Source organism: Lactuca serriola, chromosome 2 (assembly GCF_051521515.1).
Source record: "Lactuca serriola cultivar US96UC23 chromosome 2, Lser_US96UC23_V15, whole genome shotgun sequence".
NCBI classification, from domain to species: domain Eukaryota; kingdom Viridiplantae; phylum Streptophyta; class Magnoliopsida; order Asterales; family Asteraceae; genus Lactuca; species Lactuca serriola.
The window spans coordinates 37,837,058-37,909,146 of NC_136409.1; the positions used below are offsets into that span (position 1 = coordinate 37,837,058).

Below are 72,089 nucleotides of genomic sequence, written 5' to 3' on the forward strand. Positions count from 1 at the left end.
TACAGGCTCAAATTTTAACACGGAAAAACAAACTTATAAACCATTATAAGTATAATTTATGGAACAAACGAATTACTTTTACAAAGATACATGTTATTTACAAAAAAAGGATTTTTCATGGTATTATTCGAGAATTGTTGAGGCAACAAATTTGTGAGACACATCTTTGATTGCTTACTTAAGTACCAAAGGAAGTCTAACCTTATGAACCAGAGTCTCCTATAAGGAGAGCATGAGTTTGTGTAAAGATCTATACGGGACTGGCAATCTCGCGCCCTGACTATTAGCTACACCCATTTTGGGTGACAAATGTCATTAACAATTGCGGTATCCGAAGAACATTGTATCAGGTTATCCGTCAATAAGTATGGTTATTAGAACTCACATGGATAAAACAACAACTCGTTCACGTAATAATAAACTTATCAAACAGTCTTCAGGGTTAGTAACTATGTGATTACTTAGTATATATACATCAGGGTGATATGAGATTAATATCCGACATGCAGTTGAATGTGTGGTTTCCACCTCATTTTCTGTTCCTTGTTTGGTTGTGGGCTTAGGGCAGAATCACCCAATCGACTGTCTGTTCGATCTAGATTTCTATAACTCGTATGTATTAAGTGATCATAGGAGGGTATTAACATCACTTCAATTTTACATGGCAAACACGGCTTTGCCTAGTTTTATTTAATAATAAATCTACATCTTATCAACTTAAGTATGGATAAATACTTGTACTTTTCAATTTTGGATCATTAGAGACAACAATTCACATTTATGGAAAATATAGGATTTTACAGGATAAACATCATTATTTTACAAGCAAACTGTTTGCCATGTAACTTACGAACTATCATTGTTAATTCTATGATTCTTTAGTTCATACATCAAGGTTATATATGAAGAATATTCGATAGGCAGTGGAATGTGTGGCTTCTGCCTCATTTCCTGTTCCTTGTTTGGTTGTGGACTTAGGGCAGATCCACACAATCAACTGTCCGTCTGATATTGGTTTATATATAAGTAGTATAAACTAAGTGGTCATAGAAGGAACTGATATTCTCATATTTCTTACTAAGAAAATGTAGGATTTTGCAGAGAAACACATCATGTTTTACAAAGAAGAAAGAATTTGTTTTCTAAAACAAAACGCTTATGAACTCATCAACTTTAATGTTGACACTCTTTCAAAACCACTTGTATTCTCAGGACACTAGTAGACAGGTACACACACGGGTTCCTAGAAGATGGAGCATAGTAGCTTCAAGTATCTACTTTGCTATTTACTTTTGGAGTCAATCATATATGATTCGAATGCAATGTAAACATTTTAATATCAATACAATGGTTGTTGTTGCTTTCATTACTATTATACAATTGGTGTGATATTGTACATGATGTCCTCCGCCCCCGAACATTTCCATCGTTCCAGTTTAGGGGTGTGACAGATTGGTATCAGAGCATTGTTTATAGTGAGCTCAATATATGAACCCATAAAAGATGTACAACTATAAATATAATGGGGCCAAATTTATCCGAGATATGATTACATAACTGTCTAGGTTTGACTGTAGTATCACAAGAACAACAAAATAGAAGTATTTAGATGTTAGACACTACAGTCAAACCTAGACAGTTATGTAATCATATCTCGGATAAATATAGTCTGATCAACTATATTTATTTGAGATACGACCAACATGTGTTTGGGAGTGATAGTGGTGTTGCAACGAGTCTAAAACTTACCAACCCTATATAGAAAGGATCTCTAGAACAAAACATAAAGTTAAAATACTATAGGGGTATTTTATGGTACTATAAGATAACAAATGTGAAAGATTACCAAGTCCATATACCAAGAAACTTTAGAAACAATCATACAATTAAAATACTATAGGAGTATTTTAGGCACTATAACCAACTTATGTGAAAACTAAAAGACCCTTACTGGCAGGTCCATAATTGCGAAGTGTATGCTTCCAGGGTTATATATAATTGGGATCTTATAGACTTAGAATTTGTGATCTTCGCTCTACTACTTGTTCCTTGTTTTGTTATGGTTTTAGAGTAGGATCACTTATTCAAAAGTCTATTTGATCTTGGTTATATACAACTTGCATGCACTGCGTGGTTATACGAGGACCCAGTTGGATCACCGAAAAACTTCAAAAGAAATGTTTTACTTAATCTCATAAGATTCTTTAGACATTCCCATTCTCGCACGAACAATCTAGATAGATATAGCCACTCTACTACAACAACCAACAGAGGAGTCAAGGAAGAACAAGAGAGGATTCATAAAGTGGATTCCGAGAAGGAACCAGACAAGGAGTCAGAATTTCCATCATGAAGTGATGGAGATCAGTGATAAAACTCGAAGAATGACCTAGCAAGGATTCAACACACCTATTGAGAATAAGAACAACATAGGAAGGTCCAGAGACAACAAATTCCCACAGCTGAAACCAGGGCAATCATAACTAGGACAGAGAACAGAGGAAACCACTCACGAGGTGTGTGAGGCGGTAGAGCACCTTATGCGCCACACTAATAATTAACCAATTAACATAACTTAGTGAGTCAGTGATTACGCTACTCACATTATGTGTTAGGCTTATCGCCACTTCAGTAACAACTAGTAACAGTAAACCAGATCACAGGATTTCACTTAAAGGTGAATACTACTAAAAATTCATTAGTCTATTATACATAGACCTCTGTTATGAATTGCTTTCAAAAGTTAGAACATGATACACTCAGAACTAAAATAATTTCAATTCAAATAACACTCGACCTGTAACCATCACTAAAGACTTACCCTCGTTTCATCTTTTAAGCCTATTGGTAGAAAGATGCCACCGAAGAATTCGAATAGAAGCAAAAACAATACACCACATACACCACCTCCACAGTATGATCCGGTTGTCTTTCAGGTTGTAGTAACAGCCGCTGTGACGGCTGTCATGACTCAAATCCACACAAGTGGTGCCAACGGACCGGGTAGTGGTACTAACAACTCTAACCATAGGGAAAGCAACGAACGCACAAGAGAGTGTTCGTACAAAAACTTCATGAATTGTCGACCCAAATCCTTCGATGGAAGTGGGGAGTCATCGCCCTAATGCAATGGTTCGAGAAAACGGAGTCAATTTTTGAGATATGTGCGTGCCCAAAAAGGAGCAAAGTGAAGTTTGCTGCCTGTGCCCTCTCTGACAGAGCCCTAGCATGGTGGAATATCCATGTCAAGTCACTGACCCTATCAGTGGTAAATGAGATGGGCTGGAAGAATCTAAAAGAGATGATGTTGGAAGAGTATTGCCAGAGGGGCAAGATACAAAAGCTAAAGCAAGAGTTGTGGAACCTTATCATGGCAGGCTCGGACATAGTAGCCTACACCGATAGATTCAGCGATTTAGCCGCACTATGCCCTGGGATAGTTACCCCAGAAAGCAGGAAGGTAGAGAGATACATTTGGGGACTACCTCCTCCAATCCAAGGAAACGTGATAGCAACGAAACCCCTTACGTTCGACAGTGCCAAGTGTTTGGCTCGAACACTAGTGGACCATGGAGTCCGCCAAGGCATAATGACCCCCGTTATTGAGTCAACCAAAGGTTGTGACGATAAACAAAAATCCGGGAGCAAGAAGAAAGATAGTCAAAACAAGAGCCCTCAAATGGAAAACAGATGATTACGGTTCATGCTGCCACGACACTAGCCACTCCAACACCCGACAGTCGATATGTTGGAACCACCCTCCCGAAATGTAATAAGTGCAACCTCCATCATACCGGAGTGTGCCGAAAGATGTATTTCAAGAACTTCCTCAGGAGGGAACACACTATCCGTTTCTACAGGGCACCGGCACAACCAATCTCTCAGGTCCCATACGATGGAGTAAGCCATACCTATTACGAGTGTGGCGAAACGGGCACTGTAGGAGAAATTGTCCATTGACCAGAAACCCCGACGAAGATGGAAGAGTGCTGATGATCACCACAGGAGAGACTATCCCGGAACCACCTGAGAACCGTGGTATGTTTTTCTAATAAAAATATTTTTTAAAACTTTAATTTTTGAGAAAAACTCTTACCAACCAGATCTTAACTGTAAACTGCTTCCTCGTCCAAACAAAGCACATCGTTCGTATAAAATTAAGTATCCTTACAGGTAAGCTATAATGGCTTAGTGTAAACATTAGAGTCATATATAATTAAGAACCTATAGACTTAGAGTGCGTGATTCTGCCTTATTTCCTGTTCCTTATCTGGTTGTGGATTTAGGGCAGAGTCACTCAATCTACTGTCTTCTCAGCCTTAATTATGTATGACTTGTAGACAACAAGAGATTATAGATGGACCCGGTGGGGATCATAATATTAAGTATCAATACCATCCATCGGAACACTTCTACTGTTAATACTCGCTTAATGCAGTACAAAATGCTCGCAGTAGTAATAACAAGGATAAACAGAAAGCATTAGAAATGTACACATAGGATGCACTATCGTTCTAACAAACACTCCTTCCGAACCAACATAACACGTGTGTCAAGAAGAAGTTTTGACGATGTCATCCGACATGTATTGGCTCGGTCCTCACCATACCAATCGTATGTGTTACCGAAATGACCCCTCTCCTTAACCGACCGACTAACGAAACTTCCGTCACTCATAACGACAAACTAGATACGAACCTCCGAATCGTCTATCACTTCAAACCTCCGAAGTACTCATGTGGGGAGTATTATATCCTTCTGTAACCTTCCCAAAGTATTCCCAGCAGACCTTTTAGGCATACCACATATGCAGCAAGTCAAGTTCAAGCATAGAGGCTAGGTACAAATACGGTTAACCTATCACTATTAAGTGTATACGCGAGGGTGGTATATAATTAAGATTTTAAGGACTTAGGATGTGCGTTTCCGCCCTATCTCCTGCTTCTTGTTTGATTGTGGACTTGGGGCAGAGTCACCCTTTTTGTATCCGACCGTCTTATCAATCTTAATTATATACGACTTGTATACATGAAGCAACGATAGATGACCAGGTATGAGCCCTACCATGAACTTCGGGATAAAAGGCTACCCAGGACTACGAGCATACATACTACCATTTGAATGAACATAGACAAGTAAGTCAAACCCACACACTTTCTACAGATCAGAACAACAGACCCAACAGTGAAGATCTGCTGGAACACCAAGTGAGGATCTAAATTCACCGGAAATCGAGAAGATCAAACAGAATAGAAGTATCCACCTCTCTCCCTAGTTCATGAGTAACCACTTAGAATTCGAATTTCGGGACGAAATTCCCTCTAACGAGGGGATGATGTCACAACTCGAAATTTTTTTTAGATCAAGTAAAGCCTAAACCCTAACCAAGTACAAGTGAAACTGCATTGCAACTCTTGTTGCATTTTATCATCTATAGCCTTAGGGCTTGCTTAAAAAGTTAACAAAGAAGTATGGATTGAAAAATAAGCTAATTTATGGTGTTATAAATGAACATAAGTTAAAAGACTAGGGGTTTAAAACATAAATATGACCATTAAATGAGTTTTCACCCAAAGTAATTAAAGAAAATGGAGTTTTCGCCCATGTAACTAATGCAGAAATGGAGTTCACTGTCCAAATATAAAAGAAGTATGGAGTTCACGGTCCAAATAAACAAATCTAAGAAGGGTTCACGGTTTGGCTTGAATTTAAAAAGGTGTTTATGGTTGCTTTTAGACCGTAAACACAATCCAAAGCCCATTAAGGGCGAAACCCCAAATGGTAGAACCATAAACGCAAAAGGCCTTGGCCCATTATGACCGTAAACACCACCTATATATAAGTATCCGCCCGTAAATCAATTCATTTCCCCACCTTTTCAACCGTGAACCACTCCCAAATTGCTCTCAACTACCATCCGTGAACTCCCCTTTTTCTCTCAATATTCAAGTGTTTTTACCCAGAATCTTCATATCTTCAACCGTGAACATCATCCCATCTTCAAATCTTCTTATTTTTCACTAAGAGCATCAAGAACATTCAACCATATCTTCAAATCTTCATAATTTCCCAAGAACACACCGTGAACTTATTTGATCAACTGTAAACTCCATTTCCCCAACCATGAACCCATTTCAACATTCCAATTAATTCCAAATAATTATTGTAAGTCTTTCTTACATAATTAAAGTATTGTCTAATACTTTAGTTATTAATTACAACATTATTTAATTTATTATTTAAATTAATATCTTATTAATTTAAATACAAAGTCGGAGATAATTATTTTTAGAATACGACTGTTGTCATGTATTCTAATCCGAGGATCACCGTTAGTACTTCGCAACTCAATCGAGCACACACATTCGAGGTGAGCTCATACCCCCCATATTTTTCCAAGCTTTTTCAATGTTTTTAGGGGGGGGGGGGGAATACAAGTAAAACACAAGTAATCTTGTGTTTAAAAATATAATTTGCTTATTATATTATCGGTAACATGCATTTGAACGTGAAACTTAATAAATACGGCAAACACTGCGACTACTAGACTTATAAACTATTTACAAAACATGCTAAGACACAACTATTTTACAAGCACGGATTTTAACACAGAAAAACAATCTTATAACTATTATAAGTATATTTTATGGAACGAACAAATTACTTTTACAAAGATACATGTTCTTTACAAAAAAAATGGATTTTTCATGGTATTATTCTTGAATTGTTGAGGGAACAAATTTGTGAGACACGTCTTCGAGTGCTTACTTAAGTACCAAGGGAAGTCTAACATTATGAACCAGAGTCTCCTGAAGGGAGAGCGTGAGTTTTTGTATAGATCTATACGGGACTGACAATCTCACGCCCTGACTATTAGCTACAGTCATTCTAAGTGACAAACGTCATTAACAATTGCGATATCCGAAGAACATTGTATCAGGTTATCCGTCAATAAGTGTGGTTATTAGAACTCATATGGATAAAACAACAACTCGTTCACGTAATAATAAACTTATCAAACAGTCTTCAGGGTTAGTAACTATGTGATTACTTAGTATATATACATCAGGGTGATATGAGATTAATATCCGACATGCAGTTGAATGTGTGGTTTCCGCCTCATTTCATGTTCCTTGTTTGGTTGTGGGCTTAGGGCAGAATCACCTAATCGACTTTCTGTTTGATCCAGATTTCTATAACTCGTATGTACTAAGTGATCATAGGAGGGTATTAACATCACTTCCATTTTACATGGCAAACACGGCTTTCCCTAGTTTTATTTAATAATAAAGCTACATCTTATCAACTTAAGTATGGATAAATACTTGTACTTTTCAATTTTGGATCATTAGAGACAACAATTCACATTTATGGAAAATATAGGATTTTACAGGATAAACATCATTATTTTATAAGCAAACTGTTTGCCATGTAACTTACGAACTATCATTGTTAATTCTATGATTCTTTAGTTCATACATCAAGGTTATATATGAAGAATATTCGATAGGCAGTGGAATGTGTGGCTTCCGCCTTATTTCCTGTTCCTTGTTTGGTTGTGGACTTAGGGCAGATCCACATAATCAACTGTCCGTCTGATATTGGTTTATATATAAGTAGTATAAACTAAGTGGTCATAGAAGGAGCTGGTATTCTCATATTTCTTACTAAGAAAATGTAGGATTTTATGGAGAAACACATCATGTTTTATAAAGAACAAAGAATTTGTTTTCTAAAACAAAACGCTTATGAACTCACCAACTTTAATGTTGACACTCTTTCAAAACCACGTGTATTCTCAGGACACTAGTAGACAGGTACAAGCATAGGTTCCTAGAAGATGGAGCATAGTAGCTTCAAGTCTTTACTTTGCTATTTACTTTTGGAGTCAATCATATACGATTCGAATGCAATGTAAACATTTTAATATCAAATACAATGGTTCTTGTTGCTTTGATTACTATTATACAATTGTTGTGAAACTGTACATGATGTCCTCCGCCCCTGAACGTTTCCGTCGTTCTGGTTTGGGGTGTGACAATATTCCCCATGATCAAGTTCATCCGTCCATGCTCCATATCCTCACTTATTTTTAGTCCCTGCAAATCAGAACAAATGTGAAACACCACATCCTGTATTAAGGACCCAAGAACGAGAATTTGATGAGTTATTAGATAAGATAATGTATATACCTTCCGAATTTGGCTTCACTTTGCCATCCTTGATATCTTGCAGATACTTTGGGCAACTACGTTTCCAATGTCCTTTATCGTTACAGTAGAAGCAAGTGGTCTCTTTGGGATCAGACACAGGAGGATCATCAAAACTGAATTTTTTTTTGGGTCCACTACTTGACGACCCGACTTGGGACTTTCCCTTCCAATTTTATTTTGGAGTACATTTCCTCTTTTGCCCTTCCCTTGCCCAACAGCCAAAACTGGAGTGGCAGTAGCTAGTAGGTTTTGAAATTGAGACAACGTTGTCTCCTTATTGTTCAAATGATAAGTTAAGATAAATTGATCATAACAACCAGACAATGAGTGAAATACTATATCAATAGCCAATTCCTCATTGAAGTTCACATTGAGCTTTACCAAGAGATCCACATATCACTGCATCCTCTGTATGTGGTTGCTGACAAACTCTACATCTTTCATCTTGCTAGTGATGAGGGACTTTACCACTTCGTACTTCTCTTGACGAGCTCGTTGATGGTACTTTTCCATAAAGTCCTTGTTCATCTCGTAATTCCAGTAATCCTCATAGAACATTTGTAACGTAGGAGTCATAGTCGCCACCATGATGCAAGCAACTTTTATTGCATCATTCTAGTGCTTCTTATACTTAGCCAGTTCTTCCGGAGTATCTTGCTCTTCATCAATTTCAATGATTTCCTTTTAAGGACACATTCCTTTCCTCGAAACAAAGAGCCATTTTGATGTTGCACATCCAATCGCTGTAGTTGGTGGCATCTAATGTCACCCTCGACCAGATGTTCAACAACGAGAAGTTGTTGTTGGAGGAGGAAGAGGAGGAACCAGAATCATCAGTTGGAGTAGACATCTATAAAAGAAATATAATTTTTAGTTAGATAAGAATAATCCCTAATATAACACCTAAAATGAAATATCAAGGCTATGATCCAACTAAATAATTCACAACTTAGAAAAGGGATGTCGTAATCTAATTGTAAATTATGTAAAGGTAAGTAAATGACAATTTACCAATTCCACCACAAAAAATGAAATTTTTGAAGAATTAAGTTTTGATAGAATTCCTAGATCTTTTGAGATTCATTAAAACTTTTCAATGTCATGTTTAATATCGATTATGCTCTACCATTTATGACTAGGATACCAAGGATCACAAACAAGGTGCGACTAACCATGCAAATTAGCTTGGTACTCTCGATGTCATTTATCATCTCCTCTTAATGTGTCGGTTAGCCACACGCGCTCCGTTAATCGATGATAATTTTAGAGACACCCATTAACACTCTTTATTAGTCCTACATTAGTGTTTCGGTTAACTATGCACGCTTCACTAATGACTTATAAAGTGTAATGTGCAATTTCATGAGTTAGCATACAAATTCAAATTTTTTCTAAAGTAAATAATATTGGGAATTTAATAAAAAGGTTTATTTAATTTTTAATTCATTATACTTATTAATGAGAATTAATTGTCATATCCAATCCGTTCGGCTAACGACCCTCCACCACACAGAAGAGCGGTGGGTGAGAGTGGACACCCATTCAATGACCATTTTATAGTTCGCTTCCTTATACCCTCTTTATAGCATGCTTTCGTGAATGAGGTCTACTATCAGTATGAATGACTTAATCTTATGCATATAGTAATCATAGACTTAATGTTACTTAATTATAAGGGTGTATTTTAAACTTTTCAAAATACTAGGTTTATTCCAAATAATATTTGATAATAATTATTAAGTTCAATTAATATCCAAATTAATTATTTATACATTTAAAATCAATCAAATTAATCAACAAGATAATTAATCAAATACTTATCTCCTAAATTCTAGGGTTTTATTTTATCATCAAATATTCAGTAGAATCGGATTTGGAAGATAAATATAACAAATAATTATCACATGTAATCATATGAGGCAGATAAACATCAAATTTTTCGGATCTGACCGAACTCACGTCGTGAGCTGCGACAATGCGAAAAACTGGTTCTTCTTATTTTTATCGATTCAATAATGTGCAAATATATGAAAGATAGCCATAAGCTTTGGTACAGCTTATGGGTTTTAAGGTTGTAAAATCAATGCACTAAGTGGAAAAACATTTAACAATTAAATGATTAGGGCACATGCAACCTAATAAGGATCTAAGTCTTTCACATAAAGGCAAAATACTATGAACTATCATCTTATAAAACTTTTCCTATGAAAATCGAATTCAATAGAACAAGAAACTTACCTTGAGTATTGTCATTGCAAACAAACTTGAATCCTTCTTCAAATCTTTTAGCAGCAAGCACCACAAGCGTCGTGCCTCTGATGGCTCACGTCCAAAACTAGTAACTAAGGATTATGGAGAAGGGATGAAAATTTCAGAATTCTCTTCAAGAACAAGTGGACGAAATTTCGAAGGCATAGGACTCCTTTTATAGTGCAAGTAGGAAACCCTAGATAAGCCCCAAAACAATAAAATAACATTATCTTATTTTGGTAACTATCCAGCTTCCTAATTATCCTCCAAGGATAATTCTTAAGCCCCAAGAAACCTCTAGAAACCGGCCAACCTATGAGAGAGGTTCTAGAATGCCTCTTGCTCAACTATTTAATAATTAATCTTTAGTCCCTGCACTTTTAATTAATTCAATTAATCCCAAAATTAATTCCAATTAATTTCAGATTAATTATTAATTAAATATTACTATTTCTAATTAATATATTATTCTCATAATATATTACCAAATTATTCATTCCAATTTATATATTCAAAAAACTAAATTAACTCACTCTCCAAAATCATCATGTCCAATTGCTAGGTTTGAGGGCAACCAAAAAGGGTTGTGCTACTATCACTTCAAATTTATACCAATTATAGTTAAGGGCTTAGACGCCTAATCCAACAACCTTATCTAAATCATCCCTATCTTGTGCTCTCTCTCGAAATTAATCCGCAAGCCCGAATAATTCTTTAGTCTTCTTTCAAGTTCAAAGCCCAAATTTTCTGTAATGATCCATCCATAAACTAGCCCACTTTATGCATCATCCCCACTAGTCGTCAAGCCCATAATTCTTGTTTCCTCAAAGTGCATTTGCTTTCCACAAGTCCCGAACATCTCCGCTCCGCTAGTCTTCTCAAAATTTAAAATTATGTTCAAAAAACTAGAAAGTACCCGAAATAGTCATAAAATAACAAAAATGAAAATATGCATGTTGATTAACTAAATTACGAATGAAATATGCTAAAATAAACTATAAAAAGAAGTAAACAAAATGAAACTATCAAATCATCCCAAGCTTGAATCGTACTTGTCCTCAAGTAAGACAAGACTAAAATGAACTCGAGACGAACTATCCTAAAAATAAAAAGAAGTGATAGAGCCACAAAACCCGGTCAAGATCACTCAACATGGTCAGAATTGGCTTTGCACGGACCCTACATGCCTTCCAAATGTTCCCTACTTTAGAATCATAAACCACATTCTCGAACCACTTAGTAGGCAAATATATTCTATCTAAATGTTGCAGCCATTTGAGCGTACTAGATAAAGGAAACAAGGGATGTGCCCAATGGGGGCACTTTGACTTCACCAATACATAACATTATGCATGAAGGAAATATGCCTCCATACACGAAGATTCCTACATTTGTTAGGCTAAAGTGTATAATAAAGAAATAGGGTTTGAAACATGGCCTCCAGGCAAACATCCGACTTCGGAGGTTTCTCCCTTGTACTATCCTTTACAATCTACCATCTCACCTTCTATGCCTTTTCTAAAAAAAATCAGAAATAAAAATAAAATAAAATAAAAACAACTCAATCTAAGAATTAGACACAAGACAACCTTTGTCTTCATTCTTGAACTTCTTCTTTTGGTCGTATGTCTTCTTATTTCTTGTCTTCCAATATTTGTGACTTTGGTCTTCGGTTTTCAGGTTTTTTTAGAGAGGAGGATAACTAGAGCTTGGACTGTTACTAGTCTTCTTTTTGTATTGCTTTGTTTTCTTTATTTTCTTTTTGTTGTGTTTCTTTGAATCTTCATTTATTGCTTCTTTTTCTTTCTTTTCTAATGTTTTTCACTTTTTTTGTTTGCTTTTCTTAAAAGTATAAGGGATTTCACCAAAGATAGAGGCTAAAAATGAATACCTAATGATCATTGACAGTGTTCAAGATCTACTAAAAAGGTGGGGAATGAATCATGAAAGGATGTTACAAAAACAATGTGGTCCCAAAAATGTGAATAGAGGGACCTACCTCAAAGTTCATCAATGTAAGGTGTGATAAACAAAACCTAACTAACTATCTACTCTAGAACCTAGAAAATTTTCCTAGCCTAAAAAGGTGGTGAGAATCTAACTAAGTAAGGCTCGGGTGAGACTCGGGAGTATTAAGGGGTATTCCTCCCAAAACCGAGATGCGATTCTTCAAAATATTCAAAAATAACTTACCAGGCTTTGCATGCATGCATCTTCCTGACTAACCACTTCCATCCGCACCTAAACCCAATAAAGCTACATGTATCTGAACCCCACACAAACAGTCCAAAAAGTGGTCTTTTCAGGCTCAAAATGTGTCTCACTTGTCAAAAACAAGGAATTCCATAACAAAACCCAGGACCAATACGTTATTCAATACATATGAACTTGGTCCATGGTACCCAAGAGGTGCGAATAAACATGTAACACCCCATAATTCAACCTAATTTTTTCGATTAAAACTTTAAGTATTTATTGAAATCACCACTGCAAGATCTCAAAACATTTATCAGAGTGACCTTAAAAGCCATCAAGTACACAAGTCCCCCTTTGATGCGATGCAATCGAGCCGTGCCCCTCCTTTAATATAAGAAAACCTGAAACATGCAAACCATAAATCATAAGCACAAAACATAGCGAGTTCCCCAAAATACCACACACAACACAACACAAATAAACATGTATGGGTAATCAACAACCCTGGGGACTATCAGCAATCCTAGTGGGCTAACAGCGCGCCTGGTGGGTTATCAGCAACCCTGGGAACTATCAGCAGTCCCAGTGGGCTAATAGCACTCTTGTAGGTTATCAGCAACCTTGGAGACTATTATTAGTCTTGGTCACACATAAACAACATAACATAATAATAACAGCTAGACCCAGCTGGTCATCACTGGTACAAATATTCTACCACACAGGCTCATACCAATATGCAAGACTCACAAAGATAGCTAGCATCCTACGTACACAATTTAGTGAGCCGGTATTGGTGCCTTTGGCTCACAAGCACCGGGAGAAGACTTACCTGAATTGAAGAACTCTAACACACGTTTTATGCATTACTTTCACCCGCGAATCCATTAACACCAGAACCAGATGAAATCTTAATTATTAACCCAAACCCCTCGAGTTTGAACCAAGGTCAAACTTGGTCAAAAAGTCAATGGTCAACGGAAGTAAAAGTTAACAAGTCAACTTTAGGCTGAGTACGCCCAACATACTCAGCTATCGTACACAAGGCGTAGTCACCATCCAGGGACGGGGCTCCTCACAAGTACGCGCAGTGTACCTAAAGGTACGCCCATCGTACTCGACCAAAAGGCACTTTTCCATTAAGTGCTTAGGTTGCGTTTAGTTACGGAAAAATAGTTTTTTTTTCTGTTTTTCGTTTTCACTTTTCAGTTTTTGTTTTCCGTTTTCGGTTTTCATTGGAAAATTTAGAAAACACGTTTAGTTAAAACTTATTCATTTTTCATTTTCAGTTTTAGAAAATTAGAAAACGTGTTTAGATGTGTATTTTTCTATCGGTTTTCATTTTTAGAAAATTGTAGCAATGGTAGGGTGGGTGTGGGGACGGTGGCGGTGGTGGGGGCAGTTATGGTGTCGATGATGGAGACGGTGGTGGTGGTGGCGGCAGTGGCAGCGGGGTGGCGATGGTGGTGGTGATGACAGGCGGTGGTGGTGGCGGCGACAATTGTGGCAGTGGTGGTGATGGCGGTGGTGGTGGTTCTGGTGATGGGGTAGTGGTGGTGCTGATGGTAGGTCAGTGATTGTGGTAGTGGTGTTGGGTGTGTGGGGGGTATGGGTGTGAGTTTGTGTGTGTGTGTTTGTGGGGTGGTGTCGGTGTGGGTATATGTGTTTTTTTTGGGTGTGTGTGTTTGTGGGGGTGTGGGTGTGGGGTGGGTCTGTTTGTGTGTGTGTGTGTGTTTGTATGTGTGTGTGTGTGTGCTTGTGGAGGTTGGGGTGTGTGTGTGTGTTTGTGGGGGTTGGTGTGTGTTTAGGGGTGTGGGGTGGAGGTGGGGGTGGGTGTGGGTGTGAGTTTGTGGGGGGTGTTTGTAGGGGTTGGTGTGTGTGTGTGGGGGGGGTGGGGGTGGGCTTGGGAGTGAGTGTAGGTAGGTAGGGGTGTAGTGGGTTGGGGGTATTAAGGTGAGGGTAGATAAAGGTGATTGGGGTGAGAGTGGGTGTTTATATTTTAGAAAAAAAAAATTGAATTAGAAAAATATGGAAAACAATGATTATCAGTTTTTCAAAATTTTCAAACTTCTTTTTAATTTTAGAAAACGGAAAATTTTCATTTTCCATGAAAAATTTAGAAAAGTAGACGAACTAAACGCGTTTTCAAAATTCTCATTTTTCTTGGGAATTTTTTCTGGAAAATGGCTCATTTTTCCCCAACTAAACGCACCCTTAATCTCTTAAGCCCTTTCATCCAACACTTAGATCTGGTCCCACAACTGATGGGTTTTAAGCATAACAACAATTCCTATATGTCTATGCAACCCTAATGCTTTGGATCTAGGTGTTTCTAATTAAACATGCAAACTTGAACACAAAAGGAGAAACCCTAGGAAGTGTCTACAATTTTCGAAATCTATATAAAACAAGGGTTTGGTTACATACCTTGATTGTTATGTTGCAATAACAATGATTCCCTTGTAGATCTTGAAGCTTGAGAACTTAGTGTCACAAGTGTAACACCTATAATGGCTCACAAACACACAATGCAAGAGAATGATATGAGAGAGGAGGAAATCAAATCTTTGCATAAAGGGGGTTAAAAGGGATACTTACAAAATCTGAATGTTACTGTCACACCCCAAAACCATGAACGGCGGAAACGTTCTGGGGCGGAGGACGTCATGTACAGTATCACAACAATGAAAAGTAGTAAACAAGCAACAACATCATCCATTGCATTAATAATATAATTTTAATACAAGTGTGTTCTGTCAAATTATGATAAACACTAAAGTATAATTCAAAAATGAAAGATGAGTCTTGAATGAGCACCATCTTCTCTAAACCTTGCATCGGTATCTGTCTACTGTTGACCTGAGGATACAAGTTATTTTGAAAGAGAGTATCAGCTTTAAAGCTGGTGAGATCATAAGTATTTTAGTGTCTTAATTTGTATGTAAGTATTTGTATGTATGTGAAATGTAAGTATTTGTATGTATTTAAAATGTAAGTATGAAAACGTTTTGAACATCCTAGAAAACCATATGTTTCCTACTAAAAGTATCCTTCTACCAAGGCATCTAGTATCTGTGTGTGTGTGTCTTGTAAGAGTGTGTATTTTCCCAAATCTGACTACATTAACCAAAAATATAGTTTCTACATTACCGTGCATCGTGTGAATGTTCACGAAGTGAATGTAATGGGAAAATGAAATAGTACTATGGTGTAGTGTCGAACTACAACCGTACTAATTACCTTAAGTCTATGGTAATTTTGTAAGTACTATAGTATTTGTAATAAGTGACTACTTCTGTACTAATATTGCCTTATCTGAGGGATAAGGCATAATGTGATGGCTAGATCCCAGGCTAGACGCTCCCCTGTCAAAGGGATTTTGGGACCCATACACGACCCCTGCATATCTGCAAGCCGTGAACATCCACATTACTATGATCACTTATACCCAATATAACTATCACAATGTGTTGTGATTCATTGGTATAGTTAGATCCTGAAATCGTTCCATGCTATAGCACCTAGTGATGTATGTTCTATTATCGTATATGTAAACGCGCTCATGTAAACGTATCTATGTAAACGTACTCATGTAAACGTAATCATGTAATAGTATAGTAGTGTACTGTAATGTTCTGCGTGTGCTAGCTGTGCCGTGTGTTCTCTCTCTATCTAGCATGTATGTTTGTTTCTCATCACTATGTATTATTTTTGTTTCTCATCACTATGTATTATGTTTGTTTCTCATCACTATGTATTATGTTTGTTTCTCTTCACTATGTATTATGTTTGTTTCTCATCACTATGTATTATGTTTGTTTCTCTTCACTATGTATTATGTTTGTTTCTCTTCACTATGTATTATGACTCATGTATGAACTGACTCTTTGTATGATTCATTGTTCTAGTATTAGTATTAGTAAGACCCTAAACTATGCCTATTGTAGTTTACTAGTAATATAACTTGTACGTATGAACATGGAAGTATACCCTTGCTACCCAAGGGTATTGAATTGACTGGAAGAACCTTTATGACTATATATGTACACATGATACATAACTAATATTTAAACGACCCTTGGACGGATACCTGATACCTACCAGACCACATCCCAACAGTGAAAAGGAAATAGAGCGGATAGCCTTCCTAAGTCCTTTAAACATTTCTTATATAACTATACATATATAGGCATGCAATTGACAATATAAAAGCATAAAATAAGTTTTGTAACACCTTTGAACATGATTACTATCTAAGTAAAGGTCGACTTGATGTCGGCCTATAAAACGGTTTGAAAATATTTGTTTGATAAAACAGTTTAAGTATAAAGAAACATTTGTTTGAAACACAATTGTAAATGAGTTTGAAATGAAACATACAGTGTATAATGAACAATTTAATAAGGATTTTTAAACATATAAAACGTTTATTAAAATCATTTGAAGAAAACTGTTTGGTAAAACAACTAATGAGTAGTAAATCGTTTGAATGTTGCTTATTAATCACATGTGATTGATATAATAACTAGCATGATTCTAATTGTATCCCCCCCCCCCCCCCCCGCGTAAAAACATTTAAAAACATTTAAAACATTGATTAAGGGGTATGAACTCACCTGTAGTGAGTGGTACGGATGAATTGAAGATGTAGGATTGCTAGGTGTCAAGTGAAGTCGTGAACACACTCTATGATCCTAGTTAACATATAATATTACATATATGTATCCAATTAGTCTTTAAACAACTAATAAACAAAGTCACGACACCCTAGGACATGCTAAACACTTTATACAAGTGTTATAAGTCTCAAGGATTGCATCTAAGTGTTGTAGGGAAGGGCTAGTGTGCTTGGGGTTCAAGGAACACTCCTTTAGGGAGTTTACGGTTTTGTGGCCACTAGCAAAAGGGTTTATGGTCGTAAACCCTTGGGTTTACGGTCGTAAACTCACCCTCTTTTTGACCATTTGTTGTTTGAAGACTTCTAAGCCAATCCAAGCATTCCTACTTCATGTTTAAGCCTTAGGAAGTGTTGTGTGGCATCAAAACACTCCTAAATGGAGTTTACGGTCTATGGACATTTCTCCATGAGTTTACTACCGTAAACTCTCATGGACTTAGGTATTTTGATGTTTTCAAGTCCTAAACACTTCAAGGTAATAACCTAGGTTAGATTCTAGGCATAAGGAGTAAATATGGGACATTTATACAACTTTTGGGGTGTTTACGGTTTTGGGAGATCCCCAAACTGTAAACACATATAAATGGGTGTTTTCTTGTGCTTTTTGTGTGATAAGCCCATCAAGGAAGGATCTAGACTTGTTACAAAGGCTTGTGAAGTACCTAGGCACCCTTTGGCACCATAACTTGGTGTTTACGGTTCAAGAACTTCTTGAACTGTGAACACCTTGTTCTTGGTGTTCTAGGGTGATTTCCTTGATGTAAAGATGTATAGCAAGCTTTAAAAGACTCTAGGATAGAAGTACTTACTTTGTGGAAGCTTGAAAGGAGCTAAAAGTCTAAGAACACTAGTGTGTGTTCTTGGTGTTCTTGATGAAAAGGAAGAATCAACCTTTTTGGAATGATTTCACGATTAGAAGTGTTTTAAAACACTAGATCTAAGCATATAATCACTTAAGGAAGCTAGAAACACTTACTAGATTGAAGATCTTGAAAATCTTTTTGGATGATACTTGAGAGAGAATGGTTTTGGATCTTGAGGAGTTTTGGAAAAAGTGAAAATAATGACTAGATCTTCTATATATACTCTCAGATTTAGGGTTTTTGTCAGAAAATATTTTATTCAAGCAGTAAACTCTAATTTCTTAGAGTTTTGGAATAACTGCATTGCATAATTACCCTAGAGCATCCTCTCTCCTGTTATCACTAAAGTGTGAAATCCTGAAATACTCAAACTTATTCTAAAAAGTCTAAAAATTGACAGCAACTATTCTGACTTCTATTGACTTGATATGTTTGTACAAAATAGAAATTTCGGGTTGTCACAGTTACACCACTAGTCATCAAGCTCATATTTCTTGTTGTCCTCCAAGTCCATTTGCTTTCCACAAGTCCTGAACATCTCTGTTCCGCTAGTTTTCTCAAAATCTACAATTATGCTAAAAAAAACTATAAAGTATCTGAAAAAGTCATAAAATAAGAAAAAAGAAAATATACATGATGATTAACTAAATTGTTAATGAAATATGCTAAAATAAACTATAAAAAGAAATAAATAAAATAAAACTATCACAACTTCATAAACTTGCTAAATTCTCATAATCGGTCATTTTTGCCCTTTTGGTCATAAATTGACTAAAAGTCAACTTTCTTTAAATTTCAGGTTCTTACACTCATTCTCTCAAATTTCAACGAACACATAGTAGGTGTGTATATGGATTTAAGTTTTTCATATTCTTGATCTATGCCTCGAATTAGAAATAGTTTCATTCTTTTTATTTTTTATATTAATTATTTCCATAACTTTAACCTTTCATGCTAAAAAAAGGGAAATACTAAAATCCTACGGTGTGCCTTGCACGTGGGTGTTTGAATAGAGAAATTAAAAATCAAATAAATTGAAGGACTACGCACGTAATAAAAACATATATGAAGGATTGTATGAGTTAAGAAAACCAAATTACGAACCAAATGCACAAACCACCCAAAACTACATGGACTATTCATGTAATTTAATCTTAATTTTTAAAAAAATGGTGGACTAGACCAGCTTTTGGACCGGGCCGGTTTTACAGAAATTAATGAACATTGGACCGTACATGTTGAGGCTTACTGGGTACAGCTTCAGTCTAGATTCGGGTTCCTGGTTCTTAGACATAAAAGTGAACATTTGGACTGGACCGAAGCAGACTAACTCTTGGATTGAACTTGTTTTTGCATAAATTGGTACATATTGGACCGGACTTGTTAAGACTTACAATGTTCATATCCCGATTTGATTCTCTTATCTGATTCGGAGGTTGAAATGTTCACCCCTACTCTAACTACTTCTATAATATAATATATTGTTTGTAGAACTTTTTTTTTTCCATTTTTTAAAAGGAGTTTGTTGGTTTGTAAAAATTCTATATTAGTGCCTTACTTGCAATATATTAGACTACAGGGAATGAGATTTGATGAAGCTTGGCAAATCCGAGTTGCCACGAACTGAGCATGCCAAGTTCAATGGCTTAACTTGGCAAGTATGGTCTCCGAAAATTCTCCCTTGCTACACTTTCTATCCCAAATGTAAAATATGTAATACTATATTACATTTCAACTTTATAAAAGTTGAAATTTGATTTATTCCGTTTGATATTTAATACCCTTTATTGATTCAAATAAACCCCTTTTATTTATATAAGTTAAGTTATTATTATACCTCAAAAATATAATTTTATTTTATAAAGTTCATAAAATATAATCAATATTTTTATTGTTTTATTTGAAAATGTTGGTGATACTCAGTAAAAATAATTTATTAAATTGATTATCTTTTATATAAATTAATTTTAGTTTAAAAAATATAATATGATAAAAATTATTTGTTTAAATTGATTATTTTTATATAAATTAATTTTAGTTAAAAAGAAAATAACATGATAAAAATGGCAACCCATGCCTCTAAAAAACAAAAATTTTGAAGTAGCGTATTCAATTCTATATGACGCTTATTTGTTGTGTGAGATGTATTGAGAAGCCCAAGTTTCTATAAATTATGTTATTAATGATTAGTTTGTATATTTGATCATTAGTTTGGTAGGTTTTATTATATGAAATTATCTAGTACTATAATGTTGTATCTTAAAATACAAGACGAGATTAGTTGATTGCATCTATAATAATTTTACGGAATAATATATCGTTGTAGTATACATCAGATTCTACATGTATGCATCATCAAATGTATTTAGTTATGTCATTAAGTTCAGACGGCAAGATGCGAGCATTCATAACATTAGAAAAAAACAAATAAATAGTTGAGAGGTTAAAACTATTATAAATCTTATTATTATTTAACGACATTATTGATTTGTTTGTTATTTTCTATTATCTCCATACTTAATAAAAACCTCTACTACATGCCACGTGTCATCTTATTAACACTGTCTCTTGCCAGGTGTCTTTCCACCATCAATCTTCTGTTTGCTTTTCCCGCCCATACAATCACTGCATCCATTGAAATCGAATCCCTACATATCAGCATTTTGGTTGACTTAATATGCAGAAATCATATCTTATATCCTAAAATTAGGCCTTAAATTAGGTAAATCCCATAAAATCACGCCATACATGAAGTTAATTTGCTTTCAATGGAGGTTAAAATTAGAAAAATTGCATCTCGCTGGAATGCTCGTCACTAGAATTCGTTCCTTCGTTGGATCCAAAACACTAATAATCTAGGTTCTTTTTCTGTATTTTATTGTATTTAAACCTAAACATCATCATTTGAGTTTTGAAATCGCTTATTTTATTTACAAATCACAAGTTTTAAATTGGATCTGGTTGTTTTTGGGAGAAAACTTTGTGATTTATGGAGTTTTGATGTTTGATGCAGATGATGGTTTTTGGGGATTAAGAATTAAGCGACAAGATTTAAATTTTCTTGATTCTTCTCCGTTTAGTTCACTATCATCTGCATTCGTTGTCTTGGAGCCAAGAGAAAACCACGCTTCAACCATACATTAGTCCTCTCTTATCCATGATCGGTAATATCTTCAATGGAAAGCCCCCATAAATTATTCTCGTGTGTGTGGAACATACATCAATTTCTTAACCACACTTCTACCACACAGGACCAGACACCTGTACGCCTCCACCAAAATACCACTCCCTAATCTTTCTTCCTCTATCGATCTATAGAAGCAAGGGTGAAACCTGGGTTTATTTTTCCGTTTTTCTTCCATAATGAAAACATATCCAGTTTGGGTCTTTATGATTTGTCTGGCTTTATGTAGAATTTATCTGATTGATTTTTTTTATTACCTTGTAACACACTTATAAATTCAACTTGTTTACAACTCATTTCTACCCACCTCCTGTTTCCGGTCTTTCTCCAGAGTTCACAACCCTAACTCCAATTTCAAGGTAGATTGAGAAATATGTGTGTATGTGTAGATATCTGTATATGTATTAAATCTATATATATATATATATATATATATATATATATACACACACACACACACGATTTTGTTATGTTTGGTTAACCTATATATCCTTAAATTTTTAGGCATATTTATGGAAGCTTGGTGTACTAATCTCTCAATTACATCACTCCTAATCTCTCAGTTACATCACTTCAGGTCATGTCCAATATGCATAGAAGCTTGGTGTACTAATCTATTGTTGATGTGTTTTTTCGTTGGTAATATAAATCCCAATAAACAACTACTTTTTGTGTGATTTTATTCATGAATATTGAAAATTAAAAATAATTGTTAATGATTGAGGAAGCCATTTTAAGCTGATCACAATCGTACATGACCTGTTTGATGTTATGCCTGAGTGGATTGATTCTACATATAAACTTCATGTGTAGTCACTGCTCTGGTAGCCACATATCAAATTTTATAATCTCCTAGACAATTAAATAAATGTAGTTCTACCGGTGGCGATCCATGTGGAGAAAAAAGGAACGGTATAAGTTGCTCAGGGTCAATAGTCGGTAAACTATTGTTGTGTTAAATTGTCTATTGTGAAAGAGTTTTAAAAAAATTAAATACTTTATGTATCTCATGTTATTTTTGGCACTTCAACATGCTTCGATGGAAGCTGAAAGTTGTTGTTGAAGAACACTTTGATAGAATTTCAACCGACCCATGTTGTGTGTAAAGACTTTTCTAGACGGAAATTAGACGTCTTCCAAAAACTAACTTTTTATTTATATGATAAATAACATTGTCATTGTCCTTATTCAATCATAATTCAATAGGGCTGAAGATGCAATTGGTGTAACTAATAAATATGAATTCTGAAACCATGTCTTTACATATGGTAGTTTGACATCCAATGCAAAGGAAGCATGATTCACTGAAGGTATTCAGTAGAAATCGTAGCATATGACTCCAAGTTTTCTTCTTTACCTTTTATATATTTTTTTAAAAACTATTTTGTTTGTTTCATCAACATATTTGTTTTACTGATTTTTTATTTTTGTTTTTTTTAAGATTAGGAATTGGATTTTTTTTTAATAGTTATGATTTATAAATATGGTGTGATTTAGAAGATCAAGATTATGTGATGAAGATAAAATGAAGGTAGGTGTGAGCGTATGATGGATAAAATAAATATTTTAAATTTGTGTAGAAGAGGTGGAAGTGTTTTTTTTTTTTTTTTAAATTGTGCTGGTGTGTATCTAAAGTTTTTTTCATCAGTGATGTTTTCTTTTATCAAGTGGCAACATTAATTGTTTTTATATATATGAAATTTATTTCATAAAAGTGTTTTCCATTTGGAGCTTTTACATGAGTGGCTGTATATTTAAAATTTTGGAACCGCAATTTTTAATAGTCATAATTTATGTTTTAACGCTAATGTTTTTTTATATATAAAATATAATTTAATTCTCTCCCTAAATGGGATTAAAGAGTTCATTTTAGGGATTCTACTTTAAAATGATATTTTTGTGCCTAAGAAATGATAAAATGCAAGAAAGTATTGATGCAAGGTTCTATTTTTTAAATGCAAGAAAGTATTGATATGAATTTTTATTTTTTGAATAAATTAAGTATGAACGAAGTACTGATGCAAGTAAGTATTTTTCATGTGTTATTGAAATTTATTAGAGTGATTTAATAACAAAACATAAAAGTAGGATGTTTAAATTTGCAAGTTAATAAAGGTATATTGTTATTTTGCAAATGTAGTATTAATTATAACGTCCAATAACTAATTAAAATTGTTTTACATATTCACCCGTATAGTACACGGGTTACAACCTAGTTCTATAACAAAGTCATGTAAACATTAAAACATATGATCCATGATAGAGATAATCAAGGTCCGATAACATTTCAAAATTGGGAAATATGTGTAAGGTCGGGACGTCGGGTTGAGTCGACGTGAAATACTTTTTGTCCACATTTATTTTACTTTTGTTATAAATATTTAGTTTATTAAATATGATTATAAAAAATTATTATTACAATAATAATCTATTTCTTTTTCAAAATACAGTAAGAAGTTAGCTGCATTCAAAATAAATTTTGACGGTTTTCAACCTTTTTTACTATTCTCTATATGGATCAGTTCTCTTATTTATTTTAAACGTTATTTTATTTTTGACATATTAAACATAAACCAAAAGCAAATTAACTCTTTCATATATATAAATGGATAAAAAAAAAATAACATCTATATAGCTTATCTCCTTTATATAGTTTCTTTATGTGCCAAGCATATACTCCTTTTTGCTACAAGAATATTCCATTTCATAAGTATAAAATCACATTTAAAATTTACATATTCAAATCATGAGTTTGAAACTTCTAAAAACGTTATTCAATCCCTCTTTAAATTCATATATTAGCAGGATTTAGTAGAGGCTGAAGATGTCAAGAGAGGGGAGGTGTTGAGATCGATTGACCATTCAGAAGGTAATCAAATGCGAAGGTATGACGTCACAAGTATTTGAGATTAAAACTTATGAAACTGCATGGCTGAAAATTAAGCTTTGAAGATTGATGGATGATATAGAAAGTTAAAGAAAGAAGAAAAAGATTGAATAGCACCTTGTTTTAAGGATTTATGATTAAAAATATTTATATTTCTCGATTTATTTCTCCTCTAGAAATCAATAAACATGATGGTGTGTTGGATGAAGGATGCAAGAGAGACCTCCATGTAAACACTCTTTCTTTCTTTTGAAGGCGTATAGTAAAGCTTGAGGGTCATTTTTCTAATGAAAAGTATATTGAGTATTTTATGTAATAAGTTAGAAAGTAGAATAGTGAAAATTTTGCAATATTTAGTATTTTAGAAAACATGTATGTAAATAGTAGTTTGCTTCATGATAATAACAATAAATTTTTACTAAATTAATTTGAATATTATGATCTATGAACACCTATAAATTAACATAAAATCTTTCAATTATTTGAATACTCTTATTTATTTATTTTTAATAATAAAATAATACTATATTACAAAACTAAAAAACAGAAAAATATAGATATTATTAAATAGCATCTATTGTCATTGTCAATTGTCACTCTCAATATGTATAATATCCATTTTAAACAATTTTAATTTCTTTTATTATCTTTTAGCTTTTGATTTCATTCACAAATGTATTGAAAATCATAATATTGAATTTTAATGAATAAATAGATTAATTTCAACATGTTATTTAATATAGATTTTTGACATGAGATATATATATTTGAGACATGAGATATATATTTGGGACTTAAGTGTAGGAAATTTTGGTAAAATAAGTTAAACAATTTTGTAAGGAAATTTTGGTAATTTTAATCCTTTAATGGGATTCTATATGTGGCTTTTATAAGTTCTTTAACTTAGATGGTGTGTGAAAGCATAACAACCACTTGAAGTGAATAAATACCAAGGTTCTAAAAAGCTCGTCATGGCTCCGCCATGGCGCGCCATGACTCCAAGGCTTGCACTTGCCGCCAAGCTTTGCCAAAACGCCGCCTTAACTCATATATGTGTATAAAAATGAATAATAGTTGAAAATACATATAAAAATATTAATTATATAAAAAATTGCCGCCTTAAATGACGCCTTACAAATGTCATGACTCGCCAAGGCTCGGAAAAGCTTGAGGCTTGACATTGCCACCAAGTCATGCCTTATGTTATTTAGAACCTTGATAAATACCAAGAGTATATATCCTGACACCTTATTTGTAAATGATTTTGGTATAAACCCATGCCATAAGTATATTTATTTGTTGGTTGACTCGATTCCAGGCACTTGGAATGGTTAATACATTGGTTTTGATCGTGTCGTGTTTTTCTTAAAATTGTTTTAGGATTTGCTTCTTATTTAGTGACCTTTGTGCTATCTCTCAACTCTACTAGTTAAGTCAACGACAAAAATATTAGGTAAGTAGCATTTTATGAGGAGTATCCACGCTATATATATTAAAGGTGGGTCACTTAGCCCACCTATTTGTTATAACAAATTATATAAAAATATAACCAGTAAATTACATGAATGGTCCCTATGGTTTAGGATAATTTACACGTTTGGTTCTTAACTTATTTTTTTAACTCGGAAGGTCCTTATTGTTTGTTTTTGTTACACGATTGGTCCTTACTGTTTGTTTTTGTTATGCGCTTAATCATTGTCTTACCTAAAAAGACTATTATTTAAATAGGGAAAAATGATGGGGTCCGTAAGGTAAGATGAGAAGGGTGTGGTTGAGGGTGTGTTTATTTAAATAAATTAAAAAAATCAATGACAAAATAGTCTTTTTAGGTAAGATAGAGATCAAGCGTGTAACAAAAACAAACAGTAAGGACCTTCCGAGTTTAAAAAAATAAATTATGATCAAACACGCAAATTACCCTAAACCGTAGGGACCAATCATGTAATTTACTCAAATATAAAATTGTGAACTATCATTTTAAATGAATCATCTTATGCTGATGGCAAAAAAATATGTATAAATCAAGATTTTTGAAGCTCGCCTTTGATTTATTTATTTGTTTAAAGTTTCTATTTTGTTCATTTAAATAGTGAATCGTATGGTTTTATGTTTAAGACTCACCAGTGAGTATCCATACACCATATGCTACATCCTAGTTTGAGAGGGTAATTATTTGAAAGGAGAAAACTTAAGTTAAACTTAAGTTAGGAATCAGATGCATATCCATTACATTTAAGTAACTAATGTTAATAAAAATAGACAAATGGTATGTTAATTATTTTTTATCGGAGATCAAAACTACAACAAAATCTATATTCAAAGACTAAATCGTTAAAGAAAAAAAAGTTAGAGACTAAAACTACATAATTTCGTTAACTTAAGGAACCAATATACTTCTGTAATCTATTTACTATATGTATAATGACTTACTATTGGCCAAATGAATAAACTAAAGAAAGATGCCTAATCTGACCTGGTGAGCAAACTTAAAGATGCCATCTTTTGTTTAATATATACTTAAAACACATGTTCTTTGAAATCAAGAGATAAACATTGCTTTAAATACTTGAAGTCTCTCAAGTCTCAAACATTCATTTGTTCAAACAATTTCACAAGTGAGAATTAAGAGAGGGAGTTGTAAGTGTAAGGAGCTGAAGAAGGAAGAAATAACACAAGAAGTTGTAATTTAGGTAAGCTTTCGATGCTATCTTGGTTTCTATATTCTCATAAAACTCTAAGATCTATTGATAAACAGTTGCAACTTGCAACATATAAAATACATGCAAACAAAGAAAATGTAAAATAAGGTGTCTTAATCACTGTGTAAACCAGTTGCAAACATAAAACATCTATATATAGGGTCTTGATTTCATTTTAATCACTCTATGATTTAACTATTAAAACTTTATTTCTGTTTTATTAATTAACCAATTGTAAATAAATATACCAAGCATAACATTGTGGTAGGTTAATCATAAACAACAGTCTACTTTCCACATCTTTTGAAAAAGCTATAATTGCTTTGAAGGACAATGAGTGAATGAGGGACGAGTTTTTTTTTTTTTTTGGTAAAGTAACAAAACGTCAAAAGCTATTTTTATTCTAAATAAAAAAACATTTTGTAGTGGGTAATTTCTTACTATTATTGATAAAGATATTTTTGTTTTGTTGTTTTTCCCTAAAACCTCTAATTCCAAAAGCTTTTATTCTAACTAATTTTCTTTTTCAAAAGTTACTTTTAATTAGTTTTTTGGAAGCATATATCTTTAAATATTATATTTTTAAAACAATTATTTTTTCTGCACACTTCTACACAAATAAAAAGAAAATACAGTTTTTAGTTGAAGGCTATAGCTCAAATCATGAAGATGGAACTATCAATATATACACAAAATGCAAATTTATTTTCTTTTCATTTCTCATTTTTTTCTCATTTTTTTTATCCTAAAATAAAAACTTTAAAACTCATATTCTCGAACAATTCTTTCTTTTTTTTTTTTTTTACTTTTTTTTTAAAACTCTTAAAATCTTATAAAAAATTCTTGTTAAACATACTTTTAAAGTTTTATGATGTTTTTCAAAGTTTAAAATCTATAAATTAATTTATCCCTACATTTTATTTTTATTCTACATCATTTATTTTCTACGTTATACTTTAAAAACTGAATCATTTTTCTATTAACCTAAATCCAAACAACTTCCAATTCTTGCAAAAATCCATAAAAAATTGCAAGAAAATGTAAAATAATTGGGACAATGGTCCAAAAAGGTATCAGGGATCTCACATGGCGACGATGCATGTGATGTGAATCATCGAGATCGGGCTCACCTACCATTAACAATTTTACGATCGATCTTCACTTCACTTCTGCCCATAAATACCCACAATACCCACGAAGCAAAATCATACAAAAATCATCAATCCCTTCGCATTTTCCATAGACAGATCCAACTTCTATGCAGCAGAAAGGTAGATCGTGCAACAGTAGATCACGATCATTCTCAAGAGCTCGCCTCGCAATCGAAGGCTCATAGTCCTTGAACCGAAGCTCCGATTTTCTTGCAACCTTCTCTTTCTTTGTTCTAATTTTTACTTTTTCGTCTATTTCTTAATCCTCATTTCCCGAAAACCTTAAAATCTCTTCAATGGCTGCTGTTGTTAATGGTGATTGCTCGTTCTGATCCGTTGTTACACAATTTTCTTTCCTTTAGTGACATTTCTCGAATTGGTTTTCGTTAATTGAATTGATATTATGCAGGAGAAGAACGTGAGGTTCAGAAGAATTACTGGGTGGAACACTCTGTCGACCTCACTGTTGAGGCTATGATGCTTGATTCCATGGCTTCTGATCTTGACAAAGAAGAACGCCCTGAGGTAAAATTACAGTCCATGCATTTGATTTGTTCTGTTGTTTATTAATTGGTTCGTTAGATCCTTCCATTGTTTACCTTTTTGGGGGTTTTATAATCGTTATGGATTCTGATCTGGCTTTCTATGATTGGCTATCTTAATCTTATATATAATCTCAAAGAATATTGGATTACTCGTTGATCATCTTTTAATTTATTCTTCTGTGATTGGACCCTTTCCTTTAGCTCTGTTAATCATCTATAGTATTGGATCAATTTCTATTGGATTGTAGTTATGATCATAAACTGATAGCTGATAGTGACAGTTTTTTGTTTATACTTTTGTTCTATTATGCAATGTTTCTTTTCACATTTTTTTGAAGGAAATCTTGTAATATTTGAAAGTTATTGATTAGTTTTCCTTTTCTATTGATACAATCGTTGCAAAGTAACTTCAGTTAAAGAATCTATATTCATTCAATCACTACCCATAAAGTTCTAGATGTTGATTGTATTTAGTTTTTTTTTTTAAATTGTGTCTCATGTTTACTCTTTTCATAGGTTCTTTCACTACTCCCACCTTATGAAGGGAAAACTGTTCTTGAATTAGGAGCTGGAATTGGTCGTTTTACTGGTGAATTAGTAAAAAAAGCTGGAAAAGTCATAGCCCTTGATTTCATTGAAAGTGTTGTAAAAAAGGTATGCAAATGAATCAATCGATTAAAAAAGTTATATTTTTTATGTTAATTGTTTTCAATGATTAATCTTGCAGAATGAGAGCATCAATGGGCACCATAAAAATGTTGAATTTATGTGTGCTGATGTCACTTCCCCAGACCTAAACTTTGCAGATGAATCAATCGATTTGATTTTCTCAAACTGGCTATTGATGTATCTTTCTGACAAAGAGGTGAACTTTGACTTTAATTTAAGCAAATCTTGATTTGATTCACAAGCCAAAAGATCAAAATCCCATTAAAAAACTTGAAATGATGTTACAGGTTGAATATATTGCTGGAAGACTATTGAAATGGGTGAAAGTTGGAGGACATATTTTCTTTAGAGAATCATGCTTTCACCAATCTGGAGATCATAAGAGAAAGAGCAACCCTACACACTATCGTGAGCCTAGATTTTACACCAAGGTACAATTATATTCATCACAAATTATGTAAATAGTAAGTAAAACCTAAAATACCCTTTAAAATCAATTTCTTGAAATTGTTTTAGGTGTTTAAGGAATGTCATGTGACAAATGAATCTGGTAACTCGTATGAACTCTCTCTTGTTGGATCCAAATGCATTGGAGCTTACGTACGCAACAAGAAGAATCAAAATCAGGTACTTTATTAACTATTTACCACAATTTTTTTTCACTTTTTCTCTTCGGTTTACTAAATTATTCAATAATTTGGTTTCAATTTCAGATTTGCTGGATTTGGCAGAAGGTGAATGCGGAAGAAGATAAGGGCTTTCAACGATTTTTAGACAATGTTCAATACAAAAGCAGCGGAATTCTGCGATACGAACGTATATTTGGACAAGGGTTTGTTAGCACAGGAGGAATCGGTAATTACCAAATCGACCTTTTTCCTTTTCCTTTTCCTTCTCCTTCTCCTTTTCCTTTTCATTTGAATTCTGAAGTTTTACCTAATGTTTGAAGATACGACAAAAGAATTTGTTGCGATGTTGGATCTGAAACCTGGGCAGAAAGTTCTCGATGTCGGATGTGGAATTGGGGGAGGCGATTTCTACATGGCTGAAACTTTCGATGTCGATGTTGTTGGGATCGATCTTTCTGTAAATATGATTTCGTTTGCTCTTGAAAGATCAATTGGGCTTCAATGTTCAGTTGAATTTGAAGTCGCTGATTGTACTAAGAAATCGTATCCTGATAATTCCTTTGATGTCATCTATAGTCGCGACACTATTCTCCATATTCAAGTAATCCCTTTTTTTCTTTTTTCTTTTTTCTTTAAGTTAAATAAAAATTATTTATTTATTTATTTATATTATAGGATAAACCAGCATTGTTTCGGACATTCTACAAGTGGTTGAAGCCAGGTGGCAAAGTTCTGATAAGTGATTACTGTAGAAAATCTGGAAAACCATCTCAGGATTTTGCAGAATATATTAAGCAAAGAGGATATGATCTTCATGATGTTGAAACATATGGAGAGGTGAATATATTAACACATTTAAAAATATATTTAATATTTATAAGTTTATTGATTAGTTACTTTTGTTTTCTTTAGATGCTTAAAGATGCAGGCTTTGGAGAGGTGATAGCTGAGGATCGAACAGAACAGGTTCTTTACATTTTTTATAAATTATTAAATATGATTACAAAAGTTTAATAACATATTTTATAAATTATTAAGTGTCTAATGTTTATAATTGTTACATTATGTTCAGTTTAGGGAAGTACTTAAAAGGGAACTGGAAAGAGTCGAGAAGGAAAAAGAAGAATTTATTCAAGATTTCACTGAAGTAAAGTCATTTTTAGTTTTTAAAATCTTTAAAATTGTCGATTAAGTAAATTACTAATGAGGAGAATATTGGGAAACCCTAATTTGGTGAATATGTTGATATTTGTAGGAAGACTACAATGATATTGTTGGTGGATGGAAGTCAAAGCTTGTGAGGACTGGTCAAGGGGAGCAGAAATGGGGGTTGTTTGTTGCAAAAAAGAAGTGATTGATTGGAGTATGGATTTATGATATTTCTAGTGTTTTATTAAGTTCTGAATGGGTTTCTGAATAAAAAGATTGGTGTCCCAAGGTTGGTTATTGTAAGTTAAGTACTTTTGTTGTAGAAATATTGTTGATGTTTGATGCATTATGTGTGGTTTTTTTTTAAAGTTATTGGAAAGAACTAAACATGTTTCTTGCATTTGGTTTTTAGTTTTATGGTTGTTAGTTAGTCTTCCTAAAGATAATGCAATGATTTTTGTACTATAATGTTTTAATTGATACCAATAAAATGAAAGTGTTTTTTGCAAACATGACAACATGTAGAATAAGAATAAAATAATTATATGTTAACTTTGTTGGTGATTTTAATATCATTTTAGATGATTGGAATTTACATGAATACAGACTTTAAGGTTTGCTTAGGACAAGTTAGGGATTGTGTATGTGTATACTTGCCTAAAGATACATAATTTGAACATACATTCCTTTATGTCTTATAATTTGAACATACACATCGAAAAAAGGTTAAGATTCATACAACTATGCCGGATTATGAATGTTCGATATGTGTATGTGCAAAAGCTCATTTTTTTTCTCCTAAAATACTATATTTCTCAAAGTCAAATTATCTAGATAATAACAAAATAGTTTATCACACATTTTCTTGTAAAAAAATTTGATATTAGATGCCATGCTATACATGTAACACATTTTTAACCACTTGCACGATGTAATTCACTAATTAACAGTTTATGCAACACATATTAACTTATTATCAATTTATTCTTTGTAAAGAAAACTATTGATGGATTTAAAACATTACATAGATTGAATTTATGAAATAATGATTAATAATTAATAAAAAAATTATATATTTTTCATTTTATATAATAATATAGGATGAGTCTACTTGTACTCCCTTAGTTAGTTACCAGTTGCATCATGATTTGATATTTTGGACGCTTGTTATCTTTTTTTTTAGTTGTTGTCTTTCTCCTTTATTATTATTATAAGAATTTTTGTATTTTTATTTATTTATTTATCATTATTAGTGGAAATTACATTAACGGTCTATGTGGTTTGTGGTCGTCTATGAACATATCTCTAATTTTTTTCCTCGAATAGTGTCCAAGCAAAGATTCTATTACAATATTTTAATTATAAACCCACCTTACATCCCTTCATGATGTGTTGTTGGAGAACCGACCAATCCACCATCTACAACTTATATCAATTTTTGTATATTTCACGTTCGACTACCAAACCATTATAGAATCTTGATGACAATTATATATAAGAAATAAACTCACCAGAAATAATAATCAGGTATCCACCAAGATTGAATCGAAGATCACAAATTTTACAACTACCTCTTGAAAGACTTGGAGACGGATATCTCCAACAACATCACCCCTCGATTAGGTTTGATTACGAAAAAAACTATTGACAAATTCTTTTGTTTGAAACCTTTGTTTGTTTAGAAATAGCTACATAATGACCACCATGAACAAGGGTGATTACAATAGATACATGATTTATGATGTCTTGCAAACCAATTGTAACATTCAAGTTCTAGTAAGTTTTCCCTTTTAGTCCTTAATGAAAAATACTTTTAAATTTGGTCTTGTGGTTAGTACGTAGGGCGTACTCAATGGGTACACTTAGCGTACTAGCCACATCGAGGGACTTAACCACATATGCGAGGCGTACGTGGAGTACACATGACATACGTGAGTCTGAGACAAACCCTAATTATTAGGGTTTGCACTATATTTAAACCTTATGATAGCCTCATTTGGGCATGTTTAGCCAGCCTCCATCCCCCTTGTCCTAGAGAATGAAACCCTAAGTGTGTTAGTGAGTTTGTGAGCTTGATAGAAAGATTTTTGATGTCTTAAGGTGAAGAAGAAGAAGAGAAGCCCTTGGACTTGTAGATCCAGGATCGCTTCCACATTTGCAAGCTTTTTGAGGTAAAAAAAACTTACACCTTGGTGCTCTTCTATGCTAGATCTAGTTCATGGAACATTTGTGCACCTATTGAGTCCTTTGTATTAAAGGAGAGCTTTTGATTTATTCCGGAGGCTATAGATGCTAGATATTAGCTTATTTCAGTCCCCAAGTTCATAAAAATGTCAACTTTATGGAGCATTTGGACCCATGCATATGTTAAGACCCTTATTAATCTCTTTTTGAGCTCTTGAGCCCCATTAAGCCATGCATATGTGTAAAGTTGCCAACTTTACGTGATAAGTGGTCTTATAATGAGATCTGAGAGTTTAACTTAAAGTGTCAATGGATTAAGTGCTTAATGGAGTGGGGTAGCAAGCTTGGGGAGTACGCTGTGCGTACTAGCCCCAGAAGGTGTACGCTAAGCATACAAGCTGAGCACGCCCTGCGTACTCAACATATGGGCTTTTTGGGTTTGTATTCTCGGTTTGGGCCATAGGTTAGGTTTTCTTCTTTTGGGCCTTGTTGGGCCATTAGACTTCTGATTTGGGCTTTAGGTTCCTTTGGGTTTTAGGCCAAGATGGGCTTCTGGCTTAATTTGGAAGATTGGGCCATATTTGGGCTTTGGGTGATCATTTAGGATTTGGGCCTTTTGGTCATTAAGCTGGGTCTTGGCTTTGTGCCAAAATAGGAAAAGGGTAAAATGGTCTTTTACCCTGGGTTCGGGCTAAGTATCCTAGATTATTGCTTATGGGCTGAGACCATGTATTAATTAGATGTTGTTTTATGATGATAGTGCGGAGAATTATCGGACCAACCAGTAGAGATTTATCCGTGTTGCATTTAATTCTATTAAATGAAATGACAATTATACCCTTTTGTTGCATTTAATTTCATTGTAATTTAACTAATAATGAAAGGTATTTTGGTAAAAATGTCATTTATTTTCAGAAGTGGACAATTATTTTGGGACAAACAAAAAAGGAAACATAGACTATTAATTTGGAACAGAGAGAGTATAAAACATATAGTTGTCAACTTACAAGCCCGATCTAAGGGGGGATATGGGCCACCGCCTAGGGCCCATATCCAAGGGACTTGGTAGGAGCACTCTCAATTCTCAATCACCTAGATTCAATAGATTCAATTCCCTGCAGTTGTATGTTTTTTTTACCATATAAGTGATCCTTTTTTTTTTTTTCTTTCTAATATGTGTAATCCGAGTTCAAAGTTTATTTCCTTGCAATTCAGTCCATTATCGTAAGGGTTCAACTATCCTTTTTTTTTTTTTTTTTTTCAATTGCTTTCTTTTTTCTTTTTTTTTTACTTAGCTTTCTTTTATAATATATATTAAAGTTATATCCAATAAACAATCAAAAAAATAATAACACATATTAGGCCGAATGATTTATATGTTTGATTTTATTAAAATGTTATGTAATAGTATTGATTTTGAAGTTTTTCTAATTATTTTATTTAAAATTCATTTGAAGTCATTTACATATAATTTTATATAATAACAATATTTTTATAATAAATTACCGAATATTTTTATTTAGGATCCGTAGTTTGTCTATCACCAAGATCCTTCGGAAAAAAAGTTAACTTAGATTTAATTATTATATAAATTTTGGTAATCTAAAGGGTTTTTTTCCCGGGAAATCAAATATCTTAGGACCGACTTGTCAACTCATTAACTTTTTAACAAATAAATCCTTATTCTAATAAATAAATAATTTTAATCTTCTTTTTGCCAAGTATCACTTTAATATAACTTCTTATTAATATTATGTTATGTGTCATGTAGATATATATTAGGTAATTCATTTCACAATTCAAATTTATATTTTCTAATTATATGTTAAATTTTAAGTTATAATAACTTTAAAAATTTGATATATCTCTTAATTAATAATTTATTTAAAATAATTAATTAATTATAAATTTTATTATGAAAATTTACATTTTATAACCCATAGTTCTAACGAGGTAGGGATGAGCATATGGACCGGGGAACCGGCCGGAACCGGTACCGGAACTGGAACCGGCACCGGAACCGGAACTGGCAGCGGAACCGAAACTCGATGGAACCGGTCGGGCCGGGACCGAGACGTTATTTTTGTGGATTTTTGAAACCGGGAACCGGAACCGATATAACCAGAACTGGTAGAACCTACAAAAACCGGAACCGTATGATACTATTTTTCGAAGACCGATTCCAACATTTGAAGACACGACAAGAACCGGTAGAAACCGGGAACCGGTAGAACCGCCAGGCCGGTTCGATTCTTGCTTTTGGCCGAAACCGGTTCCCGGTTCCGGCCGGTTCGATTCTTACTTTTGGCCGAAACCGGTTCCCGGTTCCGGCCGGTTCGGTTTTTTGTTCATCTCTATAACGAGGTATAAACTATTAAATAAATAAAATAATAGGACTCATAATATATAACCTTTCCAAAAAGCACGTCCAACTGTATCAGGTATCTAAACTTCCATCAGATCACCTCCGTGGGTCCAATAATACATTCCGTGGATCTCTCGAACTCTTTATGTAGATCGGCATCTAAATCCAAACCCATTCGATTTCTTCTCCTCTAATGGTTATATAACTTCCATATAATCGATCTGATCATCATTCATCACTCATCACTGCAATCGTTACCAATGGCGGACCAGAAACCACAGCTCTTTGAACTAAACAATGGAACAATGAAGGTTATGGTGTCTAATTATGGTTGCATCATCACCTCCTTGTTCGTTCCTGATAAAGACGGTATCATTCTCTTCTCTCTTATCCCCTCTTTCTTCTCGTTTCTCGTTCGAAACTCTTTAATCGCTGATGATGTTTCGGATTTTGATTTTTAACAGGAAAATTGGGTGATGTTGTTCTTGGATTTGACACTCTCGAACCCTACCTGGTGAGTTCCTTTACAATTCACTGCGAAAGCAACACGATCATCTTGTTGATCCGAAGTTTCCCCAAAATTAGGGTTTAACTAAATACGCAGTCCGTATGAGGATAATGCAAATTTTGAGATAAAAGAACAAAACTTTAGGATTTGGGAAAGATCGATAGCTACATTTAGGGTTATAATTGTGATACGAATTGGAATAATGTTGTTTCTATCAATTCGATCTTAAAGGTTCTTAATTTGAACCCATTATGCGTATAGTAATCGATTTTGAAATTGATTTCATATACATTATATACCCTAAATTTGTGGTTTATTTTTTGATCTATCAGAATGGTTCTGCACCCTACTTTGGTTGCATTGTTGGGAGAGTTGCAAACAGGATTAAAGAGGGGAAGTTCACACTCAATGGGACTGAATATTCTCTTCCAATTAACAATGGTCCAAACAGTCTCCATGGTATGTAGTAATTTCTAAAATTTTTATATCAATGTGTATGGTTGTCAATTAGGGTCAATTACCAATTTTCTTTATAGTGTTATTTAGTTTTCATTCTGTTTTCCTATTTCTTGCTCTAAGGTGGGCTTAAAGGATTTGACAAGGTTGTTTGGGAAGTCGTTGAGCATAAACAGGGAGACAATCCATCAATAACCTTTAAATACCATGCTCGTGATGGGGAAGAAGGTAATTTGGTATGATGGAATCAGATAAGGAATGGAATGGTTGATTCCATGGAAATGGATTTTGTATTTATGCTCTTCAAAACATAATTTCCCTTAATAAATTCAAAATCTTGTTTGGAATCAGGTTACCCAGGAGACCTTTCCGTGAAAGCAACATACACCCTGACATCAAAAACAACATTATCTCTCACCATGGAAGCCACACCGGAAAACAAACCAACTCCGGTCAACCTCGCCCAACACACCTACTTCAACCTCGCCGGTCACAACTCCGGCACCACCATCCTCAACCACACCGCCCAAATCTTCGCAAACCACATCACTCCGGTCGACGAAACCCTAATCCCAACCGGTGAAATCAAACCCGTGGCCCAAACCCCGTTTGATTTCACTACAGAGAAGAGAATCGGGACTTCGATTAATGAAATCGGATTAGGGTATGACCATAATTACGTTCTCGATAGTGGAGAAGAGAAATTAGGGTTGAAACGCGCTGTGAAATTGAAGGATCCGGTGAGTTCTAGGGTTTTGAATTTGTGGACGGATGCTCCTGGAATGCAATTTTATACGGGGAATTATGTGAGTGGGGTTGTGGGGAAAGGGGGAGCTGTTTATGGGAAGCATTCGGGTGTGTGTTTGGAGACACAAGGGTTTCCGGATTCGGTTAATAAAGAGAATTTTCCGTCTGTAGTGGTTCAGACAGGTGGGAAGTATAGGCATAGGATGGTTTATGAGTTTTCGGTTGAATGAGGTTTATGTAATTTTGTGTGATTGGTTGGAAATAATGTTTGCACAAAATAATCAAGTTTAGAGTGTTGAATAAGATATAAGAATATTAGAAAAAAGTTGGATTCGATCAAGTAATTCTTTTGGTTGTGATAGTTCAAATATGGTAAAGAAATGACCATGCATTTAACAAAAAAAGAAGCATCAAGAAACAACAAAAAGATCGGATTATATAGTGAGGAGAGTTTGTTTTCTATTTCGTGAGTGTAAAATATTGGATTATAACATGCTTTGCTTCTTTATAAATGTTAAAAAGATGGTAAAATGATGATACAAAGTTATGATATATGTGGTGCTGAAATTTTATTTTTTGAAAACACTAAAAATCAAAATATAATATAATTAAAAAATATATAGAGCGTCACTAAGAAATATAGAATACCTAGAGGTAAAAGACCAAATGTTAGATCAATGTGTATGAGGACATCCAACCCGTTCCACATGAGTGTAAAAGACCAAATGGTCTATAAACGACATGCATTTGTATAGGCATCCTCTCGATCATCCATATAAGATGGACTATATATGATTTCAGGACTAGTAAAAGTGAGGTAATGTAGTTTGCACATCAATAAAACTAAAATGAAATGTCAAATTCGAGCCATGTTTATCTTTTATCACCAAAGGGCAATTTGAATTTTTTTGTCTATATGTGCTACTAGGATTACACATAAACATGTTAACATTCATAAGAGGTTCATGAGCAAATATTGTTTCAGAAAGTAAAAGATAAGAACTGGAAAGTACAAAAAGAAAGAAGAAAGAAATGGATTGAGACATCAATCCTACGAAAGTAGCGGGCAGTGACAAATTTGTCGAGAAATACCCGAATGAGATAATATCAATGTTTGTATCAAATTTTAGTTCAATATAAAACTTATAATTTCATAAATAATGACAAATAATTATTTGTTTTCAGCGATATATGTTTTTTGATATTATAACTAGACATAAGACCAGGTCGAACAAGACAAGACAGATCGAGAAAGCCATATTTACCTACAAAGCTACACATGCTCGAATAGGAACCTTCCTAGTACACAAAAGCAGTATCCCGAAAATCGGGGGGAAATGTCCCAAGGTATATTATTTCATAATATACTACAACGGCTCCCTAAGGACAATACTAATACCCGATTATACGAAGAAACTCAAAGTCTCTCCTAAAAGCTTAAATACTCTTGTCCATTCGACAAGGAGGTAAGCAATAAATCAACACCACAATTCATTCCTAACACATTTGCATTATGATCATAAGTTATGACTTTGACATAGAGAACATTATCGAAGCTTTCCCTAATAGTATTCCTGATTAGATCCTTTTTGTTTTGTTGACGTGACGACTTATCAAAATCACAAAGAGAGGTCCGTCCCTCCATCGACAATATAATGAGCCACATAGCATTATATACGAATCGGAACCGAATTGAAATTTTATAGAAATTGAATTTATAAATCGGTTCAATTCTTGATTCCTTGAATTTTCATTTCCTTGTTTCGAATTTTTCGGTTTCGGTTCCATTTTAGAACTAGAGATGATCATTTGGACCGGAGAAAATGTCGGAACTGAAACCGGAATCGAAACCGGTACAGGAACCGGAACTCGATGGAACCGGTCGGGCAGGGACTGGACGATATTCTTGTAGATTTTTGGAACCGGGAACCGATAGGAACCGGAACCAGTAGACCCGACAAAAACCGATAGAAACGACAAAAACCAAAATCATATGTTGCTATTTCTCGAAGACCGGTTCCAACATTGAAGACACGTCAAGAACTGGAAACCGGTAGAACGTCCAGTTCAATTCCTATTTTCCACTAAGTTCGTTTCCGGTTCATGCCGGTTTCCGATGCTCATCCCTGTTTAGAACCGATGTTATCCCTAATTATAATTGTAAGCACATAATTTTCTTCTAAATAAATATCAACCAGTGTTAAATCGACAATCAAAACCCAATTTACCTTGGAACAATCAAAACCCTAATATTCCTACACCATCTTCTGATCAAGTCGTACGGAAGCAGAGAACACTATGTCTCTGTGTTTATTTATTTGTTTGGGGGTTCAAACTCCAGGCTCGGAAAACCTTCGTTGTATCAGAGGATGGAGAATGGGGAAGGAAAATCAATGGCGGATAGCAAAACAAAGAAGGCAACAAGGATGCAGGTATCATTACATTACATTCCATCAAAATCACACGAACCCTAGTACAATCCTACAAATTTCACTTGTTCAATGTATACAGATAATGCAAAAGAAGAAAAGGATCGACGAGCTTCTGAAATCGGCTTATTCGCCTGACAAAGACCATCTCGCTGAGTTTCCCCACTCTCGCCATTACAACAAAAACGGTCTGCATCATCTCTTTCATTTATCTCGCTTACATAACTCGTTACTATGTTACATATAAAGTATTGTAAACAGCTTTAACAGTGTTGAAATTGGTAATTGGTAACGATCTAGGGTTGAAAACCCTCATGTGATATCTGATAATTAGAATATGACATAACGGAAAACATAGAAATAAACAGGAAGTTCAAAGGCACCATTGAATCATTGATACATATTCTTAATGTTTTCCAAAGTAAAATGCATCCATTTTCCTTGTTTTTGGCAAAGACCCTTAACATTATTGAATAAGAATTTGATGATTTGTACTTGACTTTTTGTCAAATTAGAAACTGGAATAAGGTCTTCCTTTTTAAGATAACAGCAATATGTTAAAAAGCTTCCAACTATTGAAATCATTTCCATCAATTCCTGTATGAACAACACTAAGTTCTCCTGCTAATGCACAGGTCTATCTTTGTTCCTTGAATCTGGACGTGGGGATAAACTCTCATCTAATTTGAAACAGCAAATCCAAAATCTCCTTAAGGTGGTAGAAATTATAACCTGTATTACTCTTTTTTGGTTTATAAACATTTGAGAATGAAATTTTGTTGCAACAATGGACATTTGTAGAAAGATTATATCTTTTATGTTATACAGGTGAATATGGAGGGCCCATATGGAGAAGAGTGGCCCACAGAGGAAAAAATAAAACGTAGAGAAATGTCATCACCTGAAGCACTATATATATTTGTACACACAGATAATTCAAAAGAATCCATAATTGGATTTGTGCAATATAGATTCACCATTGAAGAAGAAATACCTGTAGTTTATGTCTATGAATTGCAGCTTGAATCTGCTTATCAAGGAAAAGGACTTGGAAAGTTCTTGATGCTACTAATTGAGTTAATTGCACGCAAAGTAATCAATCCATTTTCAATATTCTTATTTGATTATTTTATATTATAAGGTTATAATATATATATACTTTTTTTTTTTAAACTTTTATAGAATGGCATGGGTGCTGTGGTTCTCACTGTGCAAAAAAAGAACTATTCAGCAATCAAATTTTACTTGAATAAGCTAAGGTAATAGTAATAGGGATAAATGAAAGAAATATAAGTAATTTTTTTGATAAAATATATATCGTGTAATGAAAAAAAAATGAAAATTTTGAAATTTTAATGTTTAGGTACAATATATCAGCTATTTCTCCTTCAAAAGTTTATCAACTGGTATGAATCTTTTCTACACATACTCTCTTTGTGTTAGTTAAGTAAAATCTATGTTTCTTTTAAGATAATTTGTGTAACTTGACCTTTATACCCTTCTTTGTAGAATGGTGTATTTGGAGAAGAAAAGAGCTATGAGATTCTTTGTAAAGCATTTGACAATGAAGCTAAATCTGTATTAGAGGTAATTTTCTTGTTATATAGTCAAATTATCAAATTTTTATTAAGTTGTTCTTTCTGTATTAAGTAAAAAAGAAACACGCATATTAAGTATTTGACTTGTTGTGTTTTCTTGTCTACAGGAATCATGAAGATTATCTATTTGTTTTTAGCATTTTCGTTTTGATTTTACCTATTTAACATGTTATAGACTTTTATTGGTATGTCTCTACAAATGTGTCAAAATTGCTACCTTTGTTAAAAATTGTTAGTGAATTATCTACTATCAATCATGTTTCATGGCAATATATTGGCTTAACAAATATATATGGAATTTGACAACTACAAAGGAGAAAAATGAGTTCATATATATACGATGAACCAACCAATAAAGAGTAAATGACAAATTTAGACAAATCTTTTAAGCTTGTTCCAAGTTTTAGCAAAAAATTAAACAAAAGACCTAAATAGCCATCATTCACAATACAAAAAATGATAAATTTAGACAAATGTTTTAAAGCTTGTTCAAGATTTAGTCTAGGAACTAAGGAAAAAAGAATAAGAAAATCCATGTGAAAACGCACAAGGATGTTTTTGGCTATTTTGGTATCTTCTCAAGGAGGTTTAAGAAAATACCATATTTTCTTTACTAAAACATTGTATTTTATCACGAAAACACAAGATTTTCTGTGAAAATACGGTGTTTTCTCATTTGTTCTTTCGATTATTTTTTTGTTTTTGATTTTATTTAGATATGTTTTTGTAATTTAGTTTCCATCTAAGTGTTTGATATTAGATTCAAAGAGTTTTAAGTTTGATTTTTTTTTAAATAAAGTTAAAATATTAAAATTAAGATTTTTATACCAAAAAGAATGGGGGCATCCTCATTTTCGCAAGGACATGCCAAAATGCCAAAATCTCTGCAAAAATTGGCAAAGAAACGTTGTCGTTTTGTGTTTTCGTAGGGATTTTGTATTTCTCATGACCCTACAAAAATAATGGCTATGTGGGTCTTTTGCTGAATTTTTGGTTAAATCTTGGAACAAGATTAAAAGAGTTGTCTAAATTTATATTTTTCTCTATTAACTAATTATTTTTATGACCATTAATGATATTTTATATAAAAATACAAATTCTTAGTTACCTATTTATTTATCTTTTTCTTTTTCAAATAACTTCTTATTTATATAATTTATGACATTAACCGATAGTTTATAATTACAAAATTATCTTTAAATTATTAAAAAAAGAAAAAAATTATATTGAGATGAACCCGACCCGACCATTGTAAAAGATTATCTTTTGTAAACCCGCCCATCCAATCATCTCCATAATTCGGGTCTCTGCTCCCGAGATTGCTTAACAGCAAACCCCTAACCCCTTTCTCCTCTTGCAACAATGGGTGGACCCTTTAACCAAACGGTTTGCTCTTCATCATCTCCATCGCTATCTACTTGGAGAAGCGATAACTTCGAGAGAACCAGACAACAATGGCGTTCATCTTCTTTCTTATGTTGTACATCACTTAATCGCGGTTATCTGTCGCCTGCATTCTCTTCCACGCTTTCAATCACATCATCCAAACTCCGAAAGTCTCTTCAAATTGTCGCATGCGTCCCTCCCTCACAGCCAGAGAAGACTACCACTACCTTCACCAACTCCACGAAGCTCTTTGTCAGTGGTAAACTCGCTCTCTGTAGCTGCAAATTTTGATAAATTTCTCCCTCCATTTTGTTTGTTTCATTATGTTAGATTCTGAATGGAAAATTGCAATAAAAATCGAACCAATTTCAATTCATTTCCAATCTGGTAATCGATTCTACGCTCAATTCCGAATTTAATCCTCCTTTTCGGATTCCACTTCCTTTCACTAAAACCCTAGTCTAATATCTCCCCCATTAATGTAAAGATTATTTGAAATGTCAGGACTCTCATTTCGTACATCTGAAGAGAGCTTACGTAATGCATTCCAGTCATTTGGGCAGCTCATTGATGGTATAAAACTGTCGCAAATTACATTTCATTTGTTTTATTTTAGAATCATTATGTTATGAGAATTGAGATAATAATAATAACAATAATCTTGTAAGCTTTCAGTGAATCTGGTGATGGATAAGATTGCTAATAGATCAAGAGGTTTTGCTTTCCTTCGGTATGCAACAATGGAGGAATCTGAAAAGGCCATTGAGGGTATGCATGGAAAGGTTAGTTTTTAGCTTTTTTACATTTCAAATGTATGTAAGTTATAATGAAGAAATTAATGAAATCACATTTCAATTTCATGCATTTAACTCAATTTGTTATTATACAAATCTTTCAGTTTCTGGATGGAAGGGTTATATTTGTGGAATACGCGAAAACCAAATCTCAACTCCATCAAGGCGTCAAACAAGATTCAAATCCGTAATGAGTGTAATTTTTATGCATTATGGATAAATATCTACCAAGTTACATACATGTGGAAAATGAAAATACCATAAAATGTATGAAAGGGTGTACAAATTTAAAATAATATATCTTTTTGTAAGGGTAGGGTAAAAGATTTTTTGGTTCATGCTTTTATGTTTTATCTTTAAATTTATGAAAGGTGGATTGGACAAAGAAGAATGTTATATTTGTATCACTGACATCAGTCTCAATTATATTCCTGTGAACAATAACATATCGTAAAATCTACGAAAGGATGCAAAAATTTAGAAGTCCGATTATAATTTTTATTTTTGGCTTCTATCTTAAATTTCTAGAATATTTTTTTGGCTGGGATTAAAAATGTGATTTGTATCACATCCATATGAGTCTGGATTATTGTTCATTAACAATAACTACCATAAAATCTATGAAAAGATGCAAAATTTACAAATCAACTATAATGTATACTTTCATGAGGGCAGAGTGAATATTTTTTGTACATGTTTTTATCTTAATTTATAAAATATATTTTTGGTTGGGACAAAAAATATGAATATTATATCACGTGTATTAGTCTCAATCCTAATTTAATGAACAATTATTATTATGCATACTAATTTCAAATGCAAGTATTAGTCTCAATCCTAATTTAATGAACAATTATTATTATTATTATTATTATTATTATATATATAATAAATTGAGCGGACGCTTATGAACAGTCACTTTTTGTTTTTCCGATTTTGGCCATACGTCGCTGCCTTTTCTCTATGTTTCCTCCCACAATTTTTGTTTTTCCAAATTCTACCACATGACCTTCACAATTGTAAGTTTTCGATTTTTTGATATTTTCTGGATACTTTTTTGTTTTGGGTATACTTTTCTTCTGTTATCTCCATATCCTTTTATATATATATCTATATAATATATAATTCCGTCGCACGTGTTATTATTTTGTGGATTTTATTTAATTTTCTTGCCTACGTGGTTTTTTCGTGTCGTCTACCGGATGCTCCTTGGTTTTCTTGCCTCCGCTTTCTTTGTTCTCCGGTTATCTATCTGCTCTAGGTATTTTTCTTCTGCTGCTTCTTCATCATCTGTCGATTAGGGCTTTTGTGACTGCGTCTTTAATTTTTGTTTTCTTCTTGCTTATGTTTTGCTGTGTGACTATGCGTTCTAAAATAAAAATTGCAACACATGTGACTGTTTTGTCATACAAGAAAAGGTTATTAAGAAATCTAATTTTCGTTCCAATGACATATTTTCTTAAGAACTATTTTACCCTGATTTGATTAAAAAAATTATTAGATGCGATACGTGCAAATGGGTAGTTAAAAAGATAAGAAAAGGTTTTTTTTTTTTTGGGATAAAGGTCATTTTGGTCTTTTTATAGAAAGATCAAATTTAACAATAAAACTTTAGAAAATATGCAAAAAAAATAGCATTGTACTTTATAACAATATGATTTTTAACATTTTTTATTTCTTTGTAATGTTTGAGTAAGTTTTCTTTGTAACATTTTTTACAAAGGAAACTACAATAATTTGTTGTGTGACTATGTGTTCTTAAAAAAAATTACAACACATATGACTGTTTTACCCCTACTCAGAAAACTAATTTTAACTAAAAATCAACATGTAACCCTTACTCCAAAACTACTTAATAATAATTATATTATTTGCAGATTATGAAGTTTTTACACCCGATTTGATTGAAAAAATTATTAAAAAAATTACAACACATATGACTGTTTTACCCCTACTTAGAAAACTACTTTTAACTAAAAATCAACATGTAACCCTTACTCCAAAACTATTTAATAATAATTATATTATTTGCAGATTATGAAGTTTTTACACCCGATTTGATTGAAAAAATTATTATTTTCTGTGAGTATTTGTTGTAAAAAATATTGCACCCAAAACACTCACACGATTCTTACAAAATTACGGTAAAATTATAAAGGTAAAATAAACATATTTTACCCCCAAACTAATACACCCACCATCATAGCCTACCATACAAAGTATGGCTACAACCATCAGAAAGAGCCACGCCATCATCCAAATAGACTTACACAGCATAGCTAATTTATCCTACAACAATTTAATGACACTCACAAACCGATACATACCTCCACGTCAATTATCAAAACCCACCTCCCAACTTAAAATACTATATAAGAAAATACCCAATCCCCCAGCACATGTTCACAAGAAAATACCAATCCCAGCCAAAAAACCAAGAAAATGAAAAACAAAGAAGTCGAAAACGTCCTGCAGGCGCTTATCGCCTACCTCCGCGATGTAGGAGATTTCATGGAAGCAGTCCAAACCAGAATTGAAGAAGGATTTACCATAGAAGACAAAACAGAGTACAATAACGACAGTTATGAAATTTTGAAAAACATACTTGAAGAAGCCAAAGTTGAGGACCTCTCCATGCAAGACAATATCTCCTTTATGCTTGGATCAATCCACAAAAGGATTGGAAAATACAAACATGTAATAAAGGAGGCGCCGGATAAATAGAAGCTAACACTAGACTTACTTTCTATCAATGTTTTTATCCAGTAGGTTTAAACGAATGTAATAAACTCCGTCTTCACGTTAAATAAATAAGACTTGACGTCACTTTCTGCATACTCCCGATTAAAAAAAAAATATGAATGCACGTCTTCTAACCCAACCCATTACAGAAATGGCAAGTGAAAACATGAAAAATTCCTCTAATTTTTCGTTAATTCTTAACAAATATTATCAATATATTTCAAAACCACAGCAGAAATAATTGATAATCCGAAGTAAATCATCAAAAACTTACCAACCCCGCAAAGCGGGGGATCCTTTACTAGTTATTATTATTTTCAAATAAGAAGTGAACAGTACATTTTATGTGTTTTTGATATATGCCACATAACTTCAAAATATTGTCTTCTTTGGTCCTTTATGTATGTGTTTTTTATTTGTGCCACATGACTTCAGAATATTCTCATCTTTGGTCCTTTGTATGGAATGTTCACTTTGGTCACAAAACTTTTGTATGTTTGTAGGTTTGGTCCCTGTATAGAAAATAAGTTACAAATATTGTCCTTGTAATTTATAGAAAAGGTCCCTATGCATATTTTTTTATAGAAACGATTCATATGTTTAAAAAAATTACAAAATGGTCCCTACCTAACTTTTGTATGTTTATAGGTTTGGTCCCTATATAAAACATAAATTACAAATATTAGCATATTTTTACCAATATAGAAGGTAAATCACAAATGGTTAAAAAATTATAAAAATGATCCCTACCTAATTTTTTATTACATAAATGATCTAAATGGTTAAAAAATTATAAAAATGATCCCTACCTAATTTTTGTATGTTTATAGGTTAGGTAGCATATTTTTCCCGGTATAGAAGATAAAGTACAAATATTGTCCCTCTAACTAATAGAAAAGGTCCCTATGTATATTTTTATTATAGAAATGATCTATATGGTTAAAAAAAATTATAAAAATGGTCCCTACCTAACTTTTGTATGTTTGCAGGCCCCTGGATCAAAAACAAATTACAAATATTAGCATAATTTTTTTTATAGAAATGATCAATATCTTTAAAAATTATAAAAATAGTCCCTACCTAATAGAAAATTTACATAATACACCCTGTATTTTAGATTTTTGCCACAAAAGTTTTCAAGCATATTTTGTCTTTATAATTTTATAATTTATAAAAAATGTCATTGTGAGTTTTTTTTACTAAAAGAGTTCCTGTGTTTAAGATTTTTGTATGTTGGGAAACCCTATATATAAAAAATAAATTACAAAATTTGTCCCATAATCTACAAAAGAGGACATTGTGCTTACAAAAAACGGTTGTGTTTAAAAAAAATTACAAAGATAATCCATAATTAATAGAAAATTTGTAGATTACGCCCCAAAAATATATTGTCATGTTTCGTCTCTACATTTTTTGGTTTCACACTTTAGCCACATGAGTTTTGTATATCAGAAGGAAGAAGTTAGAGTGTATAATTTTGTTTCATGCTTTTATTTTAAAATCTATAAAACTCCTTTTCAGTTGGGACGCAAAATATGATATTTATATCACCGACATTACTTTCAATCATTGTCTATTTTTTTTGAACGACTACACCCACCCACTATTCTACACGTATTCGACAACTCCAGGTACCATTAGCCCAAATGCCAAATGGCGGAACCAGGACAAAGTCTAAGGTGTTGCATACGTGATTTTGGAGCAGCACGTCAGAAAATTAACACTACACCAAGAAATTTTGCAAAAAATTTACCTTAATTCTGAAAATTTAAAAGGTAGCATATGCCACCCTTAAAATCCCCTAGTTCTGCCACTCCAAATGCCCTTTGCTAATTTCAATCATTGTCTAAGGAACATTAAGGGTACGTTTGGTTGTGGAAGATTTGCTAGTTTTCTAGGAAAAATTTTCAAGAAAAATGAAAATTTTGAAAACGCGTTTGGTTCGTTTAGTTTTCCAAAATTTTCTAAGAAAATGAAAATTTTCAGTTTTTCAAATTGTATTTAAGTTAGAAAAGTGAGTTTTACAGTTTCCAAAGTTTTAAGATGAAAAATGAAAACTCCACCGTTTCCAACCAAACGCGTTTTCATTAAAAATTGAAAATGAATATTTAACTCTCTTTTTTAAAAATATTTTTTTAGAAAATGAAAACAGTTTTTCATAATTAAGCGCACCTAAGTTATGGTGCAAATTTTACAAGTCGACTACAACTTATCCTTTTGTGGGGTGTAGGTAGGATGGATATATTTGATTCAAGCTTCTTAAAATTTATAAATACATTTTTTATTGGGAAAAATTATCATTTTTTATTGCTCTTATGAGTCTCAATGATAATTTAATAAACAAAATCGTACCAGCACGAATCGACCACAATATATCTTTTCACGAGGATAGGAGAAATACAGTTGTTTAATGCTTTTATCTTAAAATTTATAAAAGACAAAATTACAAATATGGTCCCTGTGGTTTGCCAAAAGTCACAAAGACAGTCCCTACTAATTTTTTTTGATGCAAATGGTCCTTGTGGTTTGTAAAACTTGCAAAGTTGGCCCTTTTACTAACACCCGTTAGGGACTAAATCTATAAGGGCATTTGCTTTTATCTTAAAATTTATAAAAGACAAAATTACAAATATGGTCCCTGTGGTTTGCCAAAAGTCACAAAGGCAGTCCCTACTAATTTTTTTTGATGCAAATGGTCCTTGTGGTTTGTAAAACTTGCAAAGTTGGCCCTTTTTACTAACACCGTTAGTAAAACGCCGTTAGGGACTAAATCTATAAGGGCATTTTCGTCTTTTCAAGTATAAATGGACTGAATTCGTGACATTTAATAAACCACAGAGACCATTTTTGAAAATTCTTTGAAAAAATGAATTAATTTGCTGAAGGAAGGAGGGAAGGTTCGAACTCACAACCTCCACCTCTCTTTATTGCCAAAGTCTTAACCAGTTGAGCTGAATGCTCAAATGGTTATTTATTTTTAAAGCTAATATATATAATAATGAAACCGTTAATATTTAAATAATAAATAAATTAAAAAAACATTTTTTACCTATTTTTTTTAATAAAACAAAATGTATTTTAGTCCTATTATAAAAAATTATATTTTTACAAACAATTTTTATGTATTTATTTTATGTAAAATATATTTTTTATGTCTTTAAAAAATATGTTTTTGTAAAATATATTCTTTTATGACTTTGAAATAATAATACTTAACACTACTCATGACATAAAAAAATATATAAATTCTTTTTGTTTGCAAGCTCTAAAACCGGTTTTTCGGTTATGTGTATTAAAAACAACTTAACAACGATTTTGTTATGTATCTAAAAAAAAAAAAAAAAAAAAAACGGTTTTTATAAAACGATTGGTTCAATCGGTTTTTTTTAAAACCATTTTTCGGTTATATGTATTTAATAAAGATGATATACGTATTTTAAATAAAATGAAATATGTATGTTAAATAAGATGAAATACGTATTTGAGAACTAGCGACCCAAAAGAACTTATATATATTTTTTATGTCATGAGTAGTATTAATTATTATTATTTCAAAGTCATAAAAGAATATATTTTACGAAAACATATTTTTTATACGAAAATGTATATTTTAAAGACATAAAAAATATATTTACGTAAAATAAATACATAAAAATTGTTTGTAAATTTTTTTTTATAATACGACTAAAATACATTGTGTTTTATTAAAAAAAATTAGGTAAAAAAATGTTTTTGTAATTTATTTATTATTTAAATATTAACGGTTTCATTATTATATATATTAGCTTTAGGAACAAATAACCAACTGAGCATTCAGCTCAACTGGTTAAGGCTTTGGCAATAAAGGGAGGTGGAGGTCGTGAGTTTGAACCTTCCCTCCTTTCAGCAAATTAATTCATTTTTTTAAAGAATTTTCAAAAATGGTTCCTGTGGTTTATTAAATGTCACGAATTCAGTCCTTTTATATTTGAAAAGACGAAAATGTCCTTACAGATTCAGTCCCTAACGGCGTTTTACTAACGGTGTTAGTAAAAAGGGCCAACTTTGCAAATTTTACAAACCACAAGGACCATTTACATCAAAAAAAAAATTAACAGGGACTGCCTTTGTGACTTTTGGCAAACCACAGAGACTATTTTTGTAATTTTGTCTTTATAAAATATCTTTTGGTTGGAAAAAAAATAAAATTTTATATTCAACGTCAGTTTCAATGTTAGTCCAATAAATATTAGCATGCCATATTAGAGGTTGCAAAATCTGTAAATCGATTATAATTTCTTTTCATGACGATAGTGTGAATGTTGCTCGTTCATGATTTTATCTGCAAAGTTATAATTTTTTTTTTTATCGGGGACAAAAAATATCTGATTTTTGTATCACCATTAATGAACATTAAGGTACCATAAATTTCACAGAATGACTTTAAGTTATTTATTCGCAGATAGGATGAAAATATTTTCTTTATGCTTTTATCTTATAACTAGATTATGACCCGCGTTAAACGCGAGAAACATAAATTAAATACATATTACATTAATAGGTGATATTGTCTTAGGTGAAATTTTAATACAAAATGTTAGTTATATTCATTTTTACAGTTTTTGGACCAAACTTATTAAATAAAATTATTTAATATTTATATTAGAACAATTTGTTCTTTTAATACAGTAATTTTTAACATGAATGATCCATGTGATCTTTGTTTTATCACAACAAAATGTGACTTCTTGATTAAAACATGTTGTGTAGTAGCTTTATTAATTAACTTTGTTCGATGTACCAACCCCCATGAAGGCTCATATGATTCTTTTCATATTGGCCCTGTAAAATCAAAAACAAAATAAGTTGTTATATGTACCAGCAACATTAAATTTTGCAAAGAAATTCGATAAACATTACAGTTAAAGAGCATTGTCATAACTATAAACATCAAATTCAAATATTTTAATTTGGTCAAGATGACATAAGCAATTTGATCTAAGGATGAAAAATGTATAAGTGAAACACAATCAAAAGTATTTATTTCTTTAGATGATGAAAGAAAGTTTCTCTTTTAGACATAGAATTCAATCTTTTATATTGTAAATGTAAACGTCTTAGTCTTCGCCTCTCTTTAGCATCATTGTAATGAGTTTTATTATTTGAATCTATAAAATTATAGAATATCATTAATATCTAATAATAACAATATTTTAATGGTAAATATTTACTAATAAATTTATGAATAATTTCACAAGGATTTATTAATAATTGTTTCAGAACAGTTACAAAATTAATGAAAGTTTACAATTTCATAAAAAAAATGGTAGTTTTCTAATATTTATATTGAAATTGTAATGAATAACATTATAACAATGTTGACAAATTCACATTCAAATGAAAATAATAGAGTAAAATATTATTAAATTTCTAAATTCATCTGAGTTTAAACCAAAAAGGCAAATAGATGAATAATTCAGCATTTTATAAAACCCAAAATGTATTCAAATGATCAAAATTCTAACCCAAAAATGAATAGTATGAAACAAAGTCATCAAAAATCAAACCCCAAAACCAAATAGTATGTAAACAAAATATGAGATTAATAATATTCAAATCATTCAACTACTCAAACAAAATCATGAAAATCATATATTATTTTTCTTGCTTTGGAATTAACAGTTTTGACTTGCCTTCTCTAGAAGTACGGTATGTCATTGATGTTGATGGTCGTTTGTTTGAGGACATTGTTGTCAGATTATCAACATCGTAAACATCTTCCACCATGCATTTTAATTATTCATGTCCATACACTTTTTTAAAGGATGTCCATTTAGTTAGTGGACTTGTTGCAGTGCATTTATCAAGATTCAAAGCGGGTGTGATGTTATCACCAGTAAACGAAACAACATCCTAAATGTGGAAAATAAATTCATATGTCAATCTAGAAGTTAATAATAATTTAAAGTATTTAACATATTAGTTTTAGTTATATTATATTTAAAACCTTCTAATTTAACGTGTCTTGAAATCCAAATTCTGCTAATAAAACGTTAAATAAATCAGATTATGGCGCCTATATTTTTAGTACATAGAAATATGTTAGTTGATCAACCGAAATATTAAAAAAAATTGAAATTTAATAAGTGCAGTGTTTGTAGCATTCTTCGTAAAAGAATGTTTCATGTTGGATGTTAATTTTTTTTCCAATTCAATAATGATTGTATTATCAACAGTAAAGTTTGAGATTGCATAACCATCAACTTTGTTTTCCAAATTATAATGTAAAACTTGAATTTTGAACACCATTTTTTATTATCCAAAAGTACATTCAAAGAAGATGGATAAATCTCCATAATACCCTCTTAAAAATTAACAAAAAAAAGGTTATAAAAATCAATAGACAAAAAGTAAAAAATTAGTATTATATAACTGAAGTTAATATCGATAACCTCGTTAAACTTTTGAAGCAACTCTTGTGCGGTTTCTTCTAGAAGTTTCTTTGCATCATGATCAAATATTGTAAGTAACACCACATCGGTAAAGTCTTGTACTCGAATGATGATTTTGAAACTAAAATCATTAATATAAACAAATTCAGTAAAATAAAATTAAAAAATTTAACTGAAGAGTATAATAATATGTATAAAAAAATTCTTAAAAACCTTAAAACAACATATATGTATTTATTCATGCAAGTTGAAGTGTAATAATAAAAAAACTTATTTATCTTGCTTTTGTTCCGGTCCACGAGTTTTGTCATCATGCATTAAAATGACTTTTATGGCTTTCTCTTAACAAACATAGGTCAACACACACACACGCACACACACACACACACACACATATATATATATATATATATATATATATATATATATATATATATATGGATATACTTTATTTTTTATAACTAAAAGAATGAAACTAATATGCTTAAAGTAGATTAATAATTTTATTAATGACCTCTCAATAGGAATAAAGTAGAAATAAGAGGTAATAAGAATAGAGTAAATACAAGAGATTGGAGAAGAAGAAGAACACGGTAAACAAAGAACTTGGAAAAAAGAATAAAAGAATAAGGTCGCTAAAGAAGAAACACTGTAAATCATATGATTCAATCTAAATCGTAAGAATAACAACTTCAATGTAATCGTATATATAGGTTGTTTTCCAATAAGGAAATCATTATCTTCCAAAAAATGGGATCCTAAGATATCATCTTGGAGAATTTTGTTTATTCATCTGAAAAAAAAAATATCATTTTTATTGTGTTAAAATTTCAAATTAATTGACTTTCTTAATTAATAAGTTTTAAATTCAAAACCATTATCTCAAATTGATTTCTTTTACGTGGGATATACCGAGAGATAAATTATGAATAATATTGACTTTAATTTTGACTATTAAATATTTTATAGATTTAATGAGATTAGATTAGCTTTTATAGGTTAATTACTAAATTATTTATATGCTTATTTAATAGGTTTTTTCAAAAAAAAAAAAAAAAAAAAAAAACTAAAAACTAAACGGGTTTGAATTTTGAAGCCAAAAGCTATAAATAATGGAGTTAAATTAGGAACAATATTAATTAGAGAAACTGATATCTAGTAAATAAATAGAATGATATGTGGTAATTGATAATATAACTGCTGAATTTAAAGATTCTATAATTGAATCTTATTGTGTTTGAATTCTATTTAAAGAAGATGATGTAACCAATTTGATCTAATGGTGGAAAACATAGGATTGAAATTCAATTAAGGGTCCTGATTGCTTCATTGGTAAATTAAGAGTTCTCTTTTAATAATTTTTAAAGATAACTGAATTATTTATATGTTTATTTAATGAATTTTTTCAAAAAGAAAAAATAAAAACTAAACGGGTTTAGATTTTGAAACCAAAAGCTATAAATAAGAAAGTTAAATTATGAACAACGTTAATTAGAGAAACTGATATCTATTATATAAATAAAACAATATTTTGTAATTGATAATATAATTGTTGAATTTAAAGATTCTATAATTATTAAAGATTCTATAATTGAATCTTATTGTGTTTGAATTCTATTTAAAGAAGATGATGTAAGCAATTTGATCTAATGGTGAAAACGTATGATTGAAATACAATCAAGGGTCCTGATTGCTTCATTGATGAATTAATGGTTCTCTTTTAATAATATTTAGAGATTAGAGATGGATCAAATATATTTTTGGCTGGAAAAAGATATATGATCTTTGTATTAATGTATTATGACATCAATTTCAATTGTAGTCTAGTAAACATAATCGTACCATAAAACCCACGAAAGGGTGTAAAATTTGGCAAATTGACTCTTTAACTTTTCTTTTCCAGATGGGGTGAAGGTTCTTTGGTTCATGCTTTTACATTAAAAATTATAAAATACTTTTTGCGAAAAAAAAAAAAATTCTTGACAATTACATGTTAATTTTAAAATTTTAAATAATAACCTACTACAAAACCTAAAACTTTTGAAGCAAATTTTACAAATCACCTAATTTTTCTCTTCACGAGGTAGGGGTAAAAGTTTCATGATTTTATAGTTTACAAAATACTTATTTGGTTGTAACAAAAAATATTGATTTATGCATCACGAACATCAGTTTCAATTATGATCCAGTAAACAATAAAATATAAAATTATCTATGAAATGATGCAAAACTTAGAATGGACCATAACATTTTTAGTGACTATGACGAAGGTTTTTTGGTTCATGAGTTCATTATATTACCCTTGATTTATAAAATGTCGTTCATGGTAGGGTATGTAAAGATTATTTTTGTGTGGTTTTACCCGCATGAGTCTAAATCTCAGTACGATGTCGAAATGACGCCTGCGTTGTCACTTGTCAATGGAAGTTGGTACTAACTCATTATGGCAATTGTCGTTGGATATGAAGAAGTTGAATATGGACAAAGCCAAACGATAAGTAGGTAGCAAGAAGGGCTCAATCTCAACAATCTAATTCTAGGTTACAATGAAATTAATCATATACTAGTAGTTTTTATTTGGTATTGTTGTGAAGATTTAATCATAATTATAAAATCAAATGTTACGTTTGATAATGAAGAAATTCATTTCTTAACTAATGTAATTACTTTATATTTATGATTTCTCCCATTTGGGTATCGGTTTCTCTTTTTCATTTCATCATGATCGAAAGAAATATTATGATGCAATGTGATGTTTTGGTATCACAAGTCTTTAACTAAAGTGTGTGTATATATATATATATATATATATATATATATATATATATATATATATATATATATATATATATATATATATATATATATATATATATATATATATATATATATATATATATATATATATATATATATATATATATGAGGGTTCAATTGAGAAAAAAAAAACGTTGATAATGAGGGAATCATTTTCAGCCAAACATTTATTTTGTCGCAAAAAACTTAGACCTACCAACAAAATGAGTAACGAATATATATGTTTTTTCCAACCAAACATGTTTCCTTAAAATATGTTAATCATTACCTTAATATACACAAAAACATGTTTTTTTTAGAATGTTATTTTTATAGAAAAATTATTTTAATTATATCAAAATTCATAAATTTTTATTCTCTATAAATAGACATCTATGTTGATATAGTTTTGAGATAAAATAAAAAAAATTATTTTTTAAGAGTTTCAGCTATTTTTTTTTCATAAGTGAATAAAAACGCATAAAGTTTTTATTACAGTACATTTGTTATTCACTTATGAATAAAACGCATGCTTAACTTTTTTACAGTTTAAGTATCGTTTATATATGAATATAACACGTTATAACTTTTTTTACCTAAAATATTTTTTTACATCAACTTTCGTCACATGTTATATTTATATATGAATAAAATGTATTAGTTATCGTCATATGTTATATTCATATATTAATAAAACATTTATAATATATTAATATAACATTTATATTCATGTATTAATAAAAGATTTATAAGATTCGTATATTAATATAACTTGTGAGGAAAGTCAATACACGTTTTATTCATATGTGAATATAACATGTGACAGAGAGTTGATGTAAGCAGTAAAGAGTTTATTATATTTTATATTTATATATGAATGATACTTAATTTTTAAAAAATTAATCATATTTTTTATTCATAAGTGAATAACGAATGTACTGTACTAAAAATCTGATGTATTTTTATTCACTTATGAATAACGATAGCTGAAAAAATAAAAAAAATATTTTTTATTTTATCTTAAAACTATATCAATATAGATGTCTATTTGTAGAGAATAAAAAATAATGAATTTTGGTATATTTAAAATCATTTTTTGATAAAAGTAGATTTTTAAAAATTAAAATAACAAAAAAACTATGTTTTTTTTTTGTGTATATATATATATATATATATATATATATATATATATATATATATATATATATATTAAGGAAGGTAATGATTAACATAGTTTAAGAAAACATGTTTTGTTAGAAAACACATGTGTATTTCTTTCTCATTTCTGCTGGTACGACAGAGGCTTTTTTGGCAAAATAAATGAGTGGCTGAACATGATTATCTCATTGTCAACCTTTTTTTATTTTCTCAATTGAATATCTATTTCTCTCTCTCTCTCTCTCTCTCTCCCTCTCTCTTTTTCCCCCTCTCTTTCTGTATATATATATATATATATATATATATATATATATATATATATAAAGTTAGGTTCAAATGTTTCTACTATCTATTGTGTGCATGTACGATTGATTCTAGACTAATCATTTTAGTTATTTTACGAAAGTAATTAATACATATTAAATGTTGAAGATTTAATTAATACTCATTATATATTTAACATATAATATTAATTAATTACTTTCTTTAAATAACTAAAATGATTGGTCCAGAATCAATCCTAAATGCATACAATAGATAACTAGAACATAATAACCTAACCCTATATATATATATATATATATATATATATATATATAGAGAGAGAGAGAGAGAGAGAGAGAGAGAAGATCAATAGAGAACTAACTTGAGGAAGAGAACTAACAAACTTTTTATCTATAATGAATATAGTTATCAAATTTCACATGTGCATGTTAATACATATATCTAAGAGGAGTGCAAAAAAAAAAAATTATATGCTTATGCATATTTTTTTGAAAATATATGTATGCATAAAAAAATATAAATATGTATTAAAAATGCATTTTTTTGAAAAAAATTTTAAATCTTATTTTCGAAATATAAGACATATTTTCATATATTTGACAATTTTGAAATTTTTTTTTCAATTAATTTATTTATTTAAATATACGAAAATATTCCTTAAATTTTGAAATTAATATTTGAATTTAAAAAAAAATACATTTTAATGCATATATATATATATATATATATATATATATATTTGTGTATACGCATTAAAAAATGTATTTTCAAAAACAACAATGAACATTTAAAATAGAACTAAAAACAACAATGCACTTTGAAAATAGAACCAAAAACAGCAATGAACTTCAAAATAGAACCAAAAACAAAAATGCACTTTCAAAATATAACCAAAAACAACGATGCACTTTGAAAATACAACCAAAAACAACATGAACTTTTTAAAATAGAACCAAAAACAGCAATGATTATATTTATGCATAACAATATGCACAAGCATATGCATAAGAATAAGTATATTTATATGCATAAGAATATGTATATGCATATACATATGCATAAGAAAAAGTATATTCATATGCATAAGAATAAGTATATGCATATAAATAAGTATATGCGTATACATATGAATAAATATATGCAAATGATTATTACTTATATTTCGAAATTAATACTTGAAAAAAGATTTTTTTTACAAAAATGCATTTTTAATGCATATTCATTTTTTTTTGTATATGCATATTTTTAAAAAACATATGCATATCCACATGCACATTTGAAGAAGACATTTTTAATGACTCTATATCATAAGAGTGCATATACATATAAATATGAATAAATATATGCATATGTATAAGAATAAGTATATTCACAAGAAAATTAAATGCATATGATTATGATCATGTTTATGTATATGCATATGCATAAGTATAAGTATATGAAATATACATATGGATAACTATATGCATATTCATATGTATAAAAATAAGTATATGTATATGTATATGCATAATATTCCATATGAATAAAAATGAGTATATGCATATTCATAAGTATATCCATATGTATATGCTTATGAATAAGTATATAAATATGCATAGTATGACATATATATGCATAAAAATATGTATATGCATATTTATAAGTATATGCATATGTATATGAATAAGTATATCCATATGCATATTCATATGCATAAAAATAAGTATATGCATATGTATATGAATAAGTATATACATATGCATAACATGTCATATGCATACAAATAAGTATATGCATATTCATAAGTATATGCATATTCATATGCATGAGAATATGTATATGCATATGAATAATCCATATGCATATGCATAACATATATATCTGCACTTATAATTTAAGGTCAAATGAAACAACAACAATCACTATATCTTGGTCTGAGTCTTTAAGAAAACTAATGCCAAGGGTAAAGATGTAATATTTGAAAAAAGATGAAAACCATTATATTTTTAAACATAGCAACTCTTAGACAAAGCACCCATAGTAACTTTTGCCAAATTCAAGATATATAAAATTTCCAATATTTGCCATTCTTCCAAGCTATAGTTACCGGTACCAAGGGTAATAATGTCACTTTTTTTTGAGAAAGAAAGAAAATAATCTGGTTAATTTTGTCAGCATTGGTAACCAAAGATAATTATATAACAAAATCTCATTAACCAAAGAGGAGACCAGGGCCTTCAGTACTATGTAGGAGTTTTTCAAATCAAAGAAAAATATGTTTTATCCTCATATTCACCATCTTTTCAAAGTGCCAATAGAACCTTGAAGTAACTGTTGGATTAGTGTCTAAGTCCATAACTATTTTGGTATGTACTTGACCCGATGGTGCATGGTCCTTTTGGGTTGCCTTCACCAAAACAACTTGATAGGATGAATTATGGAGAGAAAGGATTAAATATGATTTATTAATATATTATGAGAATAATATATTAAAGGAGAAATCATATTGTTTAATTAATATTAGTCAATAATTAATTGGTAATTAGTTTTGTGACTAAAAGAGATTAATTAAACTTAAGGGACTGGAATTGTAATTATAAGATAATTGCAATTTGGGCCATGGATTGACTTATATTAAGGAGTGGACGAATTCTATGGGGAAACCCATGGGGAAATCGTCCAAGGCCTTAAGGAAAGGAATCTATGGGTTGCTTAGGGCTTAAGCATCCAAATTAGGGTTTCCTTGTTAGATAACCCTAATAGCCTCACTATATATAGATCCCTTTTGGACCAAAAACGTGGCTAAGACTTCTCTAGGGTTTGTAGACGGTTTTGGGCAGCCTCCATCCTCTCTCCTCCTCATCCTCTTGCTCTTGGTGTTTGTGAACCATTAGAGGAGTGACATTTGTGACTCTAAGCTTTTTAAAGTCAATACAAGGAGATTTGGGATTGTTATTGCTACATAACAATCAAGGTAATATCTTAAACCTATTCTTATGTTAATATGATTACTTGTATGCTAGAATTAGGGTATATAGTCTTGGATAACTTGCATGTACAATAGAGAAACCTAGATCCAAGCATTAAGGTTTGTATGAGCACATAGGATGTTCTTAGGACCAAAACCCTTCAGTGGTATCAGAGCCTAGACTGGTTTCTATTGTATTGATACATTATATGATTGAAAAATTCGATTTTTGTGGTTCTGGAGGCTGGACTCGCCGAGTCCATAGATGAACTCGACGAGTCCATGCCTGACTCGGCGAGTCGGCTGGTCAGATGGAGGGTAAACCGGGATTTCTTGTTGTTTTTGCTTAAGGATAGTTTCCTTATCATATTAGATCAATACAAATCCGATTTTATGATATATTTGACTATATTCTTGATTTAATTGAAGATATTTATCAATTAATAAAATATTTGTTTCCTTATGTGATAATTGATTGATTATTTTGATTAAATTGGTAAATTGTTTTGTAAGAAATCATTAAATAAATCAAATATGGATAATTATGTGATTAAATGTTTATTAAGATTATTTGTTATTTGATCCTTGTTGTTATGAAAAGTTTCATATTTTCCCCTTTAGGTTTTATAGTTTAAATTTGAACCCAAAAGTTTTGTTGTTTTGAAATTTACGTAGCTGAAATCCTAATGTTTTGAAAAAGGTTTCAACACTTGTCCTCAAGTTTTGGAATTTAAATTTTGATTAATTGTTTAATTTTGATGTATATTTAAATTCTAAACCCTAATGTTTTGAAATGTTTCAAAACTTGCCCTCAAGTTTTGGAATTTAAAAGTTGATTAAAAGTTTAATTAGGAATGTTAAATTCTAAAACCCTAGTATTGTTTTGAAAAAGTTCAAATCACACCCTTATGGTTTTATTAATTAATTAAGGTGTATAATTAAAATAGATTTAGTAAATCCATAAAGTCTTGGTATACAATTTAATTAAATTAAAAGTATAATTATTAAACTAGACCACCTAGTATTTTAAAAGTATAAAATACACCCTATACTATATATATAACATTAAAAGTCTAACATTATATATATGTATGAGTAAAGTCAGTCTTACCGTTAGTAGGCCTCATTCACGAAGCTGGTCTATAAGGGGTGTTTAAGGAAATTGCCTATAAAATGGCGATTGAATGGGTATCCACTCTTACCCACCGCACTCTTGACTAGTGGAGGGTCGTTAGCCGAACGGGTAGGATAGAACGAAACCTTCCATTATAAGTATAATGAGTTATTGAAGTAACTAAATGTTTTCATAAAATTCCCAATCTTAGTTACTTAGGCAAAAGTGAATTGATGCAATTCCATGAAATTACACTTTGTGCCCTTGCGAAGACGTTAGTGGAGCGTGTGTGGTTTACCGGCACACTAAATGGTTCTAAGCAAAGGTAGCAAAGGGTGACTCAATGTTTGTCATAGTTCGGTGGAGCGTGTGTGGTTTACCGACACATCGAATAGGTGACTGTAACATGTGAGGGCACCATGTAAGTTTGCATGGTTATTCACACCCGCTTTGTGATCCTCGGCATCCCAGTCACAAACAAGAGGGGCATATCGAGATTTAAACATGCCATTGAAATGTTCAATGAATCTCATAGGATCTAGGAGTTTTCATAGATTTAAAACTTAAATTTCTTTTTCGTTTTTCATGGTGGAAATTAGTGAATTGTCATTCACTAACCTTCAAATGTTATGCATTTTGGGTTACGACATCCCTCTCCCGAGTTGTAGAATATTGTGTTGGGTCCTAGCCTTAGTATTTCATTTGAGTGATTTACTAAGGACTCAATCAATCAACTAACTTGAATTCGTTTTCTCCCGTTTTGTAGATGTCAAAGTTCGACAACTATGGTCTTCCCAAATCCCGTGGAACAAGCTTTCCACATGAAGATGATATTCCACGATTCGATTGAGGAACAAGAAATCATGCTTCACTTCCTCCACCTCCTCCAATTATTCTCCCTAACCCACAAGTTCAAAGGCTTGAAAAGTTCAAGATCACTCAAGCCCTTTTGGCAAGTAAACATAAAGAAGGAAAGCCGATGTGTGCACACGTCCTAGGGATGAAGTCACACATTGATAGGTTAAGAATGTCGGGATCCATTGTATGTGAGGAAATGGCTGTTGATTGGGTTCTTCAGTCACTTCCTAACTCATATAGTGAGTTCGTAAGAGAGTACTATATGATGAACCGCGACGTGACCCTTATAGATCTCACCTATATGCTTATTGCTGCTGAATCAGAAATGTTTTGGCGCAATGGAAAAGCAAAGTTGATTGGTGAATCTGCCTTCAAGACCTCTATGAATATAGACAATGGCAACGAAAGACATGCTATGATCGAAAAGTTTGATCATAAGAGAAAGGCAATGTCTGAAGTAGTTCCATGTTATGTTCCAAAAGAGTCAATTTGCTTTTATTGCCAAGAGAAAGGGAATTGGAGACGAAGCTGCCCTATTTACCTAAGAGATCTAAGAGATGGGAGAGTCAAAACGTATGGCTCTAATATAGGTAAAATCCATTAACTAACTCTTTTAAGCTTCTATTCTATATTCTTAATACATAATGTGATAAGATTACAATTGATGTTTTGTAGGATCGAAGAAAAGAAAGGAAGCTTAAGGGAAGAAGTGAGCAGAATCTAACCGTGAAGGAATGGATTTCGATCGCATTTCTCGAAGATTAGATTCTTGAGCTACTACTTAGAGTTAGAATTAGATTGCTAAGAAAAATGTATTAGCATAGTTTTTCAATGAATTGCATTGTAAGGAAAAAAAAATTTTCCGCAATAAAATAAATTTTGATTTTATATTATTTATTTATCCTTGCAATGGCGTATATGAAAATTGATGTTTGCATATTTCTACAACGAATGGATATGATTCTTAGTTATGTTATTTATGGAAATGTCAAGAATTTACCAAATAGGGAGAGTTTCTCATCGCCCAAGTTTCAATTGGACAGAAATTTGGAATCACGCAACTTGGTTGCATGATGAATGAGAAATTTCATATTTGGAAATTAGACTAATTCGTTGACAAAGTGTCAAGTGAAGGACTAGGACATCGAGCACACAAAGTTGCGTGTTGATCAAGTTCACCATAAGAGTAACAAGATATTCGTCATGTTTTACTAAAAGTTTAGTAAATATGATTACACTTATAAGATTAAGTGTAATTCGGAATTGATTAAAAAGGTTTAAATCAATAGCCAAACGAATAAGAAGAATCAAGTAGAAAAAAAGATAAAAGTTTCTCCATTCTAAGAAGGGAGAGTAGTTTTTATGCTTTATGATAGGTCTTAATGATTAAGAACCATATCTCAATTGATCCTCTAAGTTAGACTTAGTACAATTGTATGTTTAAGAAGAGGAATCAAGGATTGAAGAAATGGTTAAATCAAGAAGTCTATCATACTTCGTTCAAATAACAAGTCTTAAAGTTAAGATTGTGACAATGAGTGAAAAGTATTAAAAAGGTTTATAACATTCATCAAATGTGGAAAGTTGTGATGTCTTGGATAAGACAAAGACCAACTAGGACCAATTTATGAAGTGTTTTGATAAAAGCTACACTAACTCTTGAATATTTGTTTGTCAAAAATGGTTATTGACAAGAGAATCTTATATGTCAAGGAGTCAGTGGGAGTCTTAATGGTCTTGAAAGGTTTCAAGAACAAATCAAATAAACCTTATCAATCATCACTAGCACACGCGTTGAGGTTTACAACCTATCATGTTGACATTATTTTGTTTCCGTGCTGTTCCAATTGAGTTGATTATGCATATGAGTCCTATGAGTTCACATTTGAATACATAAAAGGCAAGGCACCTATATCAATGAAAGGTACATTGATAGGGAAGGGTGAGCTGCTTAACTACTTGGAAGACATGGTGGGCAGCTGTGCTACCATAAGGCAAGAAATCAAGATTAAGAAAGTTTGGTCCATATGAGTTTGAATTTGTCGTAAACTTTGGTTTTAACAAATTCACATGGATAGGAACAAATACACCATTTAAATCTAAGTATCATAAGATTTCCTCCTTCATGAAAATGATTGTGAGGAAATACTTTCACTAAGAAAGATTTTAAGAAGATAGTGATTGTAAAATTGCATTCTCGAATTTGATTATGGTTACGGTATCCCTTTCCATAATTTGAATTGTGAGGTTTGGCAATTAGTCTTAATTGTTTAGACACATATATGAAATATCTATGGCAAAGGTGTATAAGCCTTGATAAAAGATTATCAAAGCATTAAGTATTAGAAACATGGACTTAAGAAATTCAATAGGTATTGTTTTTCTGAAAGTTAAGCTGTTTCTAAATACATGTCGAAGCTAGTGGGAGCATAAGTGTTATGTTTTATAATAATCATCATGATAGTGGGAGCATAAAAGTTATGATTGTATGATTATTAAGGCACGTATTGCAAGTTGGCAATATTAATTATAGAAAACAAGAGTTATACCTTGCAAAGTCGTAAGGGTTGTAAAGTTGTTTTGCTATAATTAAGGGAGAGAATATTATGCTTCATTTCAAATCAAAAGGATTAGGTTGAGAAATGTTAATAAATTTAGTCAAAAGAAACATAGTGTGTTCTTAAAATTTTGATTATGATTACGACATTCCTCTTCACAATTCGAATTTTGAGAACATAGCAAATAAAACATTATGCGTCGTGTCCCATACGCTTCGGGTATAGGATCGATTGCAAATGCTCTAATGTTTGACCATTCTAAAATTTTCCAAATGTCTAGCGCATTTAGAGGGAAAAGGGACTAGAATCGGTTTTGACTAAAATAATTAAACAACTATCAAAGGACAATCCAAAGTTCGACGAGGATTGGTTGCTTGTGAGTAGTTGGAAGCATGGTATTGAATGGACCATATCGACATTATTATGAATAGAAAAGATTCTATTAAGAATGAGTTGTCATATGGAAAATATGGAAATGTTTCCATATTGGATGGACCATATCAACATCATTACGAATAGATAAGATTCTATTAAGAATGAGTTGTCATATGGAAAATATGGAAGCGTGTCCATATTGGGAATTAAATATTGAAAATCTATGTCTAGATTAGAAACTTTTTTGCAAAAGGATGTTCAAAGAATGTACTTTGAGTGAGAGACATCATATCTAAGGAATTGTCTTGTAACAATCTCCGTTAGAGGACTTTGTAATATCATTGGCAATAGTCTTTGTGACTTTGGTGCAGTGACATTACGAAAGGATCATTGCATAGGATGTTAGAATCTAGCATATTTTATAAGTAACAAGAATTTGAAATTCTTACACTTATGAAAAAGGATTTGGAGTTGTGAAATGAGAATGATTGGAAATGTGTTCAATTTGATCTATTTCACAAAGTAAGAACCATAGATAAACATTGTGTGCATGCTAAGAGCATGGGACAAGTGTAATAATTCAAGTAAGAAGTTGATTACCCGAAACGAAAAATAATGAGTAATCGATATGGTGATAAATAAAAGGAGTTTTATTTATACTCAAAGGTTTGAGGCCATATGGGATTAGTATTATTCTTGTGTTTCACTTTGCATGTTTTAACTTCCTGAATAATTTAATTGGTTAAGAACAATCAAATTATTCAAACGGGCCACAGTCGTTCATATGTTGGAAGTAGATATGAATGAAGACTTTCGTGAATTGGTGTGTGGATTGTCTAAAGGAGTATTAGACATAAGAAAATGTTTGCTGCAACGTTCATGAGTGCTTATGAATATGATTTGAGCATTGGATTAAATCCACGCTCACTTGGATCACTCCATGAATTGTATCACGAGTGATTTGTGAGACGATAACATCTTATATTCTTGAAACCGAGTTGTGTGAGTTGTATCTTGCAAATCGGTTGCACATTGATAATATGTAAACGCACTAGTAACTTGGTGTTATAAAACATATTGTTGTGTGTAATTTGGTGAGTGAGTGCAAGCAAGCATTGTATCAAAGTTTATCCGTTCCTTTTATCCAAAGTAGGATAAAAGCGATATCTTTGGGCCCCTCAATGATTTAATGATGACAAACGTAAATGCTCGGCCGGGCTAGGGCTAATTTGATTTGTTCAATTAGTCAGTCGTCATAAATCGGAAGTTGAGAAATAGTACAAAGAGAATGATTAGAAATCATGTCTCATATGATATCTAGAATGGAGGAATATTTGATCCCTTATCTAAGGACACGCGTATCTGATAAGATCAGAGTTGACAGCGGCTTTGGAAAGCTACGATTGCAGATCAGGATCTGAAGTCATACGCATAATAGTTATTAGACTTATCCAAGTGGGAGACTGTTGGATTAGTGTCTAAGTCCATAACTATTTTGGTATGTACTTGACCCGATGGTGCATGGTCCTTTTGGGTTGCCTTCACCAAAGCAACTTGATAGGATGAATTATGGAGAGAAAGGATTAAATATGATTTATTAATATATTATGAGAATAATATATTAAAGGAGAAATCATATTTTTTAATTAATATTAGTCAAGAGTTAATTAGTAATTAGTTTTGTGACTAAAAGAGATTAATTAAACTTAAGGGACTGAAATTGTAATTATAAGATAATTGCAATTTGGGCTATGGATTGTATTATATTAAGGGGTGGACGAATTCTATGGGGAAACCCATAAGGAAATCGTCCAAGGCCTTAATTAAAGGAGTCCATGGGTTGCTTAGGGCTTAAGCATCCAAATTAGGGTTTCCTTGTTAGATAACCCTAATAGCCTCACTGTATATAGATCCCTTTTGGACCAAAAACGTGGCTAAGACTTCTCTAGGGTTTGTAGACGGTTTTGGGCAGCCTCCATCCTCTCTCCTCCTCATCCTCTTGCTCTTGGTGTTTGTTAACCATTAGAGGAGTGACATTTGTGACTCTAAGATTTCTAAAGTCAATACAAGGAGATTTGGGATTGTTAGTGCTACATAACAATCAAGGTAATATATTAAACCTATACTTATGTTAATATGATTACTTGTATGCTAGAATTAGGGTTTATAGTCTTGGATAACTTGCATGTACAATAGAGAAACCTAGATCCAAGAATTAGGGTTTGTATGAGCACATAGGATGTTCTTAGGACCAAAACCCTTCAGTAACACCGTTTGTAAACTTCCAGCAGGAGATTCTTGTTTTACATCTATGTGTGACCCCTTAATGTAACCATATTACCAATAAGGGACAGAGTGTGTCATTTTACCAGACTATATAGACCAAAATCAAAACATTACAACAACCACCATCATATTTATACATATAATGTTACTTCAATCTGAGATAAGTGCAATAAATAAATATAAAAAGCAATAAAAATGAAATAAATGTGTAATGCCCTTTTCTGAATTAACTACTAGTCTAAGGCTATGGCCCGAAGGAAGGTCATCATAAGGATTATGGCTTTTGGAAGGGTAAGATCTAGGCCATTTTGGGTGCGAGCGATGTATTAGAAGTGATCCGGATGTTCGGTTTGTGTTTCGGAGCCTAGGGGTATTTCGATAAAGTGTCAGTTTGGGCTTTTGTGGAAAATGGACTTTTGTTCGGAAGGTATTTAGGAAGATATGAGTTGATAGAAGTGTATGTATTTTCGTTACCATTTCGTGGATATAAGGATCATCGAAAACGGATTTATAACGAAGAAGTTATGGCATTCGGAAGTTTGGTAGTTTCAGGCTTAGCCGAGTACGATGGGCATACTTTTAGAGTACGGTGGGCGCACTGACCAGGATGGTCGCGAATGTTCTTCGGAGTATGATGGGCGTACCATATGAATGCTAGGCGTACGCCAATCATACCTGAACCTTATTTTAGGGTCTTGGACCCTATTTAAGCTCCTTATCTCATAACCTAACCCTAATATCTTCAGCCTCCACCCTCTAAACCCTAGAAATCAACCCTTAGCCCTCATTTGAGTGATTTTGGAGCTTGGATGGCCACTAAAGGAGTATTTTGGTGTTTTTGAAGAAGAAAGTGTTTAGAGAAGAAGCAAGAGATTGAAGTGAGCTTGTAGATCCAGAGGTTTTACATCATTTCCAACCTATTGAAGGTATAAAGTTCTCATCTTGGTGCTTCTACATCATAGATCTAGGTTCTCATGGAAATTGTCCCTTTTGGTTTCAAGAATGGATTTTTATGATGCAAATCCATTTCTGGACTTAGGGTTGCCACCCATGAAGTTATTTGAGTCCCTTTAGCACTAAAGTTGCAATCTTTAAGGCCCATTTGCATCCATGCAAGAGATCTAGCCATTTCCATGAAGATAGTTGTTATTTTTACAAGTTTGATCTCATTTGGTGAGGTGCAAGCCACTAAATGATCAACTTTATGGGTTAAGAAGGGTTATTGGTAGCCCTGTCAAAAATACCCGTTACCCGAATTACCCGCCCGATTTTTTCGGGTATCGGGTAAATCGGGTTCACTTTTTTGGGTAAGTGGGTAACCCGAATTTTTTTTGGGTCGGGTAAAGGGTAAGTTGTTTGGGTTTCGGGTATACCCGATTACCCAAAATATATTTGACAAATAATGTTCCTTTATGAGTTTATCTGTCCCTCCCAATTCCCAAATCCCAATTTTCCTCGTTGAGGCTCGTTCTATTTTCCCCACGTCAAAAAACCCTCTCGTACTTTGTCTGCTCTTCGTTGGTGTTCGTCACCGAAAACCGATCAATCAATTTAATCTAGTTGCCGCCTCGTCGCATTCATCCCGTGGTCGTCGGCTCGTCACAGTCATCAGCTCGTCACCACTCCAGGAAAACATCACGGATTTGGACTTCAAACTTGAATGTAAGTGATAACAACCTTTTCTTCATCTTCATTGTCTTTAGTATAACTAAGAATTGTAGGAAGAGTGTTAGACTTAGGAGACTTGTACCTTGTACATGAACTCTGTTTTCTCATTGGAACAAAAGAAAGATCGAAAATTTTGATCAGATTGGTGTTTTCGTCTTCCAGTAGCAAGGAAGGAGATGAGTCATTTTGTTTGGAGTTCTCTTGATCTTCCTTCCATAGATATGTTCTTTAGTGGGTCAAATTAAAGATTTGATGTTTTCAGCACCCTTTGATAGGTTATACAGATATGATTCAGCAACAATGGTGGTGTATGAAAAGAATAACAATAGTGGTCTCTGATTCTCCATACATGTATGTAAGTGTAACCTATAGATGGGGACAAAAGTACTTGGAGCAATAACAAAATGATATAAATCTCAAAATTAATTAGATTCCTCTTAATGTAAAAAACCTTAAATTTGGTGATCAATGAATTGTAAAACAGTTTGTGACTTAAAGGCAGTTGAGTGCATTAGAATTTAGTTGAGTGCATTAGAATTTAGAACTAAACAAATGCATTTAAATGAAAAATTTATTCAACAACAATATGTTATATTCTTTATTTTTTTAATTAATAACAAAGTTTAGCACGACATACTTATTTCATTACATTTATTTTTAGGTGCCATTAAAAAATTAAAAAAAAATTAAAAAAATCGGGTAATACCCGAATTACCCTTACCCAACCCATTACCCGAATTACCCGAATTTAATTTGGGTAGGGTAACGGGTAAATTTTTTTATATGAAAAACCCGAATTACCTGAAACCCAAAAATTTTACCCTATCAACACCCCTAGTTATTGGACTTACATCTGTAGTTTGGAAGTTTTGTCTTAAGGGATTAAGCAGTTTTGAAGAATATGGCTTATCAGGGGAGTACGCTGGGCGTACACGCCAGTATGCGCAGCGTACAAGCCGTGCAAGCTGTACACGTAGCATACAAAAGAGTACGCTCAGTGTACACTCAGACTGTGGATTTTATGTTATTGGGCCTCGGTTTGGGCCAATATTTGGGCTTAGCAGATGTTGGGTCGTGAGGGGACACCAGGAGATAGTTAAGGGCCAAGGACTAGTTTTTGGCTTGGGTGTAAAGCCCATTTGAGGAGTTGGGCCCAATTTAGAAAATTGGGCCATTGGAGGACTTTAATGGGCCTTAGTTAGTTTGGAAAGACTAGAAAGGATTGGGTCTCAGTCATGGTCCAATTTAGATCAAAGGGGGGGGGGGTAAAATAGTCATTTTACCCTTAGATGGATTCTCAATTTTTGACTAAGTGTTTATTTTTGGTCATAATAGCCGGGGAGTCGTTGGAGCAGTTGACAGAGATACCCTCGCCCAAGTTTTCAGCATCCAGTTTGAGAGGTGAGTTTTCCTGCAGTAGGAACGGGTCTAAGGCATTAATGCTGACCCATTTAAGTAGTAAAGTATGTCGTGGTTAGCCTGATGCAGTTTATATGTTTATGGACTTCGGTCCAATGCCGAGCTGGTCCCGAGAAGTTGTTATGTTTGCTTGATGTATTTGTGATTCATGCATGTTTATGTGTTAGGTGTTCCAGGATAAGCCCGATGCCGAGGCAAGTCCGATGTAAGTTAGTCATTATGCCATGTATCAGGTAGTTCGGGGCAAGCCTGATATATGCTAGTTTATGTGTTATATGTTGTTGTTCCGGGCTTCTGTCCAATGTTGGGGCAAGCCCGATGCAAATTATGTGATTATGTTATGTGTTATGATATATGTTTTGTTGTGTTTGTGCCGGGGTAAGCCCGATGCTGGGGTGAGCCTGATGCCCGATGCGGTCGGATGCCAGGGTGAGCCCGATGTCGGGTAAGTCGATGCCGGGATTCCTCCCGATGCAGTGGGAGTAGTCCTAGAGTTATGTTGTTTGTTATATGTGTTTTATATGGTATGTGGTAGTTTGGGGGGAGCTCACTAAGCTTCGTGCTTATAGTTTCAGTTTTGGTTTCAGGTACTTCAGCTAATAAAGGGAAGGGCTTGAGCTGATGGCATTGCAACTCCACTGTTGAACAGCCTGGGAGTTTACTCTGATTTCATTATGAGACTGTTATTTGTTATCAAATATTATGAGTTTTGAGATACTTGTTTTACGGTTTTATTCTATGGCAATGAGATTTATGTTTGATAAATGAGATACTTCTCTAAACACTTTCTTCTTCAAAAACACCAAAATACTCCTTTAATGGCCATCCAAGCTCCAAAATCACTAAAATGAGGGCTAAGGATCGATTTCTAGGGTTTAGAGGGTGGAGGCTGAAGATATTAGGGTTAGGTTATGAGATAAGGAGCTTAAATAGGGTCCAAGACCCTAAAATAGGGTTCAGGTCTGATTGGCGTACGCCCAACATTCATATGGTACGCCCATCATACTCCGAAGAACATTCGCGACCATCCTGGTCTGTGCGCCCACCGTACTCTAAAAGTATGCCCAGCGTGCTCGGCTAAGCCTGAAACCACTAAACTTCCGAAGGCCATAACTTCTTCGTTATAAACCTTCAGTTTTTGACTAAGTGTTTATTTTTGGTCATAATAGCCCGGGAGTCGTTGGATCAGTTGACAAAGATACCTTCCCCCGAGTTTTTAGCATCCAGTTTGAGAGGTGAGTTTTCCTCCAGTACGAACGGTTCTAAGGCACCAATGCCGGCCCGTTTGAGTAGTAGAGTATGTCGGGGTTAGCCCGATGCCGTTTATATGTTTCCGGACTTCGGTCCGATGCCGAGGCGGTCCCGAGAAGTAGTTATGTTTGCTTGATGTCTTTGTGATTCATGCATGTTTATGTGTTAGGTGTTCCAGAGTAAGCCTGGTGCCGGGGCAAGACGGATGTAAGTTAGTCGTTATGCCATGTATTAGGCAGTTCGGGGCAAGCCAGATGTATGCTAGTTTATGTGTTATATGTTGTTGTTCCAGGCTTTGGTCTGATGTTGGGGCAAGCCCGATACAGATTATGTGATTATGTTATGTGTTATGATATATGTTTTGTTGTGTATGTGCCGGGGTAATCCCGATGCCGGGGTGAGCCCGATGCCCGATACGGTCGGATGCTGGGGTGAGCCCGATGCCGGACATGAGTCCGATGCCGGGTTAGCCGATGCCGGGATTCGTCCTGATGCAGTGGGAGTAGTCCTAGAGTTATGTTGTTTGTTATATGTGTTTTGTATGGTATGTGGTTGTTTGGGGGGAGCTCACTAAGCTTCGTGCTTATAGTTTCAGTTTTGGTTTCAGGTACTTCAGATAGT

General features: G+C 32.5%; 4 protein-coding genes across 5 annotated transcripts; all 4 read left to right on the forward strand.

Moving 5' to 3' along the window:
* Window positions 1-26,866: 26,866 nt before the first annotated feature.
* LOC145086153 (phosphoethanolamine N-methyltransferase 2-like) lies at window positions 26,867-31,510 on the forward strand. Of its 2 annotated transcripts, none has more exons than XM_079023895.1 (12): window positions 26,867-26,958; window positions 28,528-28,643; window positions 29,180-29,317; window positions 29,391-29,528; window positions 29,620-29,763; window positions 29,849-29,959; window positions 30,046-30,187; window positions 30,282-30,562; window positions 30,637-30,798; window positions 30,874-30,927; window positions 31,034-31,108; window positions 31,217-31,510. In XM_079023895.1, exons 2-12 carry the CDS (start codon window positions 28,593-28,595, stop codon window positions 31,313-31,315), a joined length of 1,395 nt encoding a protein of 464 aa, XP_078880021.1. In that variant the 5' UTR covers window positions 26,867-26,958; window positions 28,528-28,592; the 3' UTR covers window positions 31,316-31,510. The 2 variants fall into 2 exon arrangements, with proteins under 2 accessions (XP_078880021.1, XP_078880020.1); XM_079023894.1 differs by lacking the exon at window positions 26,867-26,958 and adding an exon at window positions 28,085-28,433.
* Window positions 31,511-35,720: 4,210 nt separating this feature from the next.
* On the forward strand, window positions 35,721-37,710 carry LOC145086155 (Galactose mutarotase-like superfamily protein). Its single transcript, XM_079023898.1, has 5 exons — window positions 35,721-36,028; window positions 36,124-36,173; window positions 36,500-36,626; window positions 36,747-36,851; window positions 36,975-37,710. The coding sequence occupies exons 1-5, from the start codon at window positions 35,920-35,922 to the stop codon at window positions 37,598-37,600; spliced, it is 1,017 nt and encodes a 338-aa protein (XP_078880024.1). The 5' UTR covers window positions 35,721-35,919; the 3' UTR covers window positions 37,601-37,710.
* Window positions 37,711-39,627: 1,917 nt separating this feature from the next.
* LOC145086154 (Acyl-CoA N-acyltransferases (NAT) superfamily protein) lies at window positions 39,628-41,695 on the forward strand. The gene is made up of 8 exons (XM_079023896.1): window positions 39,628-39,802; window positions 39,882-39,987; window positions 40,435-40,514; window positions 40,628-40,891; window positions 40,982-41,058; window positions 41,163-41,205; window positions 41,309-41,386; window positions 41,505-41,695. Exons 1-8 carry the CDS (start codon window positions 39,740-39,742, stop codon window positions 41,511-41,513), a joined length of 720 nt encoding a protein of 239 aa, XP_078880022.1. The 5' UTR covers window positions 39,628-39,739; the 3' UTR covers window positions 41,514-41,695.
* Window positions 41,696-42,686: 991 nt separating this feature from the next.
* On the forward strand, window positions 42,687-43,930 carry LOC145086156 (RNA-binding (RRM/RBD/RNP motifs) family protein). The gene is made up of 4 exons (XM_079023899.1): window positions 42,687-43,042; window positions 43,288-43,356; window positions 43,459-43,565; window positions 43,682-43,930. Exons 1-4 carry the CDS (start codon window positions 42,760-42,762, stop codon window positions 43,766-43,768), a joined length of 546 nt encoding a protein of 181 aa, XP_078880025.1. The 5' UTR covers window positions 42,687-42,759; the 3' UTR covers window positions 43,769-43,930.
* The last annotated feature ends 28,159 nt before the right edge of the window (window positions 43,931-72,089 follow it).

Bases quoted from the DNA above. Each gene is read 5' to 3' on its own strand.
- LOC145086153 (XM_079023894.1), top strand. The intron at 29,529-29,619 runs GTGAACTTTGAC...ATGATGTTACAG, and splicing joins TGTATCTTTCTGACAAAGAG to GTTGAATATATTGCTGGAAG. The intron at 30,563-30,636 runs GTAATCCCTTTT...TTTATATTATAG, and splicing joins ACACTATTCTCCATATTCAA to GATAAACCAGCATTGTTTCG.
- LOC145086155 (XM_079023898.1), top strand. From the start codon at position 35,920: ATGGCGGACCAGAAACCACAGCTCTTTGAACTAAACAATGGAACAATG. The intron at 36,174-36,499 runs GTGAGTTCCTTT...TTGATCTATCAG, and splicing joins ACACTCTCGAACCCTACCTG to AATGGTTCTGCACCCTACTT. The intron at 36,852-36,974 runs GTAATTTGGTAT...GTTTGGAATCAG, and splicing joins TGCTCGTGATGGGGAAGAAG to GTTACCCAGGAGACCTTTCC.
- LOC145086154 (XM_079023896.1), top strand. From the start codon at position 39,740: ATGGAGAATGGGGAAGGAAAATCAATGGCGGATAGCAAAACAAAGAAG. The intron at 41,059-41,162 runs GTAATAGTAATA...TTTAATGTTTAG, and splicing joins TTTTACTTGAATAAGCTAAG to GTACAATATATCAGCTATTT. The intron at 41,206-41,308 runs GTATGAATCTTT...CCTTCTTTGTAG, and splicing joins CTTCAAAAGTTTATCAACTG to AATGGTGTATTTGGAGAAGA.
- LOC145086156 (XM_079023899.1), top strand. From the start codon at position 42,760: ATGGGTGGACCCTTTAACCAAACGGTTTGCTCTTCATCATCTCCATCG. The intron at 43,357-43,458 runs GTATAAAACTGT...GTAAGCTTTCAG, and splicing joins ATTTGGGCAGCTCATTGATG to TGAATCTGGTGATGGATAAG. The intron at 43,566-43,681 runs GTTAGTTTTTAG...CAAATCTTTCAG, and splicing joins TTGAGGGTATGCATGGAAAG to TTTCTGGATGGAAGGGTTAT.